This window comes from Ictalurus punctatus, chromosome 13, assembly GCF_001660625.3.
Source record: "Ictalurus punctatus breed USDA103 chromosome 13, Coco_2.0, whole genome shotgun sequence".
Classification (NCBI taxonomy): domain Eukaryota; kingdom Metazoa; phylum Chordata; class Actinopteri; order Siluriformes; family Ictaluridae; genus Ictalurus; species Ictalurus punctatus.
In genome coordinates this window covers 7,638,834-7,710,922 of record NC_030428.2, presented here as the reverse complement: position 1 = coordinate 7,710,922, position 72,089 = coordinate 7,638,834, and the positions used below count along the sequence as shown (strand labels likewise).

At 36.4% G+C, this 72,089-nt stretch overlaps 2 protein-coding genes across 2 annotated transcripts; one reads left to right on the top strand and one right to left on the bottom strand.

Moving 5' to 3' along the window:
* Positions 1–41,977: 41,977 nt before the first annotated feature.
* dlx4b (distal-less homeobox 4b) lies at positions 41,978–52,898 on the top strand. The gene is made up of 3 exons (XM_017484409.3): positions 41,978–42,632; positions 43,903–44,096; positions 49,693–52,898. Exons 1-3 carry the CDS (start codon positions 42,308–42,310, stop codon positions 49,942–49,944), a joined length of 771 nt encoding a protein of 256 aa, XP_017339898.1. The 5' UTR covers positions 41,978–42,307; the 3' UTR covers positions 49,945–52,898.
* Positions 52,899–66,137: 13,239 nt separating this feature from the next.
* On the bottom strand, positions 66,138–69,846 carry dlx3b (distal-less homeobox 3b). Its single transcript, XM_017484487.3, has 3 exons — positions 69,297–69,846; positions 67,642–67,826; positions 66,138–67,193 (listed from the first exon to the last, which is right to left on the bottom strand). Exons 1-3 carry the CDS (start codon positions 69,631–69,633, stop codon positions 66,921–66,923), a joined length of 795 nt encoding a protein of 264 aa, XP_017339976.1. The 5' UTR covers positions 69,634–69,846; the 3' UTR covers positions 66,138–66,920.
* Positions 69,847–72,089: the final 2,243 nt, after the last annotated feature.

Sequence of the window (72,089 nt, the reverse complement as noted above, 5' to 3'; positions counted from 1 at the left end):
ATATTTGTTACAAAATATCAAAGGCAGACACAAACAAACAAAAAAAAATAACTGTGGGCTGGTGATGACAGTGCTGGCATTCCTACCTCAAATGTATATTCCAGCGTTTTCTGATGGTAAGGTTCATATTTAATTTTAATTACAAAAAAACTGAGTAGGCCACACTCTCATTGGTTTTAAATACAGATACTGATAATAGGAGCACTAAACCAATACAGACAGTTACATAAACAGCCAGTTATATAAACCTGTGTTTTGCATTTGCACTGATATCAAGTGACAGACTCTCTGACTCTCCATCTATCCTTCCTTCCCTTTCTGGCTTTCTCATCTTTTCTCCCAACCTTCGAGTCGTCTGGCACCCAATCAAGGCCGCCAGATGGGAGAGTTTTTGCCACTGCCATGCGTATTGTTTTGGGTGTGAGGTGCTTGGAACTGTGGAGAACAGAGGCAAGGGCTTCTGGGAGTTCGACGCCTAGTGAGAGGCAGAGCTTTTGAACACAATGGGCCCCGAGTCCTGCCTGTTCAGACACGAGCGCAACAGGTGAGGGAGGTCTCAGCGGCTCAGCAGGGGTCAAGCCCAGCCCATCAGCCCCCATCCATCACCTCCTCCACACCTCTCCAACCTGAAACACTCCACCTGGGATGGGAAAACAGCAGGGCTCTCCACACTTCCCACCCTTGAGCTTAGCCTTTCTGACAGACAGAAACCCACACACACCCCTAACCTTCACAAGGCACTCCTCTTTGTCTCAGCAGCAACTGTATGTATACCTCAGGTCCTTGAGCAAATGAGGGCTGAGAGGGTGTTTGACGTATCAATATTCATGTTACGATTATATATATATATATATATATATATATATATATATATATATATATATATATATATATATATATATATATATAAAGCTGATGCTAAAATTAGAGTGATCAGAGTGATTCTGTATAATGGGGGAATTTCAAGTCAAGGTCTGCATTTTAACAGAATGAATCAGCAGTCTGTGTGATCTTCCAGCATTACTGCCAGGAGCAGCATGTCTGTTCTGACTCACAACAAAAGCTGCATGTAAACAGCTGCTGAAGAAAACCACTTAACCACCCGCTCACATTAGGTCTCTAAAAATTTTTATTCTGCACTCAAAATGTTAGTGTCTGTTTTCACTTCTCCACAATTTCAGGCTTCACTACCGCTAAATATTTGACCAAGCCACAAACCGTTGCAGATTTCTCATCCTGTGTCTTCAGTCTTAACACACTTCTGTCTGCAGTTGGGCAGCATTGGCATCTCATGTCAATGCTCGAGTGTCTTTTTTAAAAGAGTCTTTCTTAAAAGAGTTGTAAGGATTAAAAGTGAGAAGCAGATCTTGGTGTACCTCTAGCCTGCGGCAGGACAGGAACCTTTACACTCATTCTCTGCAGTCACGCAACCCTTTGCAACAGACATGTACACACAGTGCCAGATGAGAGGAACCTTACTGCATGTGTTCTGTTTGCTTGTACTAATATTGACTGGATGTTTTCATAGGCACTTTGCAATTATAAAAATCTTTATTTTGGAATTCTGCTCAGCTGCAGTTAATCTAGAGTGCAACCTAATTTCATGCAGAGTTCGTAAGAATTTTAATGAACAGCAGCAATTTGTTGGATTTCATGAATGAAAGAAAGAAATGCTAGAAAGCTATCATTTCCTTTCACACTACACTTAACCTTTAGTAAGTAAGTGTAGACTCATGCAAATTCTCGTAAATTTGTAATCATGAGTGCATGTTGGCAAGTCAACTACATTCTAGTGAGCATTATTTTTTTTATACTCAGTGCACCTTGAAAAATAGCAAGCTGGAATTTAACTTGAATATTTACCCAGCAGCCCCCTCAACCCGGGAGCCTACTGTAGAGTCCCAGGTCTGGTTTGTTGCTTGTTCTCAGAGAATGCAGTCTGGCAGGGAGGCAAGTGGTTTAGGAGTTTGTGCCAATTCAGTTCTAAAAAAAAATGCTGAAGGGCATTGCTGAGAGAGTGATATGAGAAACTTTAACCTGTTCTTCGTAATCTCTCTCTGACATACCGTACCATGACAACAGTGGCCAAATAGTTAACTGGCATTTAGCCTGGGCCTGCTCTCACAAACGCTTTCAGATTCCTAAAAGTTACATTTAATCCTTTCTTCCTTCAAAGTAAAATCAAAAATTATGTTGTAAAGATATCAAGATGTAAGCATTACTTAACAGAGGGTAATAATATTAGCATTTATACACTACAAAACTGCAGTACCTCAGCCTTAACCTGTAACCTGTAACCTCATTCCCCCCTCAAACATGTCCCAAGTCTCACCTACATAGTAATCCTTAACGTTTCTATTTTAAATAAATTACCAACACTAAAATCAGACCTGCCAGTCCCTAAGAGGAACAATGCATGGTCCTGGCTGGGGGTTGTATGGGGGCATTAAATGTTACACTTTGCCGTAGGTCAATTTAATGTATTTTTGTTGTTGTTTTCGTTTTCTGTCTCTCTCTTTGGTTACATCTATACAGTCATGTGGGGAAAAAAGTACACTCTATGGAAATTCTTGGCTTTTTGAAATATTTGGACAAGTAAACATTTGATCATTTTTGAAACAGTGTCAGGGAGCATGGTGGCTTAATGGTTAGCATGTTCGCCTCCAGGGTCAGGGGTTCAATTCCCACCATGGCTCTGTGTGTGTGGAGTTTGCATGTTCTCCCCGTGCTGCGGGGGTTTCCTCCGGGTACTCCGGTTTCCTCCCCCAGTCCAAAGACATGCATGGTAGGCTGATTGGCATGTCCAAAGTGTCTGTAGTGTATGAATGGGTGTGTGAATGTGTGTGTGATTGTGCCCTGCGATGGATTGGCACCCTGTCCAGGGTGTATCCCGCCTTGTGCCCAATGCTTCCTGGGATAGGCTCAAGGTTTTCCCGTGACCCTGAAGGAAGGATAAGCGGTATAGAAGATGAATGGATGGGATGAAACAGTGTCTGTTAATGAAGTTGATATACTTGAACAAAACCACATGGAAAATTAGCATTATCAATCATTTAATCAACAGAAATATCAATATATGTTATATTCTTCTGTGAAAAAAGTAAGTACACCCTTGGCCCCAGAAGCTAGTATTGCCCCCTTTAGCAGAAATTACTTCTTATAATTAATAATAATAATTTTGCATAATTGTCCACCAGTATCTCACATCGACTTGCTGGAATTTTTGACCAGTCATCCATGCAATATTCTTTCACTTACAAGATGTTTGAGGGTTTTCTTGCGTGTACTGCCCGTTTCAAATCCCCCCACAACATTTCAATGGGATTCAAATCCAGGCTTTGTCTAGGCCATTCCATAGCTCTCCATTTTTTTCTTTTTGAACCATTCCTTGGTGGATTTGCTAATGTGCTCAGGATCATTATTCTATTTACAGGTCTACTTTCGGTTAAACTTCAACTTTCGGACAGATGGCCTCACATTATCTTCAAGCACTCTTTGATATGATGCAGAATTCATAGTTGAATCAATGAATGCATGCTGTCCATTCCCTGAGACAGTGAAGCAACCCCAAACCATAACATTTCCACCACCGTGCTTCACAGTTGGTATGAGGTGCTTCTGCTGAAAAGCTATCTTCGGTCTGTGGTCTGTGCCAAACATGTCTGCTGTTAGTGTGGCCAAACTCCCTCTTCGATTCGTCTGTCCAGATCATAAGGCCTGGTCTTTGCCTATATGCCCATTGGCAAACACTAGTCTTGCAAAGGTTTTGTCATGGCACACTTCCCATGCAGGTCAAATTTGTGTAATCTCTTTCTGATTGTAGATGCGGGCACATTGACACCATCAGTTGCAAGACTTACTAGCAGATCATTTGATGAAATTTTGGGGTTCTTGGAAACTTGCCTCAGACAGTCTGCTCTTGAGCTAAATTTGCTGGGACGTCCAGTCTTGACCAAATTTCAGTTGTTTGAAATCCTCACCATTTGTAGTTAATTTTTTTATTATTATTATTATTTATTTATTTATTTTACAGTGGAATGATGTATTTCAAATAATTTGGAGATCTTTTTAAATTCCTTGCCAGACTCATAGACATCCGCAACCTTTTTTTCTGATGGCTTTACAGAACTCTTTAGATCTTGGCATGATGACATCACACACCTCATTAACAAAGGGAACACCAGTCACTAGGTATGAGTGCTGTGATAAATGTAGGGGTATACTTAATTTTTTCATGTGACTGATCTGTTTTTTTTTAAAGTCAATTTTAATTGTGACAATTACCACAAAATGTCAATTTTATGTATCATTTGATAGAGTGTATCAGCTTTAGTATCAAATGTTTGCTTGTCCAAATATGTCAAAAAAAAAACAAAAAAACAAACAATTTCCATTGGGTGTACTTATTTTTTCACATGACTGTATATGAAACTGATGTTTAACTATATCAGTCCATACAGGATATCGCAGAGTTTTGTGATTGTTTCAGCCAAAAATACTTGATTTTGCTGTGGCTTTTGTCAAAATTTGTGATGCATTTTTCGGAGTTTTTTGTGCTTTTTTTGTGAAAAACTACTTGAATTGGCGAAATTGCAATTGCATGAAAATGTTTTGCACTGGCTTCCACAGTGATGTTTGTTGGTAAATGAGAGCTTTTAGCTGTACACATGTTCAACGAACATGAATTGAAGATGGCGTTGGCTGAATGCGCTTTGTGATGACGTCACATGGTGCATTGTAATGGCATCAGCAGTCATTTTGAAAAAATTCTGTGATCTCATAAACACAAAATCCTGGAGGGACTGACTACATGTTTGTCCAATGTTAGCCAAGTTGAACATTCACATTAATGAACTGAAGACCTGAATTTCCATTTGCCTTGACAGAAATCAAGGGCACTGCGTTAGCATGGGAAAATCGTAAGGAAATGAGAGATTACTAAAGTGAGATGAGGGTTCCGAGGCCTCCTTTGAGTCAGTTATTATCAGAGAGTTTAAAACACCAATACTGTTAACTGATGACTATTATTTACCATTTTTATTGGGGGAAAAAAGAAGACTACTCTTTTTTTGCTGTATTTTTGAGTGATATCTTGTAGAGGCTTTCTCCAATGTTACAATTTTGAGTTCCTACGCAAAATACCCATGTTTAACATGTCTGCAAAATGATGATTGGCAAATTAACTATGTACAATTAGCTATGAATAATTGAGAAATATTACATGTGCAAGAGTGAGGTTATTCGGAATATCGGCATAGCTGTGATTCAGCCATAGGCACAGGACCAAAATTTAGTATAACCACATGATTGTGAGTAAAATATTGCTTTTGTACAATAGTTCAATAAACAATAAATTAAAATCACACAATATGGCCAAATTCTGTTTATTTTTGCTCCACTAGCAGAAATAGATCCTAAAGAAGCCACACTCACTGTATAGCATGTTGGCTAGCTGACATTGATTTGTACATTCTTATGAAAGGTCCTTCTGGTAAAACTGGCATCTGTTCTTCTTTTTCATTTTCATCAGACAAGCCTTCATTTTTTAAGCATTCCTATGACTGTTTATAATGGGTAATTTGCCGAAGTGTCCTTGGGTAAGGCACCGAACCCCAAGTTGTTCCTGATGGCAAGCCTGCCATGCATTCACCTTGCATGGCAGCTCTGCTACCATTGGGGTGTGTGTGTGTAAATGTGTGTATGTGAATGGATGAATGAGAAACAAGCATTTTGTAGAACCGCTAAGGTTAAAAAAGCACTAAATAAGTGCAGAACATTTACCATTTAATTTGCATCCTCTATCATGATAGGATAGTACCTAATACAGCTAAATCAGCCCTTAGCAGCAGCTTGGACTAGCAGTAAATTATGCTAGTTAAAGAAAATTATTTGTAAAGCTCTCACAAGCTGCACCCAGTGGCATTAGTAAAATGCCAAAGCACACCTTGCTACCTGCTCTGGAGGAGCCAAGGCTCAGTCATCATATAATTTAAGGGAAGGTTATTTTATTTATTTTATGGCACCACTGTTGGATAGGTAACAGAGGAGGTATTGCTTATAGTTCATCACTAATGTAATCTTTAAGATTACTTAAAAGTTGAAACTTTATCCAATTATTTTCAGATCATTTTTGGACTACTTCTGATCCAACTAGGTTATCTGGTTCACTTCTGTGTAATATGATCTATGATTTGTTACCAGAAAAAAAATATTTAAAAAATAATAGAGTCAAATTTACACTGCATTGTAATGTCATTAAAATTTATGATAAAATCTAACAACAACGACACTGCATGCCAACAATGTGATCTTCACACAATGTGTGTTGTTTTATTCACATTTAAAAAATTAATATGAACGATCAATATAAAGTTCCATATAAAAATAATTACAAATTAGCATGCATGATTCCTTGATCCACTCCTCTATTTTTTTTTTCTTCAAAACCACTCACATTTGATATTATCTGATGTTATCTCAGGCAGAGTGACAGTCATTTAGATTATGACCAGTGAGTAAACTGGCCATAAACTATGTTTATTTGTTGCCATCAATAATGTAATAAAGTAATCTGTAAGAAAGTTACTGTGATCAGATTACATATAATTCCATGTGGTATGGTTACATATACTTGTTTTCTATAATGAAATTATGTAATTAAAGGATGACACAGTAATGCAGCAGGTAGCATTGCTGCATCACGACTGTAGTTATGGCACAGAAAGTTTGGAGTTTCTGTGCATGTTCTCCCTGTGTCTATGGTTTCATCCCACCTCCCAAACAACATGCCAGTAGGTAATACTTCATACTCTACCCTTAGGAGTGTGTGTGTGTCAGTGTGTGTGTGTGTGTGTGTGTGTGTGTGTGTGTGTGTGTGTGTGTGTGTGTGTGTGTGTGTGTGTGTGTGTGTGTGTGTGTGTGTGTGTGTGTGTGTGTGTGTGTGTCCGTGTACATGGTGTATTGCTGCCTCATGCCTAGTGTTCCTTGGATAGTGTGTATGCTGTGGGTATACACAACACTAATATATATATATATATATATATATATATATATATATATATATATATATATATATATATATATATATATATATATATATATATATATATATATAATCAAGAACCATCCAGTTGTTTCTCCAAGGTAGGGGTATCAAACTAAAACTAAAAAAAATATGCCACCAGTATTGTTGTGAGCCTTTGAAGGGCCATAAACTTAAAAAAGAATAATAATAATAATAATAAATTCATCCATTATGATCTGTTCTTTTGATTAACACCAGTGCCTGGCTCTGAAAGTACATCACGATGATTCAAGCAAGAAGAAAGCTAACATGAGCTATTCAACTGTACATACTATTAGGTTATGACATGTATTATATTATACTAATTCAGTTTTTAATATAGGATATTGCATAGTGGACTATCTGATTGAACTAATACATTCACTAGTTGTGGGGATGTTGAGTAGTTGGGACAGTGGAAAAAAACAGCAAGGCAGATGGTAAAGTAATAAAAGCAGATGGCAAAAAAAATTCAGTCTATATTATATTATAGTCAGTATTATTTTTTGCAAGTTCTCAGAGGCCGTATGAAATTATGGAGTGGTGTCAAGGCCCGTAAGTCTTGAATTTGACACAACTTTTATGTTTTTTATGTAGAAAACCTACAGCAAAGTGTTTCCCTATCAGAATGAGAAACAAGTAGAAACCTTTTAAGAAGCTAATAACTCTGAAGAAGCCTACGTCAGTATCATTCTACATACACAATATAGCCAAACGTTTTTAGACACCTAAACATTACAATCATATGTGCTTGTTGAACATCCTATTCCAGAGTTTGTCCCCCTTTTGCTGCTATAACAGCCTCCACTCTTCTGAGAAGGCTGTACACCATATTTTGGAGCATGGCTGTGGGGATTTGTGTTCATTCAGCCACAAGAGCTTTAGTTAAGTCAGGAATTGATGTCAAGTGAGGAGGCCTGGGGTGCAGTCAGCATTCCAGTTCATCCAAAAGGTGTTCAGTGGGGCTGAGGTTAGGGCTCTGTGCAGAACACTCAACTTCTTCCTCTGTGACCTTGGCAAACCATGTTTTCATGGGCCTCGCTTTGTGCACAGGTGCATTGTCATATTGGAACAGGTTTGGACTTCTTAGTTCCAGTGAAGGGACATCTTAAATGTACAGCATATAAGGACATCCTGGAGTTGCTTCCCAAATTGCTGCTTCCAACTTTGTGGCAACAGTTTGGGAAAGAATCACATACTGTATGGGTGTGATGGTCAGGTGTATAAATCAATGTTGTATATTACCCGTTCATGTTGTTGTGTTGTAAAGCTGCCTTGGTTGTGTATTGATATTTGCCTTTTAAAAATCAGCATGAGAGACCCAAATGCTTAAGCCTTAAACCAGAAATGGCCTTTAAGGAGCATGCTGCCTAGCAAACACAAACACGCTTTCATTGAAATGAAAGCTACAGGTAGTGGAAAAGAGGCTTGATCCATCCATCCATCTTCTACCGCTTACTCCTTCTTCAGGGTCATGGGGAAACCTGGACCCTATCCCAGGGAGCATCAGGCACAAGGCGGGGTACACCCTGGATAGGGTGCCAATCCATCGCAGGTCACAATCACATACACACTCACACACCCATTCATACACTAGGGAAACTTTAGACACGCCAACCAGCCTACCATGCATGTCTTTGGACTGGGGGAGGAAACTTCCACAGCACGGGGAGAATATGCAAACTCCACACACACATGGCCCCGGCAGGAATCGAACCCCGGACCCTGGGGGTGTGAGGCGAACGTGCTAACCAATATAAACCACTATATTACTCTGAAATTATGCGAAAATAACTGATTAATGAAGTTACTGTTGTGTAATTTCAAAGAAATATATCTAGATGTGATTGTTCATTGTTCACTAAGATTTATTTTTATTTCATTTCTTGAGAGCGTATTCTCTAATTTACGGGAATACGAAATCTCTTGCATACGAAACTGCACATACAAAACCAAACATACGAAGCTAAGCACGTGCATGTGCAGATATCATCCCTAAACCACGTTGGATTTCATTGTACATATAGGCTATATCTTGAACTGGTATGTTTGTGTTATATATGAATTGTTAAGCAGATTATACTCTAGGCATTTCCATGACGCGTAAAAATGTTCTTTATTTTATATACCCGAATAAAAGATTCTGAAGTCGCAATCCCTTCATTGCTAATATGTGGTCAAAATCGCTCTTGAATGTGAGAGATATTAGGGGACAGTACACGACACAAGAGATATTAGAGAGTATACTCTGTTATATCTTATACATCGAGGATAAGATTATACTTTGATTGGATTATACGTTGATTAAAATATTCCATATATTATCACAACATAATCATATGCTTAATATGTTTAAATGCTGGTTTAACATTAAGTCAGGGGCGGCTGTGGCTCAGGTGGTAGAGCGGGTTGTCCAGTAGTCGTAGGGTTGGCAGTTCGATTCCCAGCCCGCATGACTCCACATGCCGAAGTGTCCTTGGGCAATTGAACCCCAAGTTGCTCCTGATGGCAAACTAGCACCTTGCATGGCAGCTCTGCTACCATTGGTGTATGTGTGTGTGTGTGAATGGGTGAATATAAGTGTAAAGCACTATATATGTGCACCATTTATGATGGTTTTGTCGAAATCACGCTTCCTTTTGACGTATAATATCCGCTTAGAGCCATTACATTTAGAGGCTTGGTTTAGACGATAAAATGCGTATAAAAGTGTCCCAGGTTTATGGCTTGAAAGCGGGTTGATTATACGTCATATCAATGTTAATCTTTGCGACTTTTCACCGACTATTCAACGTCGAATTGTTTGCTGGGTGGTTTCCCTCATCATGCCTCTCTTGTCCTATTCCAGGTGTGAAACGAGGCTTGTCCTTTAATTGCCCTGGGAGGATTTGTCATATACCACTGGTTCGTTTAGGGAGCAGTGTATGCCTCGACACCAGAAAGGCCCAACTAAGGGAGTGTCAAGCAATAGGCTTTCCCATTAACACCTGAGCAGGTAAAAGTGAGAATGAGACTCGAACAGTGGCTACTCTAACCTTTAGTGTTCGAAAATGTGTTTTATGACTGATATTACTGCCTCATTATAGAGTCTGAGAGAGCCAGTTAACAGTGTGACTCAAACCCGGTAGGTGAGGATTAGAATCACAGACTTGTCTTATCTCCAGTGTTTATGGTTGTAATGAATTCATGTAAAAGTCAAGAGAGAAAGTGAGGCTCTGTGCTGCATCACTACAACTAGACTGTAAACCAGAGTTGCGTAGCGTCTGTCTGCACCTCATAGCGAGATCTTCAACGCTCATGTGGAGATGTGAGGCTATGCCACATGGTAATTAGTGACTCTTGAACACTGGAGAACTTGAAGGCAGCAGCCACAGTACTCCGAGCCCACGGCATCTATCCGCCTTATCTATCCGGCCTCCATCTAATGACTTGTAGGAGGTAGTGCAGGAGAAACCGCATCAAATGGCGTCCCCCTGCTTCCCTTCTGCGGTGGTGCTGCAGTTCACATACAGTGTGCAGGAAGTGATTAACTGGGTGAGATCAAAGGCGCTGGACACGATAAACATTCCTCCCTGGGTCGAGGCGCTTGGGGCTACAGCCCGCTTCCTCCTCACACAGACTTCCACTAGAGAGCACACATTGTCACCACATGATGGAGAGGATGGGACCCAGCCTTTTAGAACACACATGGATGCATCGACACTAGTGAATGTCTGTGAAGAGGTGACTTTTGGCAAACATTTTGGCAAAAGTTAAATGATAGCATCAAAAAAGATTGGTTTAACTTACCTGCCATTTGTGTAGCTTTGTTCCCTCAATAACTAGTTCAGTCTAGTTTAATTTCGTCCATTTTGCTCATGTAGAAGGAAATGATGATGCCAATATTTGTCATTACTGGGACTCTAAATAGCACCTTAATATTGTAAAGTTGTAATAATTAATAGTGAATGTAGGATGGAGATTTATTTTAGCTGTGTGTGTGTGTGTGTGTGTGTGTGTGTGTGTGTGTGTGTACATTACATAGTACCTGTACTAGCCAATAACAGACATTGTGTAACATGCTAATTTCACAGATGGTTCTGTTGTTGCTGTACAGCTGGCCTGTTAACGGACTGCCATTGGGAGTTTATTATCAGGGCAGCTCCAGGTGTGTGTGTGTGTGTGTGTGTGTGTGTCTGTGTGTGTGTGTGAGTGTGTGTCTGCGTGTGTCTGTGTGTGTGCTCTGGTAGAAAAAAATATGAGCGGGAACATCTCTCCATCTGGATGACGTCAAAGAGATTGGTGATAAATGTTAGCACAAGCACCAATCACATTCAGAGCTGTGATGCCAAAAATGCTCATATGTTTTTATTTTGTTCCCTGTGATAATATTATCAACAGATATACACAAAACACTTTAGTAGCTTAGGTTACTATAGTTAAAGAAAGCACTTCTTGTAAAGTGGGAAAAAAAATGTAGGGAGTGCACTTCATCAGTCATTCCTTACATTTCAATGCATGGAAGATCACATTGGCCGTAGTGATCTGAAAGAGACAATTATCTTCAATTGAGCTGTGTCAGGAAGAACAAACCTTCTTTTAAGTGGCATGTGGTTGCTTTGTTGGTTCAGAGAGAGTCCTGTCCATAGACAAGGGCCAAGCTGAGTGACGAGGTCACTCCATAGCCAGAGGCTTTAACCTGTCCTCTTCATACCCCCAGTAATGCAGCCATGCCTGAGTGATCACAGGTGAGGGCTGAGAGCCAATCCCCCTCTCACCCGAGTCTCTTTGATGAAGAACTACCACTGGAGGACACTGTCTATCTGTGTGTAGGAGCATCACTTGACCTCATCTGATTCTCTAAAGCCTCTTTTGTGTGTCAATGTTAATCACGAGACACTTGAAAAAATTTAACATTTTAAAGGAACACACACAGAGAAGCATGCACTAGATTGGAAGGAAGCATTTTGTTGTAAGCGATCTTTCTTACAATATGAATTTTGGTCGTTTTCTTGTTACTTTCACAATGTACAGTACAACATTTTAAACCACTGTAGAGTAACAGAATACGTAATAATCATATCTCACTCTCACTCTTTTGTATGTGTAGTGCTGTTATCTAACATCATGCCAGTGCCAGATCCTAACACACTTCTACTGCTACCGGATCTCCCACTCTGTCTCATCTTGATGCTCTTCTTCTGCCTTGAGCTTTTTTTGCACTTTCTGCTCCTGTGGATGATGCCACATTGATACCGTAAAGAACTGTTCTTCAGAAAAACTGTTTGTGTTTTGAGTTTCACTATTATGTCAATAGATAATCTCAACTGTATACTTTAGATTTGTAAGAGCTGCTGTAATCATAAAAACTGTCCTGTGCTTAACCTATTATTCATTCACAAGATGCTCTTAATGAACATCCTTTAAACACACTTAATGCTGTTTGGTTGTACTCTTCTACACCTGTATTCTGCCATGTATAGGGTCTCCCAGAAGAAGCTGGTTTTCCTATTGAGTCTGCCCTGCTGAAAAAAACAGCTAAAATGTAATCTTGTTGGCTGGTCTTAGCTGGTCAATGTTGGTCAGGCTAGTCATAGCTGGTCAAGCTGGTCTTAGCTGGTCAGTGTTGGTCAGGCTGAAATTTTCAAAATAAAAAAGCTATATTTGATAATGCAACTTGGCAGAATCCTTTATCCAGAGAGATTTACATAACTGAGCAGTTGAGGATTAAGGGCCTTGCTAAAGGGTCCACCAGTGGCAGCTTGCCAGTGCCAGGATTTGAACTCACAACCTTCTAATTCCAATCTTATAATCATTTAATGACTTAACCACTGAGCTACCAATTTTATGTTATACTTTATTTGTGCATCCAGTTTAATAATATTGTTGTAGAATTTTCAGATATAAATGAAATAAGTACTATTGTAATTAACCTTGTCAGTAGATGGAACTATCTAATTAATTAGTAAATAGGTAAGATGAACACCAGCTTGGGCAGTCTGGGAGATCAGCTAACCCACCAGCTAAAGCCAGCTGAACACCAGCTTGGCCAGGCTGGGAGACCAGCTTAAACCAGCTATATCAACCTTAAACCAGTACAGACCAGCCAACCAGCCTAGGTTTTAGTGTTTTTTCAGTAGGGTGGTTCTTCTCAAGGTTTCTTCTTCATGCTATCTCATTCCTTGCTGCTGTCGCCTCTGGCTTGCTCTTTAATCTGGATTTCTGTAAAGCTGCTTTCTGACACTGTCTATTATTAAAAGTTCTATTCAAATATGAATTGAAGTCACTTAATTTACTTACAGTGGGGGAAATAAATATTGAACAGGTCAAAAATTATTTCAGTAAATATATTTCCAATGAGGTTATTCACATGAAATTTTCACCAGACATCAGTATTAACTCAAGAAATCTGCAAATATAAAGAATTCACAACATTAAAGTCCATAAATAAAGTTATGTGTAACAAAGTGGAATGACACAGGAAAAAAAGGATTGAACACGCTAAGAAAAAGCAGTTCTCCAAGGCAAGGTAAGGCAAGGAACCAGCTGAAATCCGTAAATAGTTAGAAAGAAATTATACTCCTTATCTGTGCAAATTAATATCAGCTGGGTTAGTAAATTGATGGTCTATAAAAAGGCTTTTCATTACCAAGGTGTCACACAAGAAACATCTCATGATGGGTAAAGAGCTCTTCCAAGACCTTCATAACCGTATTGTTGCAAAACATATTGAATGACTCGGATACAGATGTATTTCAAAACTTCTGAATCTTCCAGTAAGCACCATTGGGGCCATTATCCATAAGTGGAAGCAACATCACTCCGTCATCAACCGGACACGCACAGGAGCTCCTCACAAGATTTCAGACCAGGGAGTCAGAAGAATAGTCAAGAGTAGAACAAGAGCCAAGGACCACTCGGAAAGAGCTCCAGAAACACTTGGAGGCAGCAGGTACCATCGTCACAGAGAAAAAATAGGCAGTGTACTCCACTGCCATGGCCTCTATGCACGCTCACAACACAAGACTCCATAACTAAAGAAAAGGCTAGTTTGCTACAACTCATTTGGACAAGCCTATGAGATAGTGGGAGAGTGTAGTCTGGACAGACAAGTTCAAAATTTAACTTGTTGGCTGTCATACTACACACCATGTTTGGATAAGAAATAGCACTTCACATGACCCTAAAAACACTATACCATCAGTGAAGTTTGGAGGTGGAAGCATCATGGTGTGGGGCTGTTTTTCATCGCATGGTACTGGCACACTTCATATAATTGAAGGAACAATGAATGGAGAACTTTACCAGGAGATTCTTGAGAAGAATCTGCTGCCATCCACCAGAATGATGAAGATGAGACGTGGGTGGACCTTCCAGCAGGACAACAATCCAAAGCATACAGCAAAGGAAACTCTCAATTGGTTTCAGAGAAAAAAATATCAAGATTTTAGAATGGCCCAGTCAATCACCTGACTTGAATCCAATTGAACAAGATGTAAAGACAATATGTTTACAAGAATGGGCCAAAATCACACCTGAATACTGCGGCCAATTAATTTCTCCCTACAGGAAGCGTCTCGAAGCTGTCATTACAAAGACTTCTCCACTAAGTATTAAATACATTTCAGTTAGTGTATTCAATACTTTTTTCCTGTGTCATTCTGCTTTATTACACATAGCTTTATTTATTGGTATATATAACTTCATATATTATTTATATAAATGTTCACTAGAAATGTTCAACGGAAATGTTCAGCAGAAATGTTCAGTAGAAATGTTCAGCAGAGATGTTCAGCAGAAATGTTCAGTGGAGATGTTCAGTAGAAATGAAACTGGAGATTGTTTGAGCTGAAATAAAAAATAATAAATAAATAAATAATAAAAAAATAACTTCATTTATTGACTTTAATGTTTGGATTTCTTGAGTTAATACCAAACTCTGGTGAAATTTTCATGTGAATAGCCTCATTGGACATATATTTTCTGAAAAAAAAAAAAACTGAAATACTTTTTTCCCCCACTGTACAGTTCCAAAAAAAAATGATTCATGTTTTATTCCAGTGTTTGACTGTGTGATTTTGTCGATACTGCAGGTGGAGCATGTTTGGTCACATGCAATAATGCTAAAACTACTCTATTCGCCCCAGAGCCTTACTGTCATTTTAAGTAGTGCATCTGGAGAAACAAACACCACAGATTCCACTCAGGCCCATGTGAAGCAGAGCGCATTCACAGATCAGCTACAAATTAGGGCTCATTAGAAAAGATTATCAGAGAAAGTCTACATATGGCTTCCAGCAAGGTCCACACTAGCTTTCTCCACATGTCATTAAAAAACATTTAATCTGATAGAATCATTTGTCTTCGTGTCTGGACTCGACAAAGTCAAGGGCAGGGCTAAACGCTCCAATTGGCCCAGGAATACATTGACATCACTATGGGTGAAAGGTCAAGTTGAAACAACCTTGCAAGTCCTGCTATTCCAGCTTTTGTGTTGAGAGTTGCCAGGTGTAAAAAGGCTCTCCTTGTTGTTCTTGGGCTTATTTGAACATCTGTGCTGGACCACTGGCCAGTGGAACAGATTCAAGTTCAATCTAACTGCAAATTTCATTCAAACAAGAGAATCATTTTGGAGAAGGGTTTTCAGGAATGAAGGGTATTCAGGCAAAATATTTTCCTTGAAACAGTAATCTAAAATGGCAAAGCACTTGTCACAAAGCAGGTTAAAAGAAATATGGATTTCTATATAGAGTCCTAATGAGGAAGCCAGAGGTGACAGTTGCAAGGGGAAAAATCATTGAGATGACATAAGGGAGGAAATCTTGAAAGGAACCAGACTCAAACGAGAACCCATCCTCTTTTGGGTGACACCAAATAGTGGAATTATAAATCATTACATTATATAGGTGTAGAACAATAAATGAGTGTAGAAGTATGAATACTTTGCGATTAAGAGTCTTGGGATGATAATCTTTATGATTATAGCAGCAGTTCTTAGATACAAGTCAAGGGTATCCAGGTGAGATTATCCACTGAAGCAAGGCTATCAATTGGGCATAAATTGTGTTTGGGAAGTACAAATCTTTAGGGTATACATGTGACCATCAGGAAAACAGCAGATAGTGAGTCACAAGTACAGAAACTGCAAGCAGAAGGACAGCATCAGGATCCTACTGTGTTTTAATACCGTGTACACTGTCTACACTATGTAGTGAGGTGTTTTGTTGGCCCGCTTTACAGGCCACCACACATGGGCACACAAACTCTGGCCAGGGCCAAAGTTCATGATCTTGAAATAGCAGACGGCCACAATTCTAAATTGGACTGTTTATTTTTAGTATAAACATCACAGTCTGAGCTATTAAAAGAAAAGCCAAATACAGGTTATGTCCAAATTGCAGAGGGTCAAGCAGACCTTTGTCCCCTCAATTGCTGCCATATGTGTGCTGTGAAATTGGTCTGCTCTGTCATCTTCACTGTGTCCCTTTCACTTCCTCTCTGCATCCACCAAATATTGAGCCATATGAAAGTACTGCATGGGCATTGGCAAACGTTTCTTTAGGAACACTAGCTATTGTTCCTCTGGCTGCTTTTTTTTTTTTTTATCAAGCTCAAACATTTGGTTGAATATTGAAATTGATTTCAACTCATCTTTAGTACAACAGGCATTGCTCAGATTGAGATACTAACTTTTTGCACTTTGTCTTCTTGGCAGTTAAATTAAACCAAAAATCAGTGGCAAGTGCTTGAGATATACAAAGTAATTGGCATGATTCAAACCTGGTGTGGGAAGCATTAAGTAATTAATTTGTTTTGGGTCTGTTTGTGGCCGGAGACAGGGCGAAATAAAGCAGCACCATTTTAAATCTGTTTACAGTTTGATTGCTTTAGGAAGTATGCTAAGGATTAGTGTCTGGGCGGCAATGAACATGCATTTTGCTCTGTTTAAAGTACTAGACATTTTATTCCAACATTTAGAAATCTCTGTTGCATCATGGTGCACACATTACAGTAGTTCTCAGAATTCATACAATTACAAATTGTCCAAAATAAAGTGGAACCAAATGTAATAATATATTTGTATATGTTCTGTCACTGGAATGCAGTTTTATGTACAAAAACCTTCATTATAAAAATACATTTGGCATGTAATAGGTATTATGGCTGTATCTGAATGTTTATAATGAAATTATTATGGCACAAACATAAATGTTCTGGTTTATTTCAAACTTACAATGTGTAATCAGCCTTGGCTCAGCTGATTTGAACCAAACCATTACCTTTCCCACTTTAACGTCTTCTCTGCATGTTATTACGAATTACTCTTACAACCGCAAAGTGAATTATTTTCCTATAACAGCACGTCCCGATGTGTTTTCTTCTTCTTATAGCACAGGAATTTGCCAATGATTACCATTTTTAATCTATTAATGAACAACACCATTTATAGTTAAATTTTATGTTATGGAACATCCACGACACAAGTTAGTTTCCGTTATCACTTATGTTACAGCACATATAAACAATTGTTCCCTCAACAGGCTCTCATATTTCCTATCTTGAAGTGTTAAAATGTTGTTATTTTTTAAATGTATCTTGTCATGATACCGACAAACCAGAAAGCAACCAGAAATTGCAAATTACTTTGCAATGGTGGAAAACATACAGTAGTACTCATTCGTATTCTCATTCTCTGTCTTGTAATCTACTGTCATTTAAATTACAGCCAGCACTATTGTCAGAGCTAAGGTTATTTGAAATTAATAAACACCTTCTGACCAATCAGATTTGAAAATTCAACAGTGCTATTGAATAATGTGAAACAACATTTCCTGATGAATTTTAATCTCCTTCCCCATTAGAATATTAGCACTGACACTATATGTATATTGGTCCAGATGTAGTATGATGTAGATGCAGATGTTAATTCTGCATATTCAAAATCAATGTCATTAAAAGCATTTAGAGAAGTTATTCTTTTTTCTTCAGCTTTCATGGTTTCAGGATATTATTACAAGTGACCTTAGGAAATCTTGTTTGATGCTTAAAGCAGTTTTATGCCAAATGAATCTTTATTTATGGCAAATGCACCCTGTGGTGTAATGTAGATGCTTGAACTTTATATAATGCAGTCTTGGTACAAGTTTGAATATGCCATAAAGAGAGATGGCGGTTGCTATTTTGGTTGAACAAATTGCTTATTGTCATTACATATAATTTTCATGATCCATGGCAACTACTGGAACACTAGAACCTAGAAAGTGCCAGTGTTAAAGCATGGCAGTGTAAGAAATGTGTATGCTAAGCATTACATTATCTCAAGGAATCAGAAACCTTTGATGGCATGGGTTCCATTAATACAAACTGCAGCCAAAGAGTATGGAAAATGCTAACATCTGGTTGTAGCTATGTTGGCAGTAGTGTGCAGCATTTTCTTAGCAGAGACTAATGTTTAGATACTCTTTATAGTTATATTAAATGCCAGATAAATGCTGGATGTAAGTATGATACTTATCAAAACATTAGCAGAGACTAATGTTTTGATAAGTATCATACTTACATCCAGCATTTATCTTGGATCTAACATAACTATAAAGAGTATCTAAAATTTCAGGAGAATGATTTCATAGAATGAACCGGAGTTCATGTAAATGGAATAAATCTTTTGATTTTGAATCAGAGAAGCATTCCAGAATATGTTTGTCCCATCCACTCACCTGTGACCACTCTTACACTTCAAAATCCAAAAATAGCCCATGATCCCGGAACCTTGCTCATTCATTAGCCCCTTTCCTGACAGCATAATATAGGTGCTTCAAGATGGTGAGCTTGGGGAGGGTCGGGTGGGTGGCCGAGATGGTTTGTTATTAAGCTGCCCAAGGGTGTGCCCACACCCAGCTGTCAGTCAGTATGATATAACACAGGTACCCCCTGTGATCTTGGACATGTGGTCCCCATTTAAGAAAAACTACCCCCCAACAAGCACTTGCTGGAGTTGAATTCAATGAAAAAAATTATCCATGTTTTCATTATGCTTCAATATGTCAGATAATATATCATAAATCCTAAATAAACCCCAAATGAGCTAAGTGAACTTCACAGAAAGTTATATCTACAAATGCATCCAGTGTTTGAGCAGCATTCCATAGGTAACGATACAGTTTTCTATTCCAGGCAAATTGAGCATGCAGTACTCATGCCAAATAATTTACCACAATTAAAAAATCATTCTATGCAGAATCCTATTTTATTTTATTTTTTCTTTTGTTTTGTTTTCAGTCTTCAAACAGTTAATTATCTAAGAGTTCTGTAAAGATTTTTTATTAATTGACTATAGTTTGGAAATTTACATTTACATTACTTACTTACTTACTATTACATTTACATATAAGAAATCAAAGCAGATCCTGAACCTGGCAAAACCAAGGCAAAGCCTGAAGAGTTGGAAATAAACCTCTCAAAATAAATGTCTAACCATCCTTTTCATGATCTTTTGTTAGTAATTTCATGGTGTTTTTTATTGGAATCTTTGAAAGTTAGCCATTTATTTAAATCAGCTATGTTGGATGAAACTCCTATTTGTGTAGCCCTTTTTTTGCATTTATCCTCCTGCAAGCTGCAACACAAAAGAAAAGTTAGGCATTCTTGTGTCTACAGGGAGCCAAGGGTTGGGTCCATATGGGTCTCAGGCCAGGCACACTGGCTTTAATGGCAGCATTGTCTCCAAAGGGTGGATACTCAGGTGGGCAAGTCCCAGTATTGTTGTTTTTTGTTGTCATTGTTGACCAGACACAATAGACATTTCTGCTCTTCAGCACTACGGTAACGTGGCTAAAGAGGGGAAGGGGTTGGAGTGGAATCCTCCCTAGCGCTAGAAGTACAATGGAGGTTGTCCCAACAAGTCATGTTAGCCCCCAGGGTTTTAGACTTGTTGATGCAAGACAATAGCAGGGCCAATGAAAATTCACTGTCCTGGGGCTAAGCCAGAGGCTAACATACAGGCCACTCTTTCCTGTTGAATGCACTTTTGTAGGAACTTTGTACTGGACTTCAAACTTTTAGAACCTTTTGTTACCTTTGGAGTAATCACCACCTGACATTTTTTCACTTAAATTTATTATGAGGTCATGATGCATGATTTTTCAGAAAGAGTATATATTGGTTACAGCTTTTTTGCCTTGAAAATCTTAATTTCCACAGCACATTTTCTGTAATCCCCAAAGCCAGGCTCATTGTTTCTGGTATTTGGTTCAAGGTCCAGATCAAGTCTAATGCATTTGACATGCTTTACCTGTGTCTGATAGGCTAAGCCCCACCTTAGTAAGATAGAAGATTGTAAAGGTGCAAGTAAAGGTCTTGGTGTCAATACCAGTTTTAAAACATAACCCAACCCTAAACATATCTCAAACATAAACGCAAACCCAGCTGTATTACTGTGTATACTGTGTATATGATATGTATATGATTCTGACCTGGGTCAAATATCTTTTCAGTAAATAATGGTGGAAAGAGAAATAAATGTAAAGTTGAACTCCTTGTAGAGTAGTATGTCACAGTATGGGCTAAAGGTAACAGTGATGATGTCCACCACCCAGTGGGTCAGTCTCTGTTTAGACAAGAAAGCTCCCATTTTCTTTCCTCCCTGACAGATGAACAGTTGCTTTAAATAGTTTAAAGAGTTTAAATAGTACTGAAAGGTGCATACCAAGGCAATAAGAGTACAACAAATTAATAAGACCTTGGGCAGAAAACCTGGCTTTAGCCACTAATGCTGAGATTATCACTAAGTCAAACTTATCACCAGAGCATACAGTCCCCCTACTCTTTTTACCTGATTGATTTTTAGAAAAGCCAATTTACAGGCAGAACCTTAAAGGAACTCCAGCGCAAGTGAGGGATCCAACACTGGACTCATGGGGAATCATGGTAGACGGAGTCACCTCATTCCTTTCAGAAAGGTTGTAATACATTTATGAGTACCCAAAGAGACGCTGTCCTTGTGCTATTGTGCACTGAAATGGAGGCCACAAACACCTTTAGTATAGATGGGTGCTATCCACTTTCTGCAGTCCTTGAAGCAAAGGAAGTACTTTGGGAATCAAGCAATGGACCAGCTGAGAAGGTTCATACCCTTCACAGAAAAGCTTCCACTTAAGCGACAGAAAGCCATTGTTCTAGGACTCTTGCATTCACAAGTGATTCCTGGACTGTTAGGTTGCATCCCTCAGTCTCCACTTTATGTGACAAATCTGTCTGACCATTTGGGACAGCAGATCTGCTTGGGCAGGAATCCACCAAGGTATTCTGACCAACAGTGAAAGCAGCAGTGGAAAGCAAGGTCTTACTAGCCAGGCTGAGGTCATAGGGCTTTGTGGCCTAGTTGTTGTATTCTATGCAACTTGGGCAGAATCACTGAAAACGGGCTAGTGTGATAAGGCCAGTTATGGGCCTGCACATCCTGGCCCATTGGGTTTGAACCCATTAGGGAGAACAACAATTGGCAATGAGATGACTTGTCATTGGCAAATAGTATTACCTACACTTTGCCAAAACATTCCCAGATATGGGACACCATATCTATTTTCAGACTCCACTCTCCTTCTGAGTTGTGGAAAGACTAGGTCCATCTGATGAGGAAACAGAGCTGTCTGACGTCATAATTGATCTCTCACTGTCAAGTGGATCAACACATGGTGTTAACTCAGAACAAGTAAGAAAAACTTTAGGGCCAGATGAACCGCATACAATTTCAGTTGGTTGATGTGTTCTGATCTCATGCTGTTGGGCACATGGCCCCATACCCCTCCATCAACAACTTGCTCCCCAGCCAGTAAAGGAGGCATCTGTGGTGACTACCTCTCTCCAATGGGGCAAGGGAGCACACAACGCAGCAGGGAGAATGAGGACTAAATGGAGGGAACCCGACTTCAGCCTCATTGTGTTCAATCTGATTAGCAAACCCAATATTGAACAGTGTGTGGTATATCAAAGCAACGCAACTTGAACATATCAGCAGCACTAACCTCAGATGAGCAAATAAAAGTTCATTTTTAATCACTGTCCAATTACCCTTACCATTATTTATAAAGTGCTAGATTTGACACTTATTAATGACACTTAATAAATAAATTAAAAATGTTGACCTTTTTTCACTTTTGGCAAAAAATATTATTTTCCATATACCTTGTGAGAAAGAAAGGACACTGCATCAGTGCAGCTTTCAAGCAACGTGCACACCAGCCAAAACATTACTAATGCGAGGTGGGAGCAAGGTGACAGCTCTTCCAAAGAGTGTCAGTTAATATTGGAAAGTTCAAACCATCTGTGCAACTGTCAGTAATTCTACATTCATATGTCAACTGGCTCATCTGCCATTTTTATTATGAAAAAATTAAGACTGCTTTTTGCCATATTTTAAGTGATAACTCATACTAACATACTCTGATGCTAAAATTATATTCATTTTTGGTATTTTCCATCTCACTCATGCTACCCTGCATTTCCTTCAACCCACAATTGGAATATATCTATAATAAGGCTAGCAATGCTAACAAGGAACAACTTGAATTATCCCCTTAAAACATTAAAGTTCTATTTAAAACACACGTACAGTGGCAGTAAAAAAAAAGTCTAATTGAAGACATCATGTTGTTGTACTTCATATGGTATATATGTGGTTCCACAAGGTAAGAACAAGAAAGAGTAAATGTGGCCATTGAGGGGAGCATTTGTTGCAGTACTTCACTTTTTGATCTTCTTGAACACAAAAAAAATAATTCAGGTGATTCACACTGCCCCTGGAGGTTGGAGGAGGGTATTTAATTAATATTTAGTAATTTACGTTTAGTAATTAATATTTTGACAGTGAAAATACAGTGAAACTAATAGTGAAAAGCTTTGAATGAGTGAGGTATACACATCTGACCTGAGCCTCTGGGAGTTTAAGGGGTTTAAAAAATAAGAAAGGCACACAACAATGAAACTAATTATTAATCTGCATGCTCTCATGTTAAGCAGTGCTTAACATGACAAAGTATCGTTGATATTTTGAAAGGAATACTCATTTTGTAGTTAATTGTCATTGACATAGCATAAATAAATAGGTTTTAAATAATTAAATTAAATTAAAAATGAGCTCATGCTTGCCTAAAGACACGTCATTGTTACTGTCACAGATGAGTAGAACCACTGCTCTAAACTTAACAACTTATATGAATCTTCACCAGTTTGCTCTTAAACCAAAGCATGCCTTTGTGCAAGATTTGTATATTTTATTCTGCTAATTTTATAATGTAGAGTTAACCATACCAGCAACTTCTTCTCTACCTTCCAAAAAGGGCTTACCAAATTCAAGTTTGATCAGATAAAATTTTTCTTCCTTTTTTCTGGGCTGTTTTTCTCTTACACTGGTTTGCAGTGGACCAGCATTGTTTTTCAAGTTCAGCCCTAGGGAGCAGATTGTGAGTAATGAGGCTGTGTTAACATGCCTGAGATCACTACAGTCTAAAGGAAGACTAGGGGTTTATCACATAGTCTCGCTCCAGAAGGAATGGCATGGACCGGAAAGAGACAAACCCACAGGAAGCATGTCACTGCTGACTCCGGTCAAATCAGGGACACATCTCTGATTCTTGGTAACATATAAGGCAATGTTAAGAGAAGGAGTTTTGACTGTGATGCTACAGTGTAATTCCAGTCAGTATTTTAGTTCCAGTCAGTGAAATCACATTAAAGCAAAGTTTTTATTTTAAGTATTTGTGGTCAAGTGGCAAGATTTGTTAAGATCAGTTATTTAATTAGAATTATCCTTTATTAATAGCAACCATCGAAGTTATTAAATGAACAGACCAAGAGAATGGATAGCTATTATTTTCAAGTGATACTCTCAGAATTACAATTTAAAGGTGAAAAAGATAAAAGAAATATGTGTATATATATACACACATGTGTATGTGTATATATATATATATATATATATATATATATATATATATATATATATATGTGTGTGTGTGTGTATGTATGTATGTGTGTGTGTGTGTGTGTGTGTATATATATATATATATATATATGTGTATATATATATATATATATATATATATATATATATATATATATATATATATATATATATATATATATACACACACACACAGCATATTTCAATACATCTATGCCAGCATATGCAATAATGCCAGCACATTATAATCTATACAGTCTTAGGCACATTTAAAGAAATTCTAATTTCTTACTTAAAGCAAACATGAATATTTCCTAAATAATGATATTTAATTAAACGTTTCTACACAAAAAAAAACTTTGCTATAAAGTAAGAGGTAAATAATAATATCTTATGTGACAATCCTTTCTGCAAAAACTAAAAATTTGTCAACTTTATAGGGACATTGAACTTTTGATTTTTTTTTTTAACATCATAGAGAATCTTCTGGAGTTTTTCTGGAGACTCTGACTGTCACACTCCTGTTTGCTGCAAATAAAACAGCCTTCATTATTTTATTTCTTTAGGAGTGGTCTATTACGTTACTTTCTTTATTGAGATACAAATATTTCTCTGTAGCATTTAATTTTTTAATTTCTAAAAACTTATGTTTAGAAATCGCTATCGTAGTGCTATATACATTATTAATTTAATTAAGTAAGTACAAAAAAGTTATGTTCCATAACAAGCTGAACACACCAGGACCATGAAAACTAGGAAACCGTATTAAGTGGCAGTTTCTCTGTTGAGGCTGCTGCAAGTCATCTTTGTTCTTGGGAGCATCTGTGTTTATTTCTTTGTGTTAACCACTAAATTGGTCCACAAGAGATTCAGTGTTGGCATATGTCGAGGGGCTAACAGTGTGCATGTGGGAGTGGAGAGCATCAAACAGGTGTGAGGTTAGGACTGGATCAATTATCACATGCAGGTTGTGCCCAGCTGTCATCCTTCCACAGAGCTTTTTTCTCCGTAGGACTGGTCAGCTCATCCTTATAGTTTATATAGAATATATAGTTTATATATTCAGTCATGATGGAAATATGATTTCTTTCTGGGCATGAACTTATAGCATTGCTATACATCATTATGGATGAGATCACTAGGAGCTACTTAATTTTGATAATTATTTTGTAGCACTACTGTTAAAGTGTCATGCCTCAGGTGTTTCAGAAATTGTCTAGTATGGGAGTTGTGGCCATTTTCGTGGTTGATGAAACTCCTGAGAGCACCTTCTCTGTGTTTCCCTTTGCTCTAGTTATTCAGGAAAGACCTTGTTAGCTAGTAAACGTGTATGTCTCATTAAGCCTGTTTGTGGTTCTGCATCTCTCTTGCTTACATATTGTCTCCACCACATCCTTCTGTGATCTAAACACAACTTCCCAATTGGTGGGTCATTAAAGCTAATCAGAACCCACAGAGGCCAACAATTTTCCCTGCCTCTCCTAAGGTGTAAGTCCTGTCAGTTTACTGATACTACTGAACTGTTTTCTAGCTTGAGAAGAAAAGAGAGAACAATGGAAATGGGCTTCATTGGCACACAAGTCATGTGCATTTCTGTCATACAGAATCAATGTAAAAGTCATTTCTCTTCTGGGGTTCCATGTTTGGCCCAGGAGACGCTGTTGTGAATTCGTTGTTCCGTAATGATCTCTTGATCTACCACAAATAATTGTGTTGACTCGGGAGAAAAGGACAACAAGACGTCCCACGACCCCAGATCATTTATCTTGTAAATGTCTCAGGTTGATTTCATGGAGCAACCATTCATATGAGCTTGTGGGAAAACCAGGTGTTGGAATGATCTAAACAAATCCAAGGTTGCACCACTTCAATTCACCACCTCTGTTAGGGGACAGCCCACTGTGCCTACGCAGCAGTGGAGCTGGGCGATTATGGAATTAACACTCGGCAGTTGCACAGTGCATACAGCACTAATGTTGAAAGAGGCAAGAATAGATAAATCACTTGTTTTTCCCCTCAGGAAATCGAATAATCTAGTGCAGCATCCTGAAACCACCGTGTCTCTTATTTCTGTGTTTTGTTTGTCTCATAAACTGAAAGTTCTCAAGAGAAACACAGCACTGCTTTACTGCTAAAGGCGGTGTGTTGTTAGGGATTACTTTCCGATTTCTTATTTGAAATCCCTTGCTAACACAGTGCAGCTGTTCCATGATAAAATCACTTATGTTGAAAAATTTGCCAGCACATTAAAATACTATCTATCAGTTAGACTATTTTTGGCATGTATATTATTCTATCCATCCACTTTCTATACTGCTTATCCTACTGGGTCACGGGGAACCTGGAGTCTGGGAACAAGGCAGGGTACACCCTGGACGGGTTACCAATCCATCGCAGGGCACAATCACACACACATCACACACCCATTCATACACTATGGACAATTTGGACATGCCAATCAGCCTACCATGCATGTCTTTGGACTGGGGGAGGAAACTGGAGTACCCGGAGGAAACTCCCACAGCACAGGGAGAACATGCAAACTCCACACACACAGGGCCTGTCTCAAATGCTGTACAATATATTGCACAATTTTAACATTGGTCTTATATTTATTATCATATATTATATTACTTATATATATTATTTATTTATTATTATTATTTATCCTTTATTTTTCTACTGCATCATCTGTGAAAAGAAGCAAACTAAGAAGGAGCCTGTGCATATGTTAATATAGGTCTTGAATCTTAAATATAATTATTACTATTAGCCTATTTATTTCTTCCTGTTCCATAATGAAACGTTCTGTTGGCTACAGAGCCCTAAAGATAGGACAGGTACTGCATAAACAAAACAAATTAAATCATTTGTTTTATAATTCAGTAATTCTGGCAAATACACTTTGCTGTCAGTAGAAACATTTGTATTTTGTTATTCCTGTTCTTTCTTTTGTGACTTCAAAATAAGCTCATTAATACACTTAAGCTTTTTCTTTTTTCTTTTTTTTCTTTTTTTTACCAGATTATTTAAACCCACATCTGTGTTAAGAACTCAATATACTCGAATTTCCAGAGTCTACAGAGCAGTATTTAAACATTAAATTCTTGCAGGATTATTTAAATAGACAGGACAAGAGACAGGTTTCTGGAAGAATGCACATACTTTATTAATGCTCCCTGAGGGATTCCAGTGTCAGGATTCCCTTTTCAGTGACACAAGATGGATTTTAATTTTTGTCCAACCCCTTTTTAAAATGCTGTTTCCATAGATTTAAAGAAAACTCAGACAGTTAAACTGAAACCTGATTCCATAATATGTTTTCTTAATATTGCGCCATACTGTCTTCATGGTGAGGAAAGCTTTGTGTTTTTCTAGGTCATTGTCATGTGAATTGTGTGACATACCTGAGCATTACTTTAGGTGCATGCAGGAAGAATCAGCGGCTTTGATGTTCTACCCCACCCACACGCTGCTTCTTCCCGTAGATAATGTGTTAATTCATCATACAACTGCTGTCAAAGCCCTAGCATTTTACTTTTAAAAGGCATACTCCGCCTTGGGGACTGGGTTTGGTATTTAATTAAAGTAAGATAAAGAATATGTCTCTCATTTTAGCAGTTGCCCCATTTATGCACAGTGCAAACTTCTTTTCTGACAAGTAATTATTTGTGTTCTTAGCATGCACAATATAACTCAAATAGTTTCAAACACCATGTATGCCAATCTGCATAGAACCAGCGACTTGTGACCATAGATTATGGTGGGGCAGGATGACACGAATAACAGCATATCCTCAAACAAAATTAATTCAGAAGCTATCACACTTGACTTATGTTACAGGCTACTACAGGCTATTATCTAGCAGTCATTGGCAGTCAAAAGTCGACGAGCAGACATTCAGTTCTAAACATATCTTTGTTCATATGTCTTTGATACAGCTGGTGTGTTTCCCTCACCATTAACAAGCATAGCTATGCTTCAGCAAAATTTCTACTTCTCAAAAACACACACAAGTTACCTTAAACTAGCCAAATAAATTGAGCATTTTCTAACAAATTTTTTCTTTTTTCTTCTCAGCCTTTGAGTAGGAAACAATGTCACTGTGGTGCACACACATTTCTGATTTACGGACACTATCCACTCTATTATCTCCTTTATTATATTATTCTTTCCCTCTCCCAATCTTTACAATACATCTTACAATAGAAATGGTTCTGTTCATAATAGGCACAGTGTCTGCACTTACACTTTGCATTTGTTTGTGGACATTTATTTGTTTTTATTCTGATTATTTGCTATAAAACAAGAACTTTGCATCCACAGAGTATTTTTTATACTATGCCAATTTGGCATAAAAATTGTGACTCTGGCAACCTAATCGTTAAACTGTCCTGTCATGTGCTCCACCTCTACTGAAAATGTTCATAGAGCAAGCATGGGGCAGTGTTATTCTTACCCCAATGGGCCTCTTTTATGCTTGTTGCAGTTCCTATTTTTGCCCACTAGGCACAATATCTATATGGAGGTGCATAGTGCAGTGAGCAGCATTGTTCTGTAATTGCAAAACATCTAGAGAGCTGAGAAAACCTTGGCTTAAATCTGTCAATTAGCAAAAAAAAAAAAAAAAAATTAAATAGTTCAGCACTCAAAAGAGTTAATTAGTATTTTTATGTAATTTGTAATGTATGAAGGTGTGAGGCCCCACCTGCTCCTATGGATGAGCCACTAAAAGGTATACTATATTCATGTTTCCTGGTGAAACATATATACTAAAGATACAAAAGATGTAACCTTGATGGTACCACCCGAGCAACAAAGAAAAGTACAGTTTGGTACCTTTGTTTTTGAGTGTGTAGACAAGAAGGATAGGAGACAAAGGCTTTTTTTCTTTACAGTTTTATTGTTAACTGATATGTGTCTAAATTTAAAAGAAGCATGTATATGTATTCAACACTCCTGGTGCCCACATTCAGTTTGTCAGTAACCTTAGGGTGGAAATATAATGAGTAGTGTTTCTTGCATAATTGTGGTGTACAATGTCTGAACCTCAGGGAACTGGACCACAGTATAACATATTAACAACCACAAGAGTGCAAACCTAAGATCTTTCATCATCCCCTCACACTTTCTGAGCCTGACGTCAACCTCTTTACACACACTGAGTGTCCTAGCTTGGCTTCAATTCCTGTTTTGACACCCAGGCCCTAATTACTGATGTAAATGATTGATTACCTGGCTTATGTTGCAAGGGTGGAAGGAAGCCCTTGGCCTGTCAGGAAAGGTGTGAGTCTAGAAAGTGGGTAGAGAGGAAAATAGATACCCACGCTGTGCTGCAAGCCAGGAGATTAGGTTCGGAGCACCTGCAAATTGGACCAAAGGCTTTTCCCATTAGCAGGCACTCCTGTAGCCACAGTACCTGCACAGGTGTTAGCGGATATCTTCAGTCCTTTGTTAGCTCTAATCCCATCCCATTCTGTACTTGGCCAGCCTCAGGTTTAATGCAGCTCTTTGACACCTGAAGAGTTTATCCACTGGCAGGTATATTCGAGCACTTTTGAAATGTGATTTGGCTAATTGGGTTTGAAGTGGAAGGCCAGAGTTCCTTTGGGCTAAAGCTACACCAGATGGTTTTGGTGGATGTGTAGTTAAATGTGAAAAAGCAAAAGTAAAGTAATAATGTGAAAACACCCAGCCACCTGACAAAGAGAAATCAAAAACAACTGAGCTACCTTTGGGATTTGACCATCTTGACCATACTATTTTAAGATTCTATCTGAGTTCAGACAGAATGGCAGATATTATTCATTAATATACATGACAGAATATATACGTAGTTTATATGATAAATGTTACACTCGTGCTTTCTATTGTGTTATTATAAAACCCATTCTCTTTACCCTTGATCTAAGGACACACATCCAACCTTGCATTCTCTTGTTCCTTGATCAGCCACAGGTATGGAGACAATCTTTGCAGTCCTAGGGGTCAGGCAAGGTTTAACCCCAATCTTCTCCATCTGTCTGACTTACATGGCCTCTGCAGCTGCAGCCCAATTGATCTAGGTGCTGCAGGGAGATAGATTGTACGGGAAATGGCTTAATTGAACTCACTCTCACTGCAGGAATGCAAATAGCCCTCCATTTTTGCCCTTCTCTTGCCCATGTACAGGGAAAAAACCTCACACCTTAAAACCAACAGCATTTCAAGTCTGGAATTTCTTAAATAATTTTATCATTTTACTTAAACACAGAAGGTGCTAACTTTCTGCTTTAAATGTTTGATCAACATGATAATACAATACACAAGTTACGTGATTGGATTATCCAGCTCATTCATTCTATCCGATATTTGTTTTTTTTTTTAAATGAAATAATCCTATAAATATATAATTTACATGAATATATATATATATATATATATATATATATATATATATATATATATATATATATATATATATATGTTTTACACTACAATATTGTATTTTGTACTTTATTGTAAATTAAGTACAAAACTACATAATGAAACATTGTCAAAGAGCAGCTCAAAATATCAAGGTCAATTAAAAAAGAATCTAACTGTTTTTGTTATTTTTTTAATAAAACAATATCATTACATGTAGTTCCTGTATATTAAACCAAATCTGATGAAAGTTACAACATTGAACTGCCATATGTTTTCTGGAACCGTTCATAACATTGCTTACATATGTGCAGTTACAGGCCAACAACTGAGTCTCACATGTAAATCTGTGTAGTATAATCTGAGATTAATTTACTTTTCTTACCTCTTTTTGAAACTGGGCAGGTGCTCCTTTAGGCCTTTACACAAGGGTCACCTGGATAAACAGGTTGGGGTCACAACTCTCAGACATGCTTTAAAGATGAAAGACTTAAACAACCAAACAAGCGTAACCTGTGTGACTTTGATCTTTGCAAAAGGTTGCTTGTCCCTCTCCATCAGTCTTCAGGAGGCTCAGAATGGCTGTGATCTGTCACCATTAGAGGGCGCCTCCTTGACCGATGCTTTGTTTCTGTTATAGGTGTATTGGCAGCATGTTGTCAACATGCTATCTAGGAAAACAGCAGTGCAACTCCTTTCCTAAATATTATCCATATTGACATTGATGAAATGTCCACACTGTAGTTTTACATCATTAAAGACACTTGAATTTTTTTCCGCCTTTCAAGAGAATTTACGTATCCTTTCCTGCCTTAAGTGACATCTTGAACATTTTAGGAAGTTCGATATGGCTGCAGCAAAAATGTGTGAGCTTTTGAAGTCATTGACAGTCCTTCAAACAGCAAACAATCTGACAATAAAAGGCTCATGCAGACGAGGGAAGAAGCACCACCTCTTGCCATCCCTTTCTTTCTTGAGGCACCAATGATCATGATGTTGTAGGGCATAATGTAATCATTTGGTGTGCATGTTTCTTAACATGGTATGTATAGCATGGAATGACAAAACCCAATGAAATAATAAGGTAATGATATATTTAATTTGAATGGGATGTAATCTTTGAAAATGTGTTTTGGAATTTGGTAATTAGTCATATTTGGCTGTGAAAAGTTCATCCTTTCTAAGATACATCAATCTTGGTCCCATTATCAACTGGTGGTGCAGAGAAATGACCCGTGTGCTGCGCAGAGAAATGACCCGTGTGCGCCACAGGTCACTGTATATCACAATGGAACGTAGCACTTGACAGAGCCAGGGCTTCTTGTCAGCAGCTGAACTTGATCTGGCTGATTTGTTCCCGGTGAAGTTTTGGAAGGATTAATGGATTTGACCTTGGGGCAGGTTTGTCTCGTATAATATTTATGAGGATAATGGGAGATGAAGAGGAGTGGATCTATTAATTACATGGCTGCAACTACTCATGCACATAATATATGCTGGAAGTCTCAAAATGGCACAGAGAGAGACTTGAGTGAGTTCATAGTTTATTTATTTATTTTGCCAGTTGGCCAAGCTGTTCTTGTCCTAACAGTTGTCTGGTCTTTTGAAGCTGACCATACAGATGGACGAAGATTAAACACTTAAAAACAAGCTCCCCTGATGCTTTAGTTCTACACACTACAATATGATGGAATGGGGGGGGGTCACGTTACTGCTGGGGTTAGGTAACTCCAGATGGATAATCCCTGGACCTGGTAAACCGGTCTTTAGAAATTCACAGTGTATACCTGGCAACCTCAGGCTGTGTGGGTGTGCATGTGCTGTGTCCCACTGCCCTAGGAGAAGCATTCTGCCACAGGCCGTCTCTGTCTCCCCTGTCGGCTGTCTTTATAACCAGACACCATTATTCTTCAGTCAGCCTAGTTGTCAGGTTCCGTATAAACAAAGCTCTCTTAAGTGGTGATATTCAGCTTTTTCTTCCAGCTTTCTGAACTGAATGTCATAACATGTTCTCTCTTTCCTAAGTCAAAACACTTATTTTAATACACTTTCAACAGGAGTTGAAAAAAGTACTGAGAAATTATACTTAAATGAAAGTATAAATAATGAGTTAAAAAGTGACCAGAATTTTGTTTTAAAAAAGTTGCTATTTTTAAATAAATAAAACTATAAAAATGTAGTACTGTGCACCCTATTTTTTGTACAAACTTTGTTATAGATTTTTTATTTTATGACTTCTACATTATCAAATCAGTACAGATTCCCAAACAAAATTACAAAATCACAAAATTAAATGTTCAGAAAAATGAAAAATGTTTGTCATTAAAGAAAGCAGCATATTATGAAACAGACCACTTTTCAGACAAAAAACATAATGAAGGCTGCTGGGTTTTACTGCAAAAATAAGAAGGCAAGTGCGACAGTCAGAGTCTCCAGAAGAATCGAGGCTGGTTCTGTAAGATGCTCAATAAAACTTACAGCTCATTTCCTTATAAAACTATACTAATTGTACAGGAGACCACTATTTTTATTTTTATTTAATTTTTTTGTCATACTAAATATTGACTTTATTTCATTTACTACTGTTCACTGCTCTTTAATGTATTTTTTTTTTATTTAGAAACATTTAATTTCATTATTTTGAAGCCATCTTTGTTCTACAGCATTTCTTAAAACTTTTACACAGTACTATATGTAAATGTTTTCACTGATAAAATTAAGTGATGTTTTCATGTGAAAACTAAATTGTATTACTTATATAAAACTCATATAAGCAACTATGCCATTCAAACTCTGTCTCTTTGCTGGTCATATTCATGACTAACTCTACATAGTTTGCAAATGGCTTAATCAGAAATAAAATATCATGTAAATAACCAACATTTACCATTAACTAGAATTTGATTTGATAGCTAACAATTATGTTAGCTACTGGAATTGAAGCTAGTATAAAACTGTTACTGTTTTTTTAAGCAAGTACTCTGTTTTACCTGAAAACATCATTCAGTCTCTGTAAGTTTGCATTATTTATCATCTAGAATTAGATTTTCTGCTTAGGCAATTACCTTAGCTACTGACATTGATGCTAGTCTAACCTGGCATTAGCAAAGAAAAACAGGCTAACTTGGTTAAATATAGATAGTTAATGTTAAAAAAAAATTATCAAAACTTACATCAGGTTGCTATTTCAAATTAGATGAACTTTATGCCTTTTATATGAGTTGCATATTGGAACGTTTTATATTGAACATTTTAGTTCAGCACTGCAGTCTGGAGGATTATCCATATTCCAATTCACACAGATATGTAGAACACCATTACACTGTGTAGCATGAAAAGCTCACAGGAGACTAACAGTGTATTTTTTCTATACTGATGAACTTGATTGGATTCTAAAAACAGAATATAGTGTTGGTTTGATGAGAGAAGTACAGACCATTTCTAAGGAGATTTCTTATGGGTTCTTTGAAAGTCTATGTATAAATACTCCAAAATAATACTTGGGTATAGTAACAAAGTACAATTAGCTACTCAAGTATTTCCACACCTGCCTTTGAATATTGGTCCATTAATGGTTTAAGTGTATTTACATTATCATGTCCTCATTACATGACAATATAATAATATATTATATAATTAATATACATATCATGTATAATAATATAATGTAAAGGGATTCTGTGTGTAGTCATGTAGTTTAATCAGGACTGCTAAAATAGGAAAAATATTCAGTATGATGAACTACCAATACTAATACAGCTCCTTCCAGGTGAAACGATACTTATACACGATAATTCATCTGTCAGTCCATCAAACTTAAAACAGCTTAAGTGTGTATATTAAGTATAATGTACATGTTTATTGCAGTTGACTGACAATAAAATGATGAAAATGTGCTGAAACAGATCAAACTGGGATTGCTCCAGTGACCTCAGCTGAACTTTAGCACCTCAGCCACCAGCTACATCAACAGTTCCCAGACCACTTGATTTATACCAGATTTTTTGTTTTGTGGTGCCGAGCACAATTTACGGGATTTATGGTGGAAAATCCCATACTTTATTGACCAGTGTTGTTTCGCTCTCTGAAGTGTCTTACACATTAGCTGTGGATGACAAAACAAGTGGTGTAAACATATGAAGCATTATTTATGTACTCCAGATGTCAACCAACATTATTTATTTGGCTTGATGGAATGTCAATGCATATTAATGTATATTTATAAAGTTTTGGGTTTTTTTTTTTATTATATACAGTAGGTCTACATACTATATACATAATGCACATTCAAGGTACTAGTATGTAAGTTGAGATTTGGGTTAAGTGGGCCTATAAATAATAACTGGAATCTAATGTGTTCTTTAATTCAAAAGCACAATGAGACTAATAGAAACCCAAAAAATAGTTGAGCTAAAATTAACCCAATTTGGGTCAGTTTGGAACCAGCATTGGTCCAATATGGAGCAAACCAACAAGGGTTGTTTTAACCAAGCAAGGTTGGGTTAGAATGTTGATCAAGCATGCTGAGGTGATTTTGTAACACAGCTTGTGTGTAGAAAGGACTACCGTGCTAACACTTTCGACACCAAGATCATGTTGCAGAATAAACCTCCTGAGATAATTTTTAGCTAGTACTATAGAACTTTACTATAAATATAATTATGTAGGAACTGAATCTAATCTTTACATTTTTCTTTAAAAAGTGCTCATTTGTCTTTTAATCACAAGAAGCCAAATTCAGACATATTTTCTCCTCAAATAAAGTTTGCTATAGGATTTTTTGTCAACAGACTAACTTTGGTTATCAATTCAAACTACATGTTTAAAATGTTATTGTCTAATGTCTAGTTAGGCAGAATATCATTTAGAAAATTTTAACTAAATTATAAAATAAGTTACATGTAAACAACAACTTACATTCCCTGCAATTGCAGCTGATTTGTTTTACTTTCTTTTACAGGTGCAGTTTAAAAAATCTAGACACAAGTTTCTTTCAAGTCCTAACTCAGTATGTTGGGTTATCAACCCAGTTTGAGTCATGATGACCCATTTATCAACCCAGTTTGAGTCATGATGACTCAACTACCTGCCCCAACAACCTAAGCCCAGCAACTGAGTTGAGTTGTCAAAATAACTCAACACAAATTTAAAAACAAGTAGGCTTGTAAATAATAACTGGAATTTAAAAAAAACATTTTGGCTCAAAAAACAATCTGTACTGAAGGGGGCTGAGGAATATATTTTACTGTTAAAAGGGACCCTTAAATACCCTGGCAACAAAATGTTTGAGAACCCCTGGTCTAGCGGGTGAAGTATAGAAAGCCACTGCACCTGTTGCACTCTCTATACTCTGGAGTATACTTCTTGTTTATATGAGTTGTATGGGGAATCACATCTTATGTTATTTAACACACAATCATTTGGCCTACGAGTAAAAACAGCAATGCAAATCATTCCAGCAAGGAACTACCTAAACCTTTTCTTTAACATTTCAATCTGGCAACAATTACCATCAGTGATGAAACAAAAGCTTGAGCCAAAATTGCCAGATACTCACACACACACGATGGCCATTCCCACAGACGAGCAAGAGAAAGTTTCTCTTGCACCTATGCAGTTTTAGGATTTTGTAGGTGCACAGATTTGCACAAACCAATTCTAATGATAATTTACAGCCAGTAAAATTTAGCACAATGGCTGCAGCTAGCACACACAGCTTTTATTTACGACATAATTGGTATAGAATTCAACAAAATGAAATTACAAATGGTTGCTGTTGATATTGTTTTAAATTACTTGTTACAGTTTATTTGAATATTTTTTGTTTTCAATTAATATATCAGTATGCAACTATCCTCAAATCCTGAATTGCTTCATATCCTTTTCACATTTTGTTTCTTTACAGCATTTATAACATTATTATAACAAATATAATGATTACATTATTTACCCATTTCAAATGATTTTATGAAAAATTAATAAAGTTGAATTATTTTTCTGTGCTATGAAGAGCTCTTGTCATTACATTACAAACCTGGTTCAGATTCCTTTACACACTGGATGTCATGAATGCTCCTTTTTCCCTCTGAATCTTCTATTCAGTGTTAAATATAACATTAATTGCAGTCATTATTTAAATTATATAATACCACGTAATTTTTACAGACAAATTTTCCTTTTTTTCATTGAATTGTGAAATGAGTTTTAGTGCTCTGGAACTTGTTCCATTTTGGATGACATATTTGAGGCTCTCGGACTAGTGGCATAAATAGCAGCGGTGAAAAGATGGATAATTAAATTTGCATATAGCAGTCAGTACTTTGTGCTTGTTTATCAAACAAAACAGGTAATACCACTGTCTATGCAATTAGCATACTTACTCTATCAAGTGTAACAAGTATACAGAAGCAATATATAAATTTAGCAGGGCATGAACAAAATGCACACAGGCTGTAGCCCTTGAGGCCATATTTGTCATGCTTATCATACCGAGAGTACCTAACTTCATCTTCCAGCTTTCTGTCTGTAGGCCAAAACCTGACTGAAAGACAGAAAATCCTGTTGTAAACACTGTGGTTTTCTTGTAATAGAAAAGGTAGCAAAAGAAAGCAGTCACTTTATTAATGTAAGGAAGACATATTAATCACTCATAAAATATATTTTTAAACACTTTAGGGAAGCTAAACAGATGCTACAAAATGATATTATATTATTTTTATTGATTGTTTTGTTTTGTTTTTATTGATTGGTTTATTAATTGATTAAGGCTTGTATTTTATTTTTGTATTGGTTATGTATGTGTTTATTGTTTGTTTGTTGTTGTTGTTATTGTTTTTAATATCGTAAATTTAAAATGTTGTATTATACATGTACATTTGCATTTACATTTATTCATTTAGCAGACTAACGACCGAAGCGACTTACAAATGAGTAAAGCAATATCAAGCACAGAACAATACAAGTAGTGCTACCATACAAGATCCATTAATCGAGTTCCAGAAGAAGCAAAATGCACAGAGTAGAGGTGTAAGTGCCAGAGTAATTTTTATTTTTTTTTTTTTATGGGTTGGTTAGGTGTTCACGAAAGAGGTGGGTCTTTAGCTGTTTTTTGAAGATAGTGACGGTTGGAAGTTCATTCCACCACTGAGGAACAGTGAGTGTGAAGGTTTTTGAAAGGGACCTTGAGTCACGCTGTGTAGGTACTAGTAAGCGTCAGTCGCTGATTGATCGCAGATTGCATGAGGGAACGTAAGCCTTCAGGAGAGTGTTGACGTAGGAGGGTGCTGCTCCAGACAAGGTATTGTAGGTGAGCATCAAGGCGTTGAATTTGATGCGGGCAGCTACAGGAAGCCAGCGGAGGGAGATGAAGAGGGGTGTGACATGGGTTCTCTTGGGCTGGTTAAAGACGAGGCGTGCTGCTGCATTCTGAATCATCTGAAGGGGTTTGATGGAGCTTGCTGGGAGGCCCGAGAGTAGTGCATTGCAGTAGTCCAGTTTTGAGATAACGAGAGCCTAGAATAGTAGCTGTGTAGCCTGTTTGTGAGTTAGGGGTCTGATATTCTTGATGTTGTACAGGATGAACCTATAGAACAGTGCAGTTATAGATATGCAGTGTAATGTGATGTTTTCAGATTTCTTTTTCATTTACATTTATGGCATGTGGCAGATGCCCTTATACAGAGCAACTTACATTTATTCTCATTCATACATCTGAGCAGTTGAAGGTTAAGGGCCTTGTCCAACTCATGACCTTCTGATCAATAACCCAAAGTCTTAACCGCTGAACTACCACTGACTGCATTTCAGAGTTAGAAATGTACCAAACCAAAATTAGATACTGAAGTACCTTCACACTGGAAAGTTTCAACCAAAACCATGTACAAGGAAAATGTCTGATGGAGTAAGGGAGTGATGTTGTGCTGCATCACTGGACAAGGAATGGCCCATGACTTGCTGATGAACTGAACTCATAGCAGTGCTCACACTTTCTTGGTCTTCACACACCCTCACTCACCCACTTTTCGTACAACCATACGTAAAGAAGCAGACGCCAGCAAGTCTAGGCACTGATCAACATTATTGTTATTAACAGTCTCCTTTGCATGTATTAAGGCACGGTGAGGACACATCCCAGCCTTATGACCTCAGGGCGCCGCTTTGTTCTTTCCATAATGCAAAAGTAATTACAGTATCTACCTTTCCTTTTCACCCTGTCCCTTCTGCCTCACACCTCAGACTGCACCCTACTATGATACGATTGCTATTTTCAAGTATCTACCCAGAGTATTATCTTTTAGAATTTGCATATATGAATTTGCTTTGATGTTTTATAAACAAAGGGTTGTCATTTATATATATATATATATATATATAATGTTATATAATGTTTTTTTTAATAACACACAGCAACCATGCGATTTAAAAACGGACACATTTTCCCTGAAATTAAAAACAAGACATGTTTCCTTGCATTCATTGCAGATTTCATTCAATAGATATCTTTTGATTTTTAACTGATGCATTAGAGTAAAAAATAATTAGGCTTCATTTGTAATCTGTTTTGTTTTGATTTATTTAATAAACTTTAATCTGTCATGAATAGTGAGTCATTCATTATTGTCTATTGGTGTATAAAATTGTCTCTATCAACAAGAAAATATTCTACAATTAAGAAAAGAGGTTGCACAGACATTTTAGACTGTTGGTTTTCATTTTTGAAAATAAAATTGAGCTAAAGTGATAATGTGTGGGATTTTTTCTCAGGTATTTCTCCTTCAGCCTGCTATGGAGTACTGTCACATAAATGAATAAACTTTGTGCCTGTACATAAATGAGCAAGTAGTATACCAATGATAGCTCGCTGTACTGTTATGATACTTGCTACTGCTTTTTGGTGAAAGGGAGGTAATGTTAGAGATACAATAGAAAGGCACTTGTTGGACATTTTACTAATAAAGCAAATTCAGGAAAAGTTTTTATTTTTCTTATTAGCAAAATATGAATGTATTGTTTATTCAAGCTAATGTGGTCTTATATATAATATATATAAGAATATTATATTATATTACAACCCCAATTCCAAAAATGTTGGGACGCTGTGTAAAATGTAAATAAAAACAGAATGCAATGATTTGCAAATCTCATGAACCAATATGTTATTCACAATAGAACATACAAAACAGATGGAATGTTTCAACTCAGTAAATGTACCATTTTAAGAAAAATAAAGTCATTTTGAATCTGATGGCCGCAAAACGTCTCAAGTTGGAACGGGGACAACAAAAGGCTGGAAAGTGTTACTAAAAAGAACAGTAAGTGTTACTAAAAAGAAACATAATGGTTTAAACATGGGTTTAAAAGGAGTATCTTAGAGAGGCAGAGTCTTTCAGAAGTAAAGATGGGCAGAGGTTCACAAATCTGTAAAAAATTGCACCAACAATTTGTGGCACCATTTCAGAATAATGTTACTCAATGTAAAATTGTGAAGACTATGAATATCTCATCATCTGTAGATGATGAGATATTCATATTCTTCGCCTTTTGTTGCCCCTGTCCCAACTTTTTTGAGACATGTTGTGGCCATCAAATTCAAAATTGCCTTATTTTTTTCCTTAAAATGTTACATTTCCTCAGTTAAAACATATGATATGTTTTCTATATTCTATTGTGAACAAAATACGGGATTATGAGATATGCAAATAAAAAAAAATTGCATTTTCTTTTTATTTACATTTTACACAGCATCCCAACTTTTTTGGAATTGGGGTTGTATATTATATTATATATAATCATATGCAACAGCATATACTGTATCTAATAGATAGATAGATAGATAGATACATAGATAGATAGATAGATAGATAGATAGATAGATAGATAGATAGATAGATAGATAATATTATGATATATAACATTATAATATATTTATTATATATTATTGATAGCATCTTGTACTTTCTCAATTATGTATATTACTTATTTATAACTTAATAATGTTGATCATTATGTATTGACTAGTCTTAGGTTGTGCATCTATCTATCTATCTATCTATCTATCTATCTATCTATCTATCTATCTATCTATCTATCTAATTCCCGGGGAGGGGGTGGGGGGGTTGGCACTTCCCGCACCCGTTACTGTATGTGTGATATAAGATATAAAGAGGGCTTTAAACCAACATGAAAGTAAAGACCTGCAGTTAAACACATGTCAGTCCTTAAATAAAGGCTTTGCAGTGACATAGTTGCTTCCATGTCATTGCACATGTTTGTGTGAATATACTTCTTTTTAATGACACACTACTCCAAAGCCAGCCTAGATTTATTGTAAACATGTCTGAAATTGTTCCAAGTGTGGCAGCCGTGCAATCCTGGGTATGCGCAATAAAATACAGAGCCTTTATTTCTTATCCATTTCCTGTAGCCTACATGCATTTTCCTCCACGGTATGGTAGACATGCATGGCTAGCAGTGTCACTACTCTTCAGAAATCCCCACAGCATTTCTCTTGTCGTAGTGTTTTTGCTTTGACGCAGAAAAGCATTGGTGATTAAGGAAGTACTTGACGTTCATTTTCAAGGCCTGTCGAGTTTAAACTGGACTCTTTAGTCTGCCTTTAGAAGTTAGTGCTGGCCTGCGGGTAGATCACTAAATCTAGATAATGTTCATTTTTCTTCTTCTGAGACCGCAAGTTTAAGGGTCAAACTGGTACTGGGTCACTGTTTACACACACACACACACACACACACACACACACAATCAGATGACTTGACTGTGTAAGTTTATATCAGAAATGTAGGCTATAGGGCGTGTGTAAAGCTTTCGTATTTCTGTGAACATTCATTTTCTGTGTAATGGCGCGCAATAAAAATTAACAACCACAATAAACAGGTTCTTATAATAAAAACGGTGAAAATAAACGTATAATACAAACAGAAGATTTAATAATAATTAATGAATAATTCATAAGGTAGTCTGTGTTTATATGTATTCTAGTTATATTTTACAAACGGCCAACACCACATATTGCTATAGGCAATATAACAGCATTTAGCCTATATGACATTTTTATCTGGCAGGAAAAGTACGGATTATTTTCTCCAGGCATTATAGTCTATTCAATTCATTTTGGATTATTAATAAAGTATTAGGTTTCAAAATAGTTAGGTTCAGAAATTTTATTTCAAGTTCAAGTTTATGAAAAAAAAAATTAAATAAAAAATTCTCAAATGTTGATCCCTGTAACACCCACGCAAAAATTTTATTAAATTAAATTAAAAATTAAACTATAACCTAATTAAAATTTTAACCTATATTTATTCATTTCTAAATGCTATATTTGGATTACGATTCTAATATTATCTTCCTGTAAAAAAATAAATAAATAAATCCACCCAAATAAATAAATAAATAAATAAATAAATAATCCCTAAAATATTTCTTAATTATTTAATTTATTTCTGGGTGTGTGCAGTTGATTTATCAGGTCGAATAAGCGCCGATATCTGCGTGTGCCACCTTTCCATAGCATACTTAATCAACTTAATTAGCTTCTCCCTCGGGTCGCGTGACATAGTGCGCACTGGAAGCCAATCAGCTCGCGCGTTCCCGCAGCGCGCTGACACAGACACACTCCGGAATTGCGTGTGTTCATATGTTGGACGGTTTTGTCACGATTTAAGAAAGAACACTCATTTTCACCTCTTCGTTTCGTTTCGATTCGATTCAACCGGAAATATATTTCATCCACATTTTTTTTATTTGAAGGAATACGCGGTTCCACGTTTGCTAAGCCGTTATTCCAAGTCCTCGGAATGGATTAGATTTAAGGTTTCGCGCTCGCGCACTAACCGGCCAACAAACTTTGACGCTGTCCGTCACTTTTATGGCCTCTGCTTCCAATGATGTCTATGAGTTTCGCGCCTGACGGCTTAGGTTCTGCGGATGCGTCCAAATCGGCGTTTTTAGAGCTCGGTCACGGGATCCCCGCCAGCCAGCAGCACTTTTCGGGACTCGCGACGAACGTTTACCCCACGCACGGGCTGCACTCGGGCGGACACCCGCAGCACGAGAGTCCCTTTCCCTCCAGCGCTTGCCATTACGGCGGGCCGCTCGGTTACGGCTACTCCTCGCCGCTCAACGCTCCAGCACCCGCTCCTACTTATTTACCCTACCAACAGGGCAGCTACAGAAACCCACTGAGCCACACGAGGAATGACGAGACCGGTAAGTGCGCTCTGAACCGTGAATAATCTCACTCTGAAAAGCAGAGAAAGCAAACATCAGCCTCTAATCATCATTTCTGCTGCGACCCAAAACTAGGATCTTAATGTCGGGAAATGAGGTGTTTTGCTGATGTAGCCATGCGAGGATTATTTTATATTATTAATATAGTGTATGTATTCTGGTCTATTTAACCATTCATATAGGGTTTTATATATATATATATATATATATATATATATATATATATATATATATATATATATATATATATATATATATATATATATATATATATAAAGAAAATGATGGTGGCGTTTGCATTCATCATTTGAAATATAATTTCCAGTGTTATGGATTTGTATGTATTTAAACATATAAAGTAATCTGAGACCTATAGGCCTATATGTGATAGTGTTTGCTCCCTCCCTTCATATAGAGGCCCAGTGAGATTCATAGAATCAAAGATTTGCTATATTATTAATAGGTTTGAAAGTTTTAAATACACATTGTTCGATTCCTTTCAGTATCCAGGTACAACAATTCAAAAGGTCTGATAATAATAACCCATCATATATTAATTGAGTGCCCATGGTGTCATGGTGTCTTTAATTAGTTTTATTGGCTGCATTTTCCCGGGTTGAGGTTATGTGACGATTATTATCAATGTCACATGCTAATAGTGTTTATTAGTGGATGTTGCTGATTTAAACATTTCATTTAGTTGTAAGTGATATTATTATTATTATTATTATTATTATTATTATTATTATTATTATTATTATTATTGGTGGTGGTGGTGATGGTGGCATTATTATTATTATTATTATTATTATTATTATTATTATTATTATTATTATTGGTGGTGGTGGTAATGGCGGCATTATTATTATTATTATTATTAGTATTATTATTAGTATTATTATTATTGGTGGTGGTGGTAATGGCGGCATTATTATTATTATTATTATTATTATTAGTATTATTATTATCATTATCATCGTGTTTTCTATGTTGTTACACTCATAAATTAGTGGAATATGATTTCACATGATTTGATTGGAGTTTCCTTAGTTATAGAAACCTAAATGAAGGAAAGTGTTTTGCTAGATGATACTTATAAGCCCTTGTAATGGAAAAGACTGTATATTTAGTACTTTAATGTAACAGAGTATCTGTAATTATTGAGGGTAGCGTAATAACACTGTAAATACTGTCTAGTGGAAAAATTATTTTAACACATGTCCTTTATTATTGTTGTGTGTGAATAAAGATCACGAGAAACAGCCAGTGATTGAGAACGGAGAGATTCGTGTGAGTGGTAAAGGGAAGAAGATGCGCAAACCGCGCACAATCTACTCGAGTCTGCAGCTCGCCGCGCTGCATCAGCGCTTCCAGCAGACCCAGTACCTCGCACTGCCCGAGAGAGCAGACCTGGCAGCCAAACTGGGCCTCACACAGACACAGGTACGAGGGTGAAGCACAGATGTAGACTACAAAAAGGCAGACGGACCCCAATCTGGGCTTGATTTGGGGGCTTGAATTTAGATAGATAAAAAAAAAAGGAGAAAGTGAGGTCGGGGTTCGACTAAAGGTCGCAGCTTTTCTTAGGACACTTATGTGTATATGAAATTAAGCGCCTTTTTAAAAGCACTTGTCCTGCAGTGACTTCAGCGCTGAGGAATTTGCAGTTTAGTTTTTGTTGAATTATTGTTGCTTTTAATCTGCGCTTTTGGCTTTCTGTGCTCTTTTACATTCTTAATATCTAGCGGTTTCTTAACATTATCCAGTAACTACATGAAAATCTACAAACGAGTTAAGAGTGAGTGGGACGTGTGCAATCAAACATGGTGTCTTGGAGTTTGGGAAATTATCCTGACGCTTGGAAACAATAGAGGTTAATGCAGGTCCTGTATACATCAAAACCGGATGACAGCTTTTGAAGTTGTGTAGGCCTGTCAAAAAAATTTCTACCATTTGTCAGTTCTGTCGTTTCACATTGTGCTACATAGGTTTTGGGCCTATAGGCAATGTAGTTATCAGCAACAATGTAATTACCTGCAATATTAGGAACCACGAATCCTTCGAGGGCTACAACTACTACTACTACTACTACTACTACTAATAATAATAATAATAATAATTATTATTATTATTATTATTATTATTGTTGTTGTTGTTGTTGTTGTTGTTGTTGTTGTTGTTATTATTATTATTATTATTATTATTATTATTATTATTATAGTAGTAGTAGTAGTAGTAGATAAAAACTGCTATGGACTTTGTTTGGTTTTTGTTTTTTTGTTTTTTTTAATCATTGATTTCAGTTGCTGGGGTTGTGTGTGTGTGTGTGTGTGTGTGTGTGTGTGTGTGTGTGTGTGTGTGTGTGTGTGTGTGTGTGTATAATTTCACGAACATTTGCTTTGTTGTTGTGTCAATTACAAAAATTTCACTGAGCATGAGCATTTAAGTACTGCAGTATTTAAAAGCCCTTTATTTCATATGTTCATTTATTTGAATGTATACTGAGACACATAGAATACGTACTAACCTAACTTGTATTTAATCTTTTTTTTTTTTTCATATGGAATTTGGATTTCTATGCTTGGCAAAACACCATCTATTAATATCTGTCATTTGCTCATGTGTCAAGACCTGGCAATCAAAGCCAGGCTAGAGCAAACATAGTATGTCAGACACCAATCTTTCACTTCATCTCCAATAATGATTTTCTGCACCAAGCATTTTGTGTGGACCCCAAGAAACATCTAAAAATGCTTAGTTAAACTTAGCTGAATCTGCACTACATGTTTTTTATAATGTTCCTATCATTATATAGCTTCCATGAAACATACTTCACTAAAAAAAAACATTCTATGTCACAAACAAGAAAATATTTGGAGAACCTAAAGCTTTAGATCTCAGAAATCATCATACGAATGATTTTGGATTTGTCTATCAGTGGTTAATGCCCTCTCATAGTACATTATTATTATCAGGTCATTATCAGGTATTGCATAAAACTATAGCATAGCTTTAGTATAGTTCTATGCTATAGTTCTATGCAATACCTCCTAATGACCTGATAATGATAATGTGCTATGAAAGGGCATTAACCACTGATAGACAAATCCAAAATCATTCATATGATGATTTCTGAGATCTAAAGCTTTAGGTTCTCCAAATATTTTCTTGTTTGTGACATAGAATGTTTTTTTTTTTTTAGTGAAGTATGTTTCATGGAAGCTATATGATGTTTAACACAAATGTGTTAGATTTCTAATTGCGATCATTTTCCATTACTTTGTACTGAGGCAGTAAGGCTTAGTGCTATCTGAGACATAAATTAGGTTTAGTGTTTAGGATTTTAAACATACCCAAAAATATGAAACAAGATGAGGTAAGTGATTGTGGTCATGATGCAGGATTTTATGTGGAAACCACGGGCCTGTCTTAAAGTGGAGTATTATTCTCTCACTGGAGATGTCTCCTGCATGCTTCATTACGGACTAAATCTTTTGAGCGAGAGCTGCTATTTCCTCAATGCTTAAGCAGAGAGCTGAAGGACTTTGCTCATGATTGGTTAAGCCTCAGTTAAGAGCCCCTTATCCATGGACTTACTTGGGGCACTAAATGGCTTTAACAAGTCTTTCACGGCAGAGAGCATAATATAAAAAGGGCTGGAGTACATTTCAATAATGTACTCTGTCTGTCTGTCTATACACTATGTGGTAAAAAGTTTGTGAACACCTCATCACACTCGTATGATGCTTTTTGAACATCCATTTTCAGATTTAGACCCCTTCACACTTATAATAACCTCCACTCTTCTGGGAAGGCTTTTCACTAGATTTTGGAGTGTGGCAGTGGGGATTTGTGTTCATTCAGCCACAAGGGCATTAGTAAGGTCAGGTTCTGATGTTGGGCAAGGAGGCGTGGGGTTCAGTCAACGTCCCAGTTCATCCCAAAGGTGTTTAGTGGGATTGAGGTCAGGGCTCTTTGCAGGACACCCAAGTTCTTCCACTCTAACCTTGGCAAATCATATCTCCATGGAGCTCTCTTTGTGCACAGGGGCATTGTCATGCTGGAACAGGTTTGGGCCTGTTAGTTCCAGTAAAGGGAAATTGTAATGCTGCAGTATACATATACATCCTATACAGTTGTGTGCTTCATACTTTGTGGCAACAGTTTGGGGAAGAGCCACTTATGGGTGTGATAGTCACATACTTGCCTACTATACTTTTAGCCATTTCATGTATTTCCTTTCAATACTTGACCAATAACATCATTCTTAATTCTCAAGATATCCTTTCTTGTGACAGACTAATAAATGGAAGCAGGTAATTCATCTCTGCTCATACAAGTGCTGATGTACTCATGATTTATTTTTGACTGATGCAACATGATTTATTTAGCAAGTTCAAGTTAGTGCGGGTTTAATAGACCCTCACTCATTCAAATTATACATCAAGTCAATCTTGGTCCCATCGACGATTTTTTTTTTTCTTGTACCTTACTAACATTTAAATTAAATTCTACTCATTCTCCTCATTTTTATATCCTCCCTCGCTCCATCACACACACTGACACAATTGTTCATCATTCTTTGCCATGGGGAAGTCTGTTTCACACCTGTTTTGTTGTCTTGACTAGACCTCATATCACTCTGCTGCCATCTGTTCAAGAAGAGAAACACTTGTAATCAGATATTTTGTGCAAACGTATCAACTGTATCAGCGCACGTGATTTCTAACTCCCTGCGGTTGTCAGTAAATTTGACTGATATTCCTCTTCAACTTAACTCCTTGACCCAAAGCATAACGACCATTTTGGTCTTTTTTCTTTCTTTCTGTAAACATGATTGCACATGAAGGCACATAAACAAGTGACACACCACACATGTTTTGGATCTCTTACGACCCTGTCACATATATGACTTAGGTCTGGAATCAATCACCTCGCTATAAAAGATGTTTGGCAAACCAGTCTTTAGGAATAAAATGCACATCTTTTATATATATATATATATATATATATATATATATATATATATATATATATATATATATATATATATATATGTGTGTGTGTGTGTGTGTGTGTGTGTGTGTGTGTGTGTGTGTGTGTGTTTATTAAAGCTTGAAGTGGCCAAACCAATAGCAGTTTGAAAGCCATAGTATGAATTTTGCCTGTCTGAGGTTATGGAAAATGTTTGGTGGGAGGTAATTGGTGGCTCCCTATTTTTCCAAGGTGTCAATTTCCAATTGAGGTGAAAGACAACAAATGCCTTGCCAGCGCACACACACACACACACACACACACACACACACACACACACACACACACACACACACACACACATACTCACACACACATTATCTTACTATCCTTGTGAGGAGCTTCCAATTAAATAATTATTAACTAATTACGCTAACTAATGCTATCCCTACATTTAAATTTAACCAAAACCTTAAGTTCAGGGACCATTAGTGGGTTTATGTATAAAAGCTACAAAAAAAAGTTTTAATTTTGGGACAGACAGCTGTTGTGGGGAGACAACCCTTACCCCCTCCCAACCCCACCCCCCCCAACACACACACACACACACACACACACACACACACACACACACACACACACACACACACACACACACTGACTCTATAGGCTTATTCAGCATTTTATGGGAGGAAAATTGAAAATGATTATGATTTTATAATGTAGTGCATAACATGTTAAATGTATCTAAATATAACACTGAGCTGAATATTACAATCTTGCTGCTCTGACTCAAGGGTGGCAGAACAATTTTCTACTCCACATTAAATTCATACCAAAATTATTCCCTGGCTGTGAATCAGTGGGAAAACACACATGCGTTAGATCTGGCCTGCATGTTTACTATGCTTTTGGGTTTCTGGGAATCATTTCGTTAACAATTGTAGACCAAGCGTTATTGTTAGACACGTGCACCGCGGCTCTCATAAAAAATAAAAAAATTTAAAAAATAAATAAAAAATCTAACTCAATGAGAGTGTAATGTCACTGAGTCCATCTCCACTAAGACTGGCTAAATCTGCCTTATAACTATTTATGATTTAATGAGCAGCCTTGGAACTGGCGACTGTCTTGATGGTTAAAATTTGAAATTGTCTGATGACAATTACATACAGGGCTGTAAGCAGAATCCAATTTTTTTATGAGGTAGAATTGCAGAAATGTGCTATACTTAATATATCATATTTCTGAATGTGTACATCTTTTTGGGTTATTTTAAAATATATTTCTAATTCAATTCTCCCTCCAAGGAGTCAATGTCCAGATTGAACATTTTGATAAGTTACCTGTTAATTTCAGCCTCCAAAAATATCTATTTTACTTTCATATTTCGTAAAATGCCAGTGAATTGATTTCCTATTACATATCTCATGTTCCTGAAGAAAATTATGCAGGCTGGATAGAAAAAAAGGAGCATTCATTATTTCGTACAGAACATTGTCCTTCTTTTCCTTGCATATTCCTTTTTTAAAAAATTGTGACAGTAGGATGATTTTATATTAAATAGCAAAAGGGATCAGGAACAAAGCGTCAATTTTATCTAGGCCTAGTTATTGTAAACTATAGAACTCTATAGAAATATGTAGCTGTTTGTTTATTTATTTTTTGTGCATATTATAGCCTATTTTTTACATATGAAACTGGACTGTTTTCGTTGAACAAGCTAATGAAGAATGAATATTATATTCTAGGGGGGGAAAGATGTCAGCTAAAGCTTCTATTCTCTACAGCTTAACTAAACCAAACGAGAGGCAGCTTTTTGTCACCTGGTTGTAGGCTATATTACCCCGTATAAAAACACCAAAAACCTTCAGAAACCAAAGGCCCGGACCTCGGTGTCATGCATGTGTTGTGCAATCCTAATAAATCTTCTCCTAATGAACCTAATTTAGAATAATAATCTGTATTTACTTTTAAAATGCAGGCTATTAACACTCGACCTCCTTTCTGTCTTTTTTTGTTTGTTTGTTTGTTTGTTTGTTTGTTTGTTTGTTTGTTTTTGAAGGTGAAAATATGGTTTCAGAACAAGCGCTCCAAATATAAGAAGATCATGAAGCACGGCCCCACCGGACCTGAAGGAGAGCTGCAGACCGCCCGTGCGCATGCGCAGTCACCCTGCTCTCCTGTGCTGCCAGCTCTCTGGGACGTGCCGATGGCGGGCAAAAGCATGCACACACACCCTGGCGGCTACATGAACAGTTTCGGCCAGTGGTACCCATCATCCCAGGACACTTTACCCAGACCTCATATGATGTGACTCAAATGTGTTTGCTGCCGACATTCTACCGATATAGTGATTATACGACATATGACATATCGTATTATATATGGATACAACGTTGCGTCGGTAATTTTCACTTTTCTGAGCGTTTGTGTTGGCCTACATGTGAGAATTCTTTCATTAAAGTGTAAATACGGTCGTGTATTTAAAGGGGCTGTGACTTTATCCTTGAACAGGTTTTGTTCAGTGCTTGTTGATATTATTAGTCATCAGTGCTTTTTGTTTTATATTCGGACTCCATTAATATTTGTTTTGAATTAAAGGACTGATGAAAGGCTGCCAAACACTGTGTCGCCATGCCATTAAAAGAAATTGTCACTTGAAGAAAATTCTGGAAGTATCTAGACAAAAAAAAAAACATATTAAACTCGCGACACAAAATGTACTTAAATCCTAATCAATTCCCCTTTTTACTTTTGACTTTCAATTCATTTTTCATTCTACTATACAATTGTCTATTATTTCCACAGCATTATGAAGCAACACTTCATAATTCAGGTTCAAATAACAAATTTTATATAAGCTCAATATTTTGAATAAGCTCAAATATAAAATTTGAGCTTATTGGAGCTTTGTTTGGCTTAACATTCGCTGCATTTCTGTTTGTAAAAAAGCTTGACACATTATCATTTAACCCTTTCATGCATAAATTATTTAAAAAAGATATCCAGATTTTTTATATTTATTTTTACATATAATTGCATGCCATATGAATTTTGAGTTTTTCTAAATGTCACATATTAAAAAAGTGAATTGGCAAGGCCATGAATTTAAAAAGAAAAAGCATAAAACTTTGTACCTGAAATGGGGGGAACAACATCTTCTAATGTTTTTATAAACAAAATTTAATATTCAGGTGTAAAATGTTTTATGGGGATGACAGGAAATATAGAAAACATTTTTTTTTTGTATAAAATATAGCAATATCCTTGGTGAAAATAATGATTGGTGCAGCTGATTTTGGAGGTTAAAAAAAACTATTTTCTGTATTAACAAAAACTAACCTCACACAAAGACTTAAATTAGTATTTTGAGTAGTAAGTTTGTAAACAAAAAACAGAGGCAGGCTGCACTGAGAATGGCAAATAGCCTGGAGAGCGACAGAAATCAAGATCATTATTAATATTCAATTACAGTTCTCAGGAGATTAAGTGGTGATTTACATCTTGTAGTTCACTAAAAAATAATAATAATAATCCGACTGTCCATCAGAAAGCATGAACACTATGCATGAAAGGGTTAAATTAATCTACCTTAATCTATGACCCAAATGTTTTCATATAATACAAATTGCTGAACTCTCAGAATGCTATAATGTGACTTCAGAAATTACCCCACTTGAGCACACAAATACATCTGTAAAAATCACACCTACATTTCACGTTACTCCCAGAAACTGCATATGTGAATTCAAGTAATGTTACATGTTCCACAAATTTTCCACAAGTAGTGATTGTGCTTTTAATTTCAGATGTGATTTTTTAATGATTAATTTATTTTCACATGTAAATTTTTCACATAGTGCATGTGTTTCTATTTTCACAAGTGATAATATATGGATTGGTATGAGAAAACCACATCTGGAAAATAAAACCACATAAAACCTTGTATGTGAACAATGAGCATGTGAAAAGTAAGCGCATCATGTGAAAGAAAATCACTCGTAACATTAATGTGAAAATAATTTAATTTTGTAGAAAAACATCACATTTAAAATACTAATACATGCACTAAAATTTGCAAAATGTGAATAGTTCACATGAAAATACTTGTGATTGACTTTTTTTTTCCTCTAAGGGAATTACATTAGAACAATTTTCTATAAGCTATCATTTATTTATTTTGATTAAATCAGCTGAACTGCAACAGTCCTTTGCTTAGTCGCATGAGTGCTATAATGAATGACAGAACAGGTTAGGACAAAAATCCATTTAGGATTAATTAATGATTACTCTTAGTTATCATGTACAACTTTAACTTGTTTGTCTCGTGATGAATTACACAGAGTGAAACAAGTGGATCTATCGTCATATGATCACAATTACACACAAAATTGATATAAGACGGATTTTCACTGCCAGAGTGCTTTGAAAATAGCTGAGGTAGTACACTCTGACACATTTATAGACATACCATCACAGTTTAGTATCTATAATTTATTATCAGACACAAAAGCCCACTAAGCCAAACCCCCAGGATGTGAGGGTTCAAAATTTGAATAAACTGGGCAGGTTGTGGGCAGACAGAGCAGTGAAAAACACAATGAACTGTCTGCACCTTAAAAGGTAATTTCCTTAAGAAAATTCAGACAAATGCTTGCTCAGCATCTGGCGGAGTAATCTGGCACCATGTTCTAAGCTGCTACAACTGTGAGAAGACGTCTTATAATTAAGGGTCTTTTTTTTTTCTTTTTTCTTTTTTTTTTTCTTTTTTTTTTAGAATGGCTTTGTAGGAGAGTCCAGAAACATAATGCAGTCTTATAGAAATAAATAGTCTGTATATTAATAGTCAATGTAATCAATAATAAATCACTTTTAAAATAAAAATCAATTTAAGTTTATGTCAGAAGAAGAGCTGGTAAAAGGCTCTTGATTTCTGTGAAACATGGAGGTAGTTCTATCACAGTGTGGGCATGCAATTCACTAGTGAACCTGGTCAATGCTGAAGATTATCAATTTTGATTCATTAATTTGGTATCTTTGGGGAAAATGACTAGCCTTGCTTTCAGAAAACTAACAGCAGTACAAACACACTACAAACATTATTAGGGTGCAGGGGTGCAGGGTAATATATTGTATTTACACATTGCGAAGTTCCACTTTTGCTTATTCTCAGGTTGTTGGAGTAACATGATCCAACAGGCTGTTTGTCTTTGTCAGTGAATTTTGACCCAAGTAAAATAAAATGATTTCATATAAAAGCGTCATTAATCACAATACACATTTCTGGTTTTTCACTGGTTGTGCTAGCATGGGTGTTTAATGCCAGCATCCAGCCTTGAATCAATATTTCCTGAGAATGATTGATATTAGCTGTTGCAGTCATACACACATTATCATGAACACTAAAGGATTGCTATATATGAGTCACTGCTGGTTTCACAAGGGCTGTATAGTCAGGTCATTTTATAGCTTAACTTTCCAAATACAAATTATTGTTATGTTTTAGAGAGATCCTTGGAACATTTTGGATTTGTACCACCTAAGTAATTAACCACATTTATGATGGCTAAACAAACCTAGCAAGATGTCAGACAATAAACATTACTTAAACAAAGAATTCATTTTTAAATTAATTATTGAAAGAAGCATAAATCAAAAACTTCAGGACTTAAATCTTGTCAAAAGGAGACAGGGGACTTTAAAGGAGAGACTTTATGCTGTTTTACTAAAACTTGTAATTCAGAATTTTAGACATCTGAGTTAAAAAAAAAAAAAAAACAACAACAACAAACAAATAAATAAATAAACTTTCAAATTGGAAATTCTACTAGGAAATTCAGGAAGGTCTCCTCAACCCCAAGTTCAGCAAGTGATGTCAAATCAACATAGGTGCTCACAGCATCAACAGTAAACAAAGTAGCACTTCTTTACTTTTAAATAAATTATACTAGAGTTTGCTTTAGATTAATCAACATATAGACAAATTTACTTGTTAAATCTCTAACATTTGACAATACAGTTTGGTTTTTTAAAAACTCAAATTCACAGATTATGAAAATGACATAATTCTGAACTCCAACTTCACACTTCTGAATATACTTGAATGCAGCAATAATACAACTGGTAATTATACAAACCCTGCTCTCCCCCATACACCTGAAGGCTCTGTCTATTGTTAGTACTGCCTCACACTGCATTGCGGGAGGGGTTGACTTTCTCGGCAGGAGGCTACCTCAGGCCTTAGAGTTTGGCTATTTTCATCCATCTTTGCAATAAAAAAGGTGAACGCCCCTTCACTCAGCCCATAAGTCCACTCTGCTCTTTTAGATCCAGCCACCCATCCCCCTGCTTTACCGTTGTCTCTGAAACATTGTATTAGTCCAGAAGCACTCTTAAACTTGTTTGACTCCATGCAACTATGTTTAACTCCACACAGCTGGAATAGAAGAAACTTGAAGAACAATAAAAGCATCATATGACAGAAGTTGCGGGCAAAGAAAGGTTCTGCAGATAAAGAAGGCAAAGCTTAAAACTTAACAATGGAAAGGTTCAACAGGGTCTCATTATCTTTGCTGATTATCTGTTTCACATATGCTGCATTAAATTGTTAATGACTGTTAAAGGCTTCCACCATGTACATCAAATGTGTTTATGGTTTTATTATACAAACTTTATACAATGAATTTTCTCCTTACATATATATTTATATATATTTGCTAATGTCAAGTCTAAAGTCAACTCATTTTGTACTATATTTATAAGATAAATCCTCTACTGCACCTGTCTCTCAAGGAGTCCCTCAAAGATAAGGTCTTGGTCCACTGTTTTTCATGATATATATGGTTGTTCTTGGCCAGAACATTTACAAACACAGTCTTATCTTCAACAGTTTTAGTGGTGCATTTGACTTAACTTGGAAGTGAGCAGTCTGAAATTGGAATGATAATGATAATTTTCAACCTTTGCACATTTGAGCTACAAAGTGGGAGGAAAACATGGATTCTTTTGGCTTTTGTGAAAGCTAGCCAGATATTAGCGATTAGTTTAAGATGCATTTACTTTCTCAAAACAGCAAACTGTATGGCCAATATTATAGATTTAACCAACTAATTTGATCTAAACTAAATACTAGTATGAACCTATTTAAAGTGATGTGATATTTTATTTACTGTTGATGGTGTGAGTGGCCATGTTGTTGGCAAGACATCATAAGCCAAACATGGGGTTGAGTATGCCTTCCCAAAGGAATCCCAGTATGAATTCCTAGTTAAGGTTTTTCCTAGTCTGAGTTACAAGTTTGAGTGGAATGTAGCATAAGTCCACCACAGCTCTTCGCACAATCTCATTTAACTAAACATATTCATGATCTAAAATCATGGTTGGACTCCAACCTTCTTGAATTAAAACACCAAAATTTTAGTTGTTGCCCTCAAAATTGTATCTGTCTAAAATTCCAAACATTTTCAGAAGATAGTGTTACTACTGAACCTTCTACAATATGTGCCATCTTGGTATTATATTTGACAATGCACTTTCATTTGAACTATGCATTATGTTACTCATGAAAATGACTTCCTATCAGCTCAGCAACATCAACACTTCAACCTTTGCTTAGTTTGAAAACAATGAAAATATTTTGTATGTACTACATAAGTATAACCATAACCAAATGACTTTTTTATTACATACATGATTCCCATATGATTAAATTAATGCATATAAAGTGGAGGCCACGGTTGGCCTATGGTGCATTATTAAATGGAAAGTAAAAAAGAATCAACAGTAAAAGAGACAGCAACATATCTCTGCAAAGTTTATGCTTCATCATCATCATGCTTGATAACTAGACATCCTAAATGATAAAACTGTCCTGGAAGGAATCTGTCACAGAGAGAAATCAATTATCAGTAATCCATAATCATTTGAACACCATAGCGCTTGACCTGATACATGCCACCATCTCAGCCTTAAAACCTTCAGGTTCAATTATTAAAAGCATTGGAACTTTACACAAGTAGCTTCTTTATAGTCCTTTGTGATGGCCCTCAGCTGCCTAAAGCAGTGGTATCAGTGTATGCGTATTCGTTCACCACAACATTTCTTTCCCACACTGACAGAACATCACTGTAATGCAAGAATCTTTCTTTAGAAATCAGAAAAACCTAAAATTCATTGAAGTTATCATTTGGACACTCATTCCTATTCTCACCCCAGTCTGAATACAAATGAAACTTTACACTGCAAGGTAATTCAACTAATGACAGGGTGGAGAAATTAGAATGAGACTTAACATCTACCCAGGAATATTGTGTAGTACAGAAAAAGGAGGTGCCTTTATAACTCAAGTGGCGGGAGCTTTACTTTAACCTCTCTAACAGCAGTGCTGCATTATATTTTCATGCATGCAATAACACCCTTGGGCATTGGACATGAAGAAGAGAAGGTGGATGTTGGAATGGAATATAGTTGGCTTGATGTGTGCCAACAAATAATACTTCCCTACTTTAATAATAATACTTCCTCTGAAAATAACTAACTACAGTAACACAACTTTCTGTGGACCCCAAAATAACCTCCAAAGATAAAACTACAAATAAATATTGGAAAAAATTGCTATTTGAAAATGGTCAGGAGTTAACTTTATGACTAGGCAACAGGTTATTTTCTCAGCAGAAATATGCCAGGAGTTTTAGTTTTCAACAGTGCTATATTGCTGCCTAAGACAGCCGTTCTTAAACATTTTTGCAGCCTAACCAGTTTAAATTGAATAATACAATTAACTGATCCCTTTCTTTTATGAACATCCAACTATACGAATATTAGTGTATTTAAATGAATACAGTAATTTTGGTTATTTATTAGAACCACAGAGCATTTTATTCCTGAACTTTCCACTAACAGAACACATTAGGTCCAAGTTGACATCATTTACAGGCTGGCTTGTGTTTGAGTCATTGAGGTTTGAATTTAACCCATTTAATTCAAGTGACCAAACCAACAAAACTCAATAAATATAATAACCTGTGGGTTTCCATTGTATTACAATATAGAGAGAAAAAATCACGACCCCACTTGTCGTGGCTCTCGATTTGAGAACCACTGACCTTAATGAAACAGTTAAAATAGTTACGTCTTCATGTTCATACAGTGAGATTTTTCAACACTGATGTCCACTACACTTAACCAACAGAAATTTAAACAGTGCAGGCTATTTGCCATTCTCAATGCAGCCCGTCTCTATATAAATCCTTCAGCTTTAATTCTAAACCACTAAATGTTCTATACACATTCAGTCTTTTATCATCCAACAAAAGATCACTACACTCAACCACCACTAATAACCTTTCAGAATTAAGGGCTACCACTGTAACTTCTTTATTGTAATGCTAAAGCCTCTATTCACAGTGAATGTTTTCAGACTGTTAACCAAAACTATAGCCAAAATAATTACTAAACACCCTGTTTACTCACAGTGACCATTAAATCCACATCCCCAGGTTAACACTGTTAAACTGTAGCCAAAACTAATAACCTCAGATAGTGAAGCAGTCATTATGAATGACCTACAGTAAAGTTAATGGCTAAAGCCTGACCATTAAACCATGCTCCATGCTTTGTTACCGCCATTTTAAGTGCTCTCTATATGAACTCAATCAAGTCTACAACATGATTTTTCCTTGATTGTAATAGATTACTCTGGTAAAATCATTTGTCCTCCTAGGTAATTTATCTAGAGTCCTTTGGTTTCATTCCATTTAAACCTGGCTTAGTCATCATATAAACACTGCGGTACACGTCAAATGCTCAAAATTGACACTTTTAAGGCCAGACGCTATAAATAAAAAATATATTTCTGGTTACATCAGTAACTTCTCATATTTTTGAATTTACATTCCAATATATTTTTTTTTTTACTATTTTTATATACTCACAACAACTATAGTGTCTGAAACTTAGAAACTTTGGCACAATGACATGAAAAGCTTGTTTCCTGATATTAAATATGTTAAGTCATGTGTCATTATGATATAAATATAAAATTCCTTCAAACACCTTATAAACCGTATTTGCTAGAGTGGCAACACATTAAACAACATTGTATTTTTAAAGTATTTTCCTCATTTTTATCTGTTCAGAACCAAAAACTCTCTGTTTCAGATGACCTGCATTCATGCAATTTTACATGTTAATTCCTATCCATAATTTAGAAGGATATTACAGAGGAATTTCCCAAAATGTTGATTGTTGTTGATTGTTGGTTGTGCTGAAAATGGCATAAAATAACAGTGCATGGTAAACACTAAAGGAATTATATTCTAACAAACTTTTCTGTACAAATCGTACTGTTAAGACCCTCTTCACAATGCATTAAATATATTCATTCCAAAATATTTCATCCCAAGACTAGACTGTTTTGGTTGCTGTTGTTTTACTAAGTATGCACATGTACGCATATTTAATTAAAGGATGCCTCATTTGGATAATAAATGTAAATTTTTGGAAGACGTTCCAATACAAAAAAATAAATAAAAATACAATCAACTGGTGGTTAAGAAAAAATGAACACTTGATGGACAATGAGATCTTCATTGTCACTGGGTTGTGATGGTTACAAGTGTAAAATACAGCACCTGCTTACTTTTAAATAGCTAAATGAATGCTAAAATATGAAAAGCTTAGCGTTTATGACACCCAGCTATAGCGACAACTCTCTTAGTCAATAAGGTTATAATATATTTATTTGTAGGACACAGGGGGTGGGGGCGACTCTAGCTGCATTAACAGATGAGATTGGATTGTAATCTGCGTCACCTTTTTTTTATTCGAAGTGGCTTTGTATGAAATAATGAACATAATGAAATAAGCAATGTGCAGTAGCTATTACACCTCTTTACTAATGCATGTATAAATAATGATTAATTAGATGCAGTAGTCCTTAGAACAACAATGATAACGCTATTAACAACCAGCTAAGTCACCAGAATAGCCATTAATAATGGTAATAGTTAAGTTTTAACATCTTCTCTTCTTCTCTTATTAATATCATGGCTTACATTAAGGATTAATGAATGTATCAATTAATCATTATTAAAGCGTTAGTTTAGCATTTCTATATTGTTTATTTGCGGACTTTATAGTACAATGTTAGGGAATTAATGTAGGCTAGATGTAGTCAGCGTTTGATGAAATTGAATTGTCGGGAGGTTTTTTACGCGAAAAATTTCGATTTTTAAATCGCAGTTTTTCAGCCCAAGTGGAACAATAATTCTTTTCTAACCTTTGTGCTTGTGCTTTAGGGCTACATTGTTTTTAAAACTATACTGTATCTGAATAAAAAAGAAGAAGAGAGAAGAATATATATATATATATATATATATATATATATATATATATATATATATATATATATATATATATATATATATATATATATATATATATATATATATATATATATATATATATATATATATATATATATATATATATATGTGTGTGTTTGGTCGAATCAAGATAAAACTCTGTTGTCATAAGGCAGTAAATGAGCACTGAAAATTAATCAAAACATTTTGGGTTCTGAAAAACGCAGCAAACATAGTTTACTAACTAAACAACTTTTCTGAACAGAAATAAATTCAGCTGGACACATTAACACGCTCATGCATAAATTATAAAACATAATCTGATTTTTAGATTGTTTTATTACTCAATGATTGGTTGCACATTGATATTAATTTAGATTTTTATTCTATTTTTTTATCACTAGAAGCGGGGGGAGATAGCAGGCATTAGAGGACATCAGTGAAGTGAAACAGGGTGAAAACATTCCTGCTGAAATCTTGAAATCTAAAATATTACATGTTATTTTTCAACTTTCGTGTCAAAAATTACTAAATATAAAATTAAATTGCAAATACAGCAGTTGTGCGGTTTAGGACTGAAATGACATTCTATTTAAAATAATAATAATAATAATAATAATAATAATAATAATAATAATAATACTTTTTTTAAAGAAGCTCTGTTGTTTGTTTGCTTGTTTGTTTTGTATTTGATTAAACCTTTTTGTGTTGTGCCTGCAACCGTACCGATAATAAAAATAAAAATCAGGATAGTGGTGTAAGTAACATTGAAGTGTTTTCGAGGTGATTCAAATTTTATATATTAAAAAAACAACCTTAAACTAACGGACTACATGTGTGGATACACAATACATGAAAGTGTTCATTTCGATCTTGATACTTTTCATTAATGTCGTATATCAGAATCGTTTTTATCCGATCTAAAATATGTTTCAGTTTAAAACTGCGTGTTTTCTTAAATAACACTTGCCGTGTTAGAATTTTTTGCTTCACGTTATAAAACTCTAAAAAGAAGGCATGTTGCTCATGATATATTTTCCTCATTATTTCCATGCGCATTAAACCTGAGTAAATGAGAGGCTCCTGAGTTTTGTGAGGTCCACTTGACCTGACTTTGACCTGGCTCACTCAGCACAGTCCATTCAACTTGTCTAAACAGGCGCATTACAAAGAACTTCTGTCAGGACTCCACCACTGAGCTAACACACCAACACACAACACCAGTCTGAACCTTGTAGTATCACTCTTACTCAGTATTCATTCAGGGATATCAGCTTGGTTGTTCAGAGAATTTGTATTCGATATTACATGAAACAATTTTGGAAATTGGATGTACGTATATATATATATATATATATATATATATATATATATATATATATATATATATATATATATATAGATAGATAGATAGACAGATAGATAGATAGATAGTTTAATTAGTCATATGTAATACAGATTTCCATAGGTTTCTGAGAAAAAAAAATCGACACAGACCTATTGAACAACAATCACAGTGAATTCACAGTGCCAAAATATTTTTGCATTATAGACAGGCTCTTACCTCGCCACACAACCAAAGCCGAGTAATCCATTTTCACTCCTGCTTCTGTAAATCTGCATTTGATCAAATAAATTCCACTTGTGTTTGATTTTAGACCTTAGGGTACTTCTTTAAATATCCCACCCTTTATATACCTCCAGCCTGATTTGTTGAAAATATGCACCCACTTGCGGGTCAGGGGAAGAGAAGACGTGTTACTGAATGAAGCAGCACATCACAAGGCAAATTATAGGTAATTTTACATCACAAGATTAGAATAATGGTGTTCAAGTTGGACAAGCAGAGAAGGGCTATTCAAAAGGGGCAATTACTGACAAGGCAGATTTGGGAGAGCACTAAAGGGTGATGGTGCAATGAATAGGCTTAAGGAGTGGGAGATGTGTTGATTAATGTCGAGAACAAAATACCTTAATAGAGTCACCGTACTGAGAATATGTAGGCTTACAGTATCAATGGTGCCTTGTGGGTTTTAATTGCAGTATATCTGCAGAAAGGGGAAAACAGGATGTCTAATTGTTGTAAACCACGTATTCAGGACCCTTGAGGAGACATGCGCCTCTCAACAGTAATTGGTATTATTATTATTATTATGATTATACCAAGTGGTCTAACAAAGGATCATTTTGTGTTCACATGTGGTGTAATCTGGGGGCTTGTTTTATACTACCAATGCTTAGCACTGACTATATGAATTAGAGTTCTGCGAGTCTTACAAGTACTACAAATTCTAGATTGATATGAGTCTCCCTTCTATGCCCCTCTGTGATATGTAGCACAAAAGGGGACACTAGTACAGAAAGGATTGGTTTCAGCAGTACATAGTGAGTGCTTATTAAACAGAAGCTATGGCTGTGGCGTATTAGTAAGGGATGAAGGGATTTTACCTGCAAATGAAAATGGCTCTAATTTCCAACCTCCCTGCTGAATCTAGGGTTCACTGGTTCACAGCTGTCAAGAACAACTCTCTCACTAAATCTTATTTACATTTCGAGCAGAACGAGGCTGCCGAGTGATGCCTGTTCTGAAGTCGTTTCTGCCTGGCAGCTGAGCCCCGTCTTTTCATGGCAACATATGCGTGCCCCTAAGCACCGCTGACCGCTGGCTCAACCTGCATTTGCCACCCTAGAGACCCTCGACATAACTTCGTGGAAATTGTTTCTCAGCAAAAGGGAATGAAGAGTGAACTCAACTGGCTTTTTTAAAATCTGTTGCAAGGCAATGTAGTATCACATTCAGAGTTCAACAGTTCATCCATGCTGCAGAACTGAAGTGGTTCAAAGCATTATGGGCGGCTGACCTAAACTCTGCGATGACCCTGTTAACCCACAAAAAAGTGCTTGCCTGACTGAGAAATGTGTCCCAAGACAGTGCCACCAAGTTCAGTACCAGAGTGTGAAAGCCACACACGATGTACAAATCCATGAGAATACAGATATCGTACATATGGCTGAGGTTTACTGCCTAAGGCTTAATGAGCATTTCTGGTATAGATTTCCAAATGTTATTGGCATAACATCTAACTAGAACAGTTTACTATTTTTCTTTAAGAAGCAACTTTTGTAAAGCGCTTACAGAATAATCATCCTGTAGGCTGAACTAAGTGACGTGACATGTTTTATATGTGAATATGACTCTTCCCTTTCTTGTGAAAATAGGTTTGTAATTCAAGCAGCTAGAAAAGCAAAGCAAGAGATCTTTATGACTAATTGCACAGCTATGGGATGTCCTGAAATGACTCACAGACGACCAGGCAACCATCTCAGCTATCTCCACAGAGCACACCATTGATCAAAGCCACCTAACAAGTAGTGTCTTTCTCTTTTCTCTATTCCAAAACATTATCCATCTCTCACTAACTGTACGTCATCACATATTGTACTCCAGATCTGAGATTATCGTATATGTGAGCCACATAAATTGTTCAACAGTCCTGCTTGACAGCTCATGGTTTCTCCAGGCCACAGTGACCCACGACTAAACCACTGTTTGGAACATCTGTGGTAAGTGTGTTTGGTCATGCCTAGTCATTATTATTTTTATTTTTTTTCCCCCACATAGTTTTGGCAACAAATCTTCAATAAATCATGTTTAACATTGCATCACATAAGAGAGTAACCCCACATTACACAATTACAAGAGAGGTGTCATACTTTGGCAACCTCTTACCACAAGAAAAAAAAAAACTATACACATACAATTGCAGCTTAGAACCCAGTGTTTCTAAACACTGGATGTTTGGGGGGGGGGGGGGGGGGGGGGGGGGTTAAGCCCTTTATCAGCTGTGCAAGGGAATATTTAAATGTGAAATAATTCTGGGCAGAAAAAGTGCCCAAATGGCAAAATATTATGCTTTAAATGGTCTTAACAACAAATTATTTGTCAGGAAATTAGCAAGAATTAAACAAATAACTTTTAGATAAAATATGGTATAGCTTTTCAATTAAATTTCTTTTTTAAGCCTTATGGGTAAACTTGTAGACATCTTTTTCTTTATTTTATTTTATTTTTACCTTATTTTAATTTTGTACACCTAGACATATGTTAGAATTTTACTTCAATTATTTCGATCATTATCATGATTTTACCTTTGCATACAAGAAGACTTTACTGTATAAGTGAATTTCCCTATTTCTAGCTTTTCCCCAAACTGTTCACGGCAGCAAAAGTAAATGAGTAAATGGTGGCACAGGTCTCAGAAGCGCATTTGTTTAAATCTTGCTAATATAAAAATATATTTTGGGCTTTGCCCTTTTTCTTTCTTTTTTTTTACATATACTATATACATCAACTATATTTTAATACATTACAAAAGATTTACATTTCAATATTGTTAATCTTTTTATAAGAACATTTGAAAAAATGTGTTTCACAAACCAACAATACTGTAGTTTGTGTTTAAAAGCTAAATAGTAAATCTAAAAGTTAGCTTCTCTTGCCCTTGGAGATACACACACACTCACTCATATATATATATAATATGTGTGTGTGTGTGTGTGTGTGTGTGTGTGTGTGTGTGTGTGTGTGTGTGTGTGTGTGTGTGTGTGTGTGTGTGTGTGTGTGTGTGTGTGTGTGTGTGTGTGGCGACAGAGAGAGAGACAGAGAGAGAGACAGAGAGAGAGACAGAGAGAGAGACAGAGAGAGAGACAGAGAGAGAGACAGAGAGAGAGTCTTTGCACCATCTTTAATAGCTCGGTTTTTTTGTAACCGGTATTCTAGCTGATGACCATAACTAAAAAAATTTGAACAAATATCCCACTTGCTTGTTTATAGATTCGTTTTTATGCCATTGCAAATCTTTTTCGTATGATGCACAATGCAGTGTAGATAATAGACAGTATAAAAACACTTTTCACCTGCATTAATGACTAGTAAACTGACAGTAATCTATTAGGCATAAAGTCTGCACATTATTTAACTTCATGCCTTGTGATATATTTTTGGTTTAAATTTTGATGAAAAGAATTTAGAAAAAAAATTATCTATAGAAACTGGGTGGAATATATTATGAGGAATATGGGTAAGAAAAACAAACACAAAAAATAAAGCTAATTTAAAATTTTGTTTATTTATTTATTATATTTATTGTTATTTGTTTATTAGTTTTGCTATGTGGGGAAATGTGTGTACCTAAAAAAATCATTTTGGAATAATAATAATAATAATAATAATAGTAATAATAATAATAATAATAATAATAATAATAGTTGTGGTGGTGGTGGTGGTGGTTGTGGTTGTTGTGTTTAATCTGCCAACTGACCTTATTAAAATAATGCTTTGGATTAAGGTTCCCTTAGGTAATGTTATTTACTGCAGTAGTTACCATTAACAAACTCTAAAATTCAGCATTAATAAATAATATGTAATGTTGTATTGCGGTATATTTAGCTAATCCATGACCGAAAATAGGTCAAAATAAAGAATAAGAGTAATTATGAGCGTAAATAAATAAATAAATACAGCATGGTACTAAATGTTGATAAGTTACTGCACTTTAGTCTAGCTATTTATTTTTTGTTTCGTGTTCAGTGTGTTCATGTTGCTCAATGTGGGCTTCATTTTACTTATTGATGGGAGAAATACTGGCTAATGTACTTAATCTTCTTTATTTGGTTTATTACTATAAAAGCACAAATTAATACAAGCGTTGGTTACTTTGTAAATTTTACTTACGGTGCCCTAATGCTAATGTTTATAGTTTGTACATGGTAACTGGTTTATTAAATTGACCGTAACTTAAAGCGCTAAACTCATCATTTTAGGCATGAGTTTACTTACTCTTCCTCTTTTTTCTTCTTTTTTATTTTTTGGAGTGTATGTCATGTCAGTGTATCATAAGACTCAAACAACGTTAGTTTCTGATTTACTTGAGGCTAAAGATTGCTTTACAATATACAATAAAGTACCAATTGTAAAAAATAAATAAATAAATAAATAAATAAATAAATAAATAAATAAATAAATAAATAAAAGAAAGAAAAGAAGAAAAAAAACCCTAACTGAATGAACTTGTATTCCATAGTATTTGTGTGTGTGTGTCCACTTGCACGTGAATGGGCATTGTTAAACACTGTTATTTGAATAAGTTAATTCTCTTTTTTCGTCTGATGCTCTTGTTTGGTGTTTGTATATGTATGAGCATCTCTCCCTGAGGCGAATGACTTTAGTACAGTCACAACCTTTAGTAAAATCCAGTGACTCCATCATGTCTGCTCGCCTGTCGCCTCATGCAACTTGTTTGCACTCAGAAACACAACCAAGTGGGTTTAAGATCGCATAACATGACTGCATTTAACGTTGAAACTAAGGAACAGCATGGACACCAAATTGGCTCAAGGTTGCACTGACTCGTATTCATTTAACCGAGTCTTGCACGCGCATAGTTGCGTAATGCGTAATGCGTAATAATTAGTATATAACTAACATCCTCATGAACACTTTGGATGGCTGAAATAATATGGCGGTTTAAGTCCAGGCAGACGCATGATCAAGGCAAGACATGATTCAGCTATTTCAGAATGCAAAGTATGATACAACTGTGATGTGAGAGATAAAATCTGATCTGATCATTTTATTATGATTTTAAATGTGTATGTTTATTTTACTGCTATAGGCAGATTGCACATCCAAAATGTGTGGCTGATGAAACAAAACTGCTTTTGTCAAAAATTTGATTTTGGTATCATCTTCATTCAAAAAAAATGCAAACTTATTTATATAGGCAACGACCTTTGATACACAGCAGCGTTGACGGAATTGTCACTGATGCGTAAAGCTGTAGTGTAGCTGTACATTAGTCAACTGAGGAAAGAGAACCAGTGATTCAAGTAATTTTTGCAATCTAATTGGAGGTCAGACTGTGAGAAATGCAGCCTACAAAACTGATTCATGCATGCACAAAATGTGACACGACCCACTATTGTTAAATAAGTGTTGGAAGACTGTAAGAGCGTGCGCTTCTGGGCAGCGGCGACGCGAAACAGCGCACGAGGGCCGATTTAAACCTGTGCAATAAGCCCAGCACGGATATATTTCATTGTGCTGACCTTGGGATGAGTAACCGAGCAGATAACAAAATTTACATGAGTTCAGATTTGCATTTATTCATCCTGTAACAACATTACAATAAAAGCACGAGAATTCTATAAAAACTGGGGTTTATATCGATTAACAATATCGATTAGTGGTTCTGTTTTATTTAAACACACACACACACACACACACACACACACACACACACACACACACGAACATTATATATATATATAATGTTATATATATATATATAATGGCCTATATACAACTACAATTTGTACAAATCCATATAACTTATGTCCTGAGTCTCTGAAGCGGTGCGACATTGTGGTGGTAGGTGTGCCGGGCAACTGCACAAATGTTGGGGACTATTGTATCTTTCCTCATGTAAACAAACAAAAAAATAGTCTATTTGAACATTGCTATCCGTAAACATCAATATGAATAAGGGATGGAGTAAGTAAAATAATTTAAAACCACGCCATATAACTTTAGGCCTAGGATCTGCACTGTGGAGAGAGTGAAATATTGCCTCTTCTTCTTCTACTACTTCTTCCTCTTCCTCTTCTGTTCTCTGCTCTTCTCAGGCTGATCAAACTTTTAATCAGTCACTTATCTTCAGAGAAAAAATATCAAGTGTTTTCAGCACGTTTTGTCTCTCTCTCTCTCTCTCTCTCTCTCTCGTTCTCTCTCTCTCTCTCTCTCTCTCTGTCTCTCTTTCAGCTTATCTTCGTACGAACAGCCTAGGCGCTCGTGTATATAAAGATTACAAAAATAAAGTCCAGTCCCTTTTTTTTTCTTATATTAAACTCTTGGAGTGAAAGTCTGTGGTCAGTAGACGCTTTGCGGGGGGCCGGCGTGCTGCTGGTACCACGCGCTGCTGTAGTCTTCCGGGTAGGGCGGCGTCGAGGAGCTGAGCCCGACCGGCGTCACGTGACCGCGGCTGACCGGGTTCGCGTGCGCGCCGGTGTCCCAGAGCGCAGGCGAGGGCGGCGAGTTACAGGACATGGAGTCGCTGGCGTTGGGGCTGTGATCCAGCGGGATCTCGCCGTTCTTGTACAGCTTCTTGAACTTGGACCTCCGGTTCTGGAACCATATTTTCACCTGGTTGAGAAACAGAGGAATAATCATTTGTGTGTCACTAATAATCATTTGTGTGTGTGTGTGTGTGTGTGTGTGTGTGTGTTTAGTTGACGGATTACCTTTAACACACAGCTACATAGTAAACCCAATTAAGTGAACATGCTATAAATAATTATAATAACACTAGTAATAAAAATAATAATAATAATAATAATAATAATAATAATAATAATAATAATAATACGTGTATAAATAATAAGAATAATATACACTAATGAGGAAAAATCCGATGCATTAAGCTAAATGACTACTGAAATTAGATTCTATATCCTATTCATAGTGCGTGCATAGTTATAGCAAAAGTAAAAATGCAGAGGAATTAATGCACTAGTAGAAGTTCAATTTAATGGTTGGTTGGTGCGTGCGTGCGTGCGTGCGTGTGTGTGTGTGTGTGTGTGTGTGTGTGTACCTGTGTCTGGGTTAAACCGAGCTGTGCAGCGAGTTCAGCTCTCTCCGGGAGCGCGAGATACTGCGCCTTTTGGAAGCGCCGCTGCAGCGCCGCGAGCTGGTAGCTGGAGTAGATGGTACGCGGCTTGCGCACTTTCTTGGGTTTTCCATTCACCATCCGAACTTCAGTCTCCGGCTCCTCTTTCACTTTAAACAAAAAATAATAATAATAAACAGTTATTAAATAGTTTTAAAAGCCATTAATTAACCTACCGCATAATACCTGCAACCGGTCTAACTGGGTCGAGCACTATGTTATTCGTAATAATATCAGTAATCCCAGCATCTTCAAATGAATTTTTGAGATAAAGTCCAACTAGTTCAACTAGTCTAGGATGGGTCTAATTGCAAATTCTGAAGCTATTTTGACAGTCATAATTACAGATAATGAACGCTTGCGATTATTATAAACATGGATCACATGATAGCTTTCACCAACACTAAATTAGGTTGGATCTAACACGAATACGTGTATATATGACCTACATCCTCATGTGTACAGAAAATACATTTACAGGAAGGAAAAAGACATAAAACTAACCTACAGCATGACTCCTACAACCAGTCTAACTGGGTCGAGCTCCAAAAATAAGTAAGTATGTAAGTCATAAAATAATCTGAGGATAATCTAATAAGAAATCTAAATCGAACCTAAATTAATCTAAGTCGGAAACTTCAATATCTTTAATATATTTACAAGGTAAACGATGTGTTCTTATCAAACATTTCAGATGCAATGAGCAGAAACAGCGTTTGTGTGTTATTTTTCCTTTATTTTTAATAATGTAGGCTGTGTGCATATTATGATTATTTATATATATTTTATTACACTCGTGTTATCATTATTTTTATTTTTATTATTATTATTAGTAGTAGTAGTAGTAGTAGTAGTAGTATAGTAGTAGTAGTAGTAGTAGTAGTAGTAGTAGTAGTGTATTAATAATAATTACTATTATTATTATTTCAGCTCTGTTGTATTCTAAATACATTTTATTATTTGTTTATTATATTCATATTGATTTCTTAAGTATATCAGTAACATCTAATATTCATTATTATTTTTATATTCCCTTTTATCTTTATTATATAGGATACACTAAAACACGAGTAGTGTAGATGTTGTACGCTATTCATTAGCATTTCATTCTATTCTTTATTTACTGTCTGACATGACAGACTTCCATAACCACTCAACTCCGATTTGAGACACACTCAAAACAACTGTAACGATCATAGCCTATAAGGAGTAGACTGTGCAAAATGTGTTTACTCTACTCTGATATTCTGAATGAATTTACCAGGTGGATGGAAATAAGAGTGACATTCTGCTCTTTACGCAGTTATGGAGTGCACAGTTAGATATGAATGTGTAACCCAAGTATTTAAACGTAAAAAAGAAATCGTGTTAACGCATATAGTGCCTGATTGTCGTTTATAATCTTAGACTAATATGTGCGGTATTTTGTGGAAGGCTGAATAAACAGTCGAGGTGTTCTTTCAACAGTCGGCTTTGTGTTGTGCTCATGCGTAACCCGCACTGATTATGAACTCCGACGTTCATTGTGTTTGTTTGACTTCACTTCACCTATTTAAAACACGTGTCAATCTTTTACCCACCTGCGCTTTGGGGTGGTGTGTGTCCTTCTCTGCTGTACTGGCCGTACTGGTGGCGGTACGCGTTGCCGTAAGGATACTCGGCCTTGGCGCCGTAGGAAGCCGCGCCGCTCATAGCGCACATGTTAAACTGGTGGTAGGACGGGTTGTGCGGCCCTTGTGCGTACGCCTGACCCGGGTAGTAGTCATGGTGGCCCTGGTGTGTTGTGTAGTAGCCCATGTCCGTGGCCGACGACTCGGGCAGAGTAGGCGAGTCCTTGGAACCCGGGTGGCAGCTCATAGAGCCGGAGAGATCAGCAGAAATGCCGGATAGCTTCCTGTCGTACGTCGCTCCACTCATCGTAGGGGAGAAAAACACAGCAAGAAATGATACAATCGCCCACTGTTACGTCCTTCTCTCGCGATGGGTGTGTGATTTAAGAATAAAAAAAGGAGAATGTTTGACGCCGTTAAGGCGAATCCTTGAAGGGCTGAAACTCTGGACTCCTTTTTGCTCTAGTCTTCTACTCTTCTCAGATGAAGCTGCTACTCCGTTAATGACAATGCAGCGAGTTTGGGAAAGTAAATTATAGGGCGGTCGGGTGGATACTGCTCACTGATTGGCTAGAACACCGCCCCTCTCTCTCTCTCTCTCTCTCTCTCTCTCTCCTGAGGGTAGAGCCTCTCAGTTCTCTTAGTCCCATACACACTGGATATTTTTGCAGACCTTTTCAATGCCAGTAGAATATTTTCTGCATCAGCACTAAATGAAAAAAAGTCAAAGTCTCTTTCACTAAAGCTTACATTTGACGTGCTTTTTTTTTTTTTTTTTTTTTTTTTTAATCCTGGTGCCAAATGTTGGATTAGGAAGGCCTGGAATAAAAATGAGAACACCAGGAACGTGAACACTGCGCAGTACCATAAACTGCTCATCAAACCAAAATTATTAACATCACTAAGGATTACAACCTCTCACTCTACAAGCATTCTTTGTTTCTCTCTAGGTCCTGTGTGTGTTTAATTCAAACTAAAATAATAATAATAATAATTAAAAAAAAATAATCGTCGGGTTGTGTTAAAATCGGATAATACACAAGTTCTCCATTCATTTCTTGCTTTTGTTTTTTATTCAGTTTCCATTCACGTGAATATTCAGGAGGACTGGTCGTCTGGACAAGAGCCAACATTGTGTTAGCTCCTGTCTTTTTCTATTCTTATTCAGAGACGACTTGAGACTTTGGTTTCGTGCTGAAAGACTTTGCAGTAAAAAGCCTGAAGGCCAGTGGAGAATTCCTCCACGCCGAGGCACCTGAGGCGTCTTAACCTTTGTTTCTGAGATAGTACTTTGGGCTTGTATATGTAGTTTTATGCAGAATACTGGTCAAGGGGAAACTGGCAGTACAGGTTGAGGATAGCTATTTGGAAATTAGGTCATGTGCTCTCTCTGAGCACTATGTGTCCGCTTATGGGATACATATTATGAGATGTATTATTTATGTATTTATTTAGTAAATAATAGTTATTTAGGACTTATTTAATAAATAATGCGTTTTTGTAGCTATAAAAATTTATTGAATACAAAATGTATATTATTTAATTACGTTTAACAATGAAATAAATATAATTTCGTTTAATAAATAAATAAATGAATACATGAATATTGTCTGTTTGTTTGTTTACTTTTTGTTTGTTTGTTTGTTTTCCCCAAAGCGTAATAGTGCTCACTGAGAGTACAAGAGCTAGCTCACTAATGGCTTCCTGCTTTGTTAATAGCTGATTCCACTGTGAGCTACAAAAAAAATATGAAATAACATTTAAATCATATAAGTAATCATTTGTTAGTATGCTCTAAATTGTTGAAGCCAAGAGTCTATGCTAAAATGACATCTCAGTGTATTTTTGTCTATGAAATGGCGCAAAATGTAACTTATTCAGATTAAAGAGAGAGAGAGAGAGAGAGAGAGAGAGAGAGAGAGAGAGAGAGAGAGAGTTTTTTTTAAATACGTATTTTCCTATTCTGTGTTTTGTCTAACTTTCCTATAATAAACACTGCGAGCTTTAATTTTCTGTATAATTTATGGTTTATATACGCAGAAAAACAGACAGTAAAAACTGTTCTGGAGAAGTTACTCCGTCGTCTTTTTTTTTTTTTTTTTTTTTTTTTTTTTTTGATTCTTTGAAAACGTTTCTAACGCAATACTGCCTCCCCCTGGTTAAAACTAAAACACTTCATCACACACTTCCTGCTCTACTAATTCTTCATGTCACCATGGGAGTCTCATGAATATATCAGTCTACCCCAGGACTTGATAAACCAGCAAGATAAGTCCTCCCGCCTCCGCCCTGTGTGTGTGCACAGTTTCAGGGTTTCCTCCGAATACTCCAGTTTCCTCTCTCAGTCTAAGACATGCATTGTAAACTGACTGGCATTTCCAAATTATAGGTAGTGTGTGAATGTGTGTGAATTTGTGCCCAGTGATGGGTTGGCACCCCATCCAGTGTGGCCCCCATGTCGTGCCCTGAGTCACACACATTCACACACTCACTCACACCTAGAAACACAAGCCAATTCACTCGGGGGGGGGTTTGCTTTTTATTTATTTATTTATTTATTTATTTATTTATTCAGAGAACTGGTTACATATAATGATTGTATCTTATCTGCTTTTCAGTATGCCTTACTGCTGAGTAGTGCCCCCCCCCCCCCCCCAAAAAAGTCAAACCTTCTGTAGGCTGAAGAACCAACCTAATGAGGACAGTCTTACCTAAGACCACCAGGCTACCAAAACCCATATCCACTGCCCTAACTACACCCCA

What these genes read in the sequence shown, in the direction of transcription:
- dlx4b (XM_017484409.3), top strand. Translation starts at nt 42,308, where the DNA reads ATGATGTCTATGAGTTTCGCGCCTGACGGCTTAGGTTCTGCGGATGCG. An exon ending in CACGAGGAATGACGAGACCG is followed by an intron (nt 42,633 to 43,902) that starts GTAAGTGCGCTC and finishes GTGTGAATAAAG; the next exon opens with ATCACGAGAAACAGCCAGTG. An exon ending in TGGGCCTCACACAGACACAG is followed by an intron (nt 44,097 to 49,692) that starts GTACGAGGGTGA and finishes TTGTTTTTGAAG; the next exon opens with GTGAAAATATGGTTTCAGAA.
- dlx3b (XM_017484487.3), bottom strand. Translation starts at nt 69,633, where the DNA reads ATGAGTGGAGCGACGTACGACAGGAAGCTATCCGGCATTTCTGCTGAT. An exon ending in CACACCACCCCAAAGCGCAG is followed by an intron (nt 67,827 to 69,296) that starts GTGGGTAAAAGA and finishes TTTTGTTTAAAG; the next exon opens with TGAAAGAGGAGCCGGAGACT. An exon ending in TCGGTTTAACCCAGACACAG is followed by an intron (nt 67,194 to 67,641) that starts GTACACACACAC and finishes TTTCTCAACCAG; the next exon opens with GTGAAAATATGGTTCCAGAA.